Source organism: Zea mays, chromosome 8 (assembly GCF_902167145.1).
Source record: "Zea mays cultivar B73 chromosome 8, Zm-B73-REFERENCE-NAM-5.0, whole genome shotgun sequence".
Taxonomy (NCBI): Eukaryota; Viridiplantae; Streptophyta; class Magnoliopsida; order Poales; family Poaceae; genus Zea; species Zea mays.
The window spans coordinates 69574427-69644969 of NC_050103.1; the positions used below are offsets into that span (position 1 = coordinate 69574427).

Here is a 70543-nt window from a genome sequence, read left to right on the forward strand (position 1 = left end):
GTAAACAAGGGCATGGGTAACAAAAGCTAGTCAATCCTTAGGTATAAATGTGTAATGCGGGAGGTGAATTAAAGAATGAATAGGACATAGATAGGTCAAAGGACACTTGCCTCCACCAACCGACTGCTGCTCAGGGGCTTCTCCTGCGAATTCCTCGGGCTCTTCGACCGGATCGTTCTCTATGCGAGCGCAAACATACATACATACATCCACATATTTAATACAAAAGAACAGTACACCATACAAGATAACAAATAAAGCGAATATGCATCAAGTATGACATTCGATAACGCATTTGTTATGGTTAGAAAGAAACGGGAAAGGTCTCGCAGGGGGTTAAATCTTATGCACTAATGACACAATTGGTTTTTAACAAAATAATTCTGTTATATATATTTATATATACTGATGGAAACCTAATCACTTTTAGTTGATCAACATTGCACAGGGTAAACAATTAACTACGTGAATCAATAACATAACGGAATTTTAAATTAAACTTCCTATTTTCCCATAGCATGAACAGTGATTAGCCTACTTAAAATACAGTAATTATGATCACAGAAAGTAAATAAAATAAAATAAAAAAAATAAAAAAAACAGAAGGGGGGGGCGGTTGAACCGGCCCTAGGGCGGTTGAACCGGCCGGGGGCAGGGCGCGCAGGGGCGGCCGAGCCGGGGCGGCTGAGCCGGCGGCGGGCGGCCGGGCTGGCGAGGGCGGGCGGCGCAGGGGGCGGCCGAGCCGGCCGAGCAGGGGGGCGGGGCGGCCGAGCGGCCGAGCCGGCGGGGTGGGGCGGGCGGCCGAACCGGCCATGGGGCCGAGCGGCGAGGGGAAGGGGAGGGAGGAGAGGGGGAGGAGGGAGAGAGGGAGGAGGGGGGGGGGGGCTCACCGGTGTCGGGGATCGACGGCGAGGGGCGGCCGGCGGCAGGGGGCGGCGCGGCGACCTAGGGCAGGGGCCGGGTAGGGGGTAGGGGCGGTGGCTTAGGTGGGGAGGGAGAAAATGAGGGGGGAGAGGGAGAGGGTTAGGGAATAAGGGAAAGAGGGGGGGGGCGGCTGGGCCTACCAGGCCCAAGAGGGGGGCGCGCAGGGGCCTGGGCCGGCCGGGGTCGGCCCACGGCGCGGGAGAGAGAGGAAAAGAGGAGAGAAAAAAGAGAGGGAGAAAAAAAGAAAGAAAAGATCTTCTCCACATTTTCGAAATCCGATCTTTCTACATGAATGCAATTGCGCTTTCAAAGCAATCAAAAGAAATGCAAGGGCGGCATGGTGCATCAAACAACATAAAGTATTTAGGGTTTTTCTACGTACGGGAATTCCAAACCGAATCCCGCTAGAACTTTGGAAAAGGTCAAGGTTTAGCGAAGGGAAAAAGAAAAGGAAAAGGTAACGCCCGAATTTTGGCGAGTAAAGAAAAGAAAAAATTCAACTGCAAAATTCGGGGCGTTACACACACCCTCATCGCTCCTTTCTCCGTCCCGGGCATTCCTGTCATGCCGAAGCTGCACGATCGTGCCTGTGGCCACCTTTCCATTGATGCTTGCCATACCGACGGTTCTCGTGGTGGGCGCCATGCCACAAATCCATGTGGTGCCGAACACTGCCGCGTTGTCCCCTATGCTGGCTATAGTACCCGCAGTCATGCCAAAAGTGACGCTGCCGCCAATGACCGCCGTCGTGCCGAAGGTTGGCGCCTTGCCACCAATACCCGTCGTCGTGTCTAAGGTTGGTGACTTGTCGTCGATGTCCTCTGTGTGGCTCGTGCCTAACTGTTGATGCCCTCCATCCTGACAGCGTCGCTCTCCATTAGGTCCCACGAACACGACACAAACTCGATGGACATGCTGTGTAGATGCTCGTGGAGTCAGTGAGCCAGAAAATCAGATGTACGTACATGCGTACCTTGGAGGACATAGACGAGTCGGAGTAGCTGGAGAGTGTCAGGCCACCGGCTGCGAGCAGATCAACCACCGTTGTCGCTTGAGGGGCCTCGACACGACTTTTTATAGCCAGGTTGGTGGGCGGATTAGGATGAGTAAAACAGCTCCATCCTGTGGCTGCTGAAAATGTTTTCCGCGCGTTTCTATGCATAGAAGACGCGGCGTGTGTGGGTCTGCTGAAACCGCTTTCTCCATCCCTTACGGAGCGACGTGCATGGGTTATTGGGCTCCTGTCGCGGTGCATTTGGCGCGAGCCCACTTGTCATGTCGTTAGTTTGTATGAACAAAAGACATGACGTGTGTGAGTTTGTGTCATTGTATGGGTGACTGAGGCGCTCGTGCCTCGTGTGAGGGCGCAGATTCACTTAGGATAGAGAGTGGATAGACGAAATAAATTAGATGTAATCTATATGTGTGGGCCATTTCAAATAGGAGTTATTTATAAAAATACGAGGCAGGACCAATAGAGATTTTACATGATCCGTCGCGTTACAACGGTCACCGTCTGTAAAACCGCAAGAATCCAGGGGCTGGATTGCAACCGGCGACGCAACTGACCTCCCTCCAGAGTCCAGACCGACCGACGCCGACCGGCGACGGCGACCGCCCGCGATTTGTTTACTCGTCTCGCTCACCTCCGCCTCCGCGAGGAGCTCCTTTTTCTCTATCCAACCATACCCTCACCAACTCCCCCTGTCTCGGTTTGCGTGGAGAGAGAAAGGGAGGGAGCGAGAAGTCAAGCCGGAGCCGGGAACAGCTCAACACCACGGGCCGCGGTTTCTGAAAAGGAGAGGCGTGGTGGGAAGGGGAGGGGGAGCGGGAGGGGGGCGAGCCAGCCAGAGAGCCGTACGCGAAGCAAGCAGCCCCCTGCATCTAGATCAGGCGTTCTGCTCGCACCGCCGCCGCCGCCGCCGCCGCCGCCGCTTCCTTCTCTCACCGACGCTAATTGGAGATCACGTCTGGGCCTGGCTGCTCGTCTTCCGTCCTGGGTAAGGAAGCCTTTGCTTGCTTGGACGGGTTGCTGGTTCGCTTGCTTTGTCCTGCACAAGAAGAATCCGATCCGTCCAGCTAGCTTGCGGATTCCCGTCCTGGGCGTCTGCGCGGTGGAGTGGATTGATGGTAGCAGTAAATTTGCGGGGTTCAGTTGATCCCCCCATGGCTGTTAGTTAGGCCCGCCTCAGAAATGTCTGGTTTCCTTGGTGATCTTCTAAGTTCTTAGAGTCTGTACCTTTAGGCTTTAGCTTTGGATCTTGCTCTCCTTCAATTTGGATCGCTGCTCCGGGAGAATGTTTCAGTTTAGCCTGCTCTATGGGTTAGCGTGAGCATGTATTGATTGATCTTGAGCTGAGCTGACGCACGCCTCGCATCACGTTGTTTTGCAGGTACAATTCGATTGATGACCTCATCAGGGAAGAATGTTTTGCAGTCTTACATGAGTTAAAGGGATAGAAAGTGCAACAACCGTGGAATAAAGGACTCGTGCTTTTGAGTAATTCAGGAGGAGTACATGCATCACGAAGCCTTGATTCTGGAATGGTGTCCAGTCGAAGGAACAGTGGGATTATCCTACGGGAAGGGTCGGTTAGGGACTGGTCCGAGTTCAACAATCCCTCGCCGTCCCCAAAACTGCTGTACTCACAGTCCTATGTCGCAATGAGGGGGTTGCTGGCCTCAGTGATCTCCTTGGACTTTTTCCTGCTGTCGAGCAAGCTAAAATCTGTGTGCGCGGCTATGACTTCCCAGAGGCATGGCCGATCACAGGAGAGGTCAAAATCAAAGGGGTTGACCTGCAGGAGAGTTGCAGTCCATCTGCTGTTCTTTTTCATGGTTGGCATTTTCATTGGGTTCATGCCTTTGTTCTCTGTCGATGTTTACAAGAAAATAGTATCCGAAAACGAGAGGCTTCCGTTCCATGATGGTGTGATTGAGGCGGAAATGATGGGCACCAAAGTTAAGGAGTTGGAGACAGTTGTAGTAGAGAAAGAGGTCGAACTGATTGACGAGCCTCAGGTTCAAGAGAGCCCTCCAGTTCCTGCAATGTTGGATGATGAGGCAGATTTTGCTGAATCTTCACCTGCATTACCTGCTATTGAAGAATCTGACATTCCTGTGAAGAAGCTGCTGATAATCGTGACGATCACTTCTGTTCGGCCACAACAGGCATATTACTTGAATCGGCTAGCCCATGTTTTGAAAGCTGTACAGGCACCTCTTTTATGGTTGGTGGTGGAATGGCCTGAACAGTCCTATGAAACAGCAGAAATTCTGAGGTCTTCTGGGGTTATGTACAGGCATCTTATATGTAGAAAGAATACCACGAGTGTACGAAAGATTGCTGTATGTCAAAGGAATAATGCAATCTATCATGTCAAAAGGCATCACCTTGATGGTATAATGCATTTTGCTGATGAAGAGCGGTCATACTCAGCTGATGTATTTGAAGAAATGCAGAAGATCAGGTCAGAGCTCTCTACCACATTTTTTTGCCTGTACTGATATATCTGTAATGAACTTATTGTCTACAAATTGTTTTGATGATTCATAATAAACAGTTAAATGTAGTTTTATATTGACATATAAGATTGTAAGCATCACATAGCCTTGATTAGTTTAATTGGAATGATGGAGCTAGAGAACCACAGTGCTCCCTCAAACTGCTAACCAGAAGTTTCAGGTCAAAACTCAAGATCTGCTAGCCATATTTCGGTAGAACTAAACGAGACAATCTGGCTTCCCTTCTCATGAGACGTGCTATGTTTTTCAGGCGCTTTGGCTCATGGCCTGTAGCAATCCATGTTGGAACGAAGTATAGGGCAGTTTTGGAAGGCCCTATTTGCAAAGGAAACCGAGTCATGGGATGGCACACAGTCCAGACGGTTCAGAAGAAGAGTTCGACTCGTCGATTCCCAATTGGCTTCTCTGCATTTGCTTTCAACAGCACAATGTTGTGGGACCCTCAAAGATGGAACCGCCCACCTATGGATTCTGTTATGGTCCACTCAGGTGGAAGAGGTGGTTTGCAGGTGAGTTTGTTTGGATATTTGAACTGTAATGGTAGGGAGGCTGCAGTAATTTTTCACATAGTTGATGGAACTCTTGTGTAAAGTCAGGACTCATCTATGTTGAAGGTTGGTCCTAGTTGCTACTTAGCGAAACTTCAGTTTACAGCTCTCCATTCTTATAAAAATGGCCAATGTCGTGGTGGAAGTGGAACAACATACCGTAGAATTTGGTTCTGCAATAAAATAATAGATTAACAATGGAGGCAAAATTAATAGATAAAAACCATAAGTGTGACATGTGTCGCCACAAATTGCAAGTATCGCCACCAATTGCAAATGCACCATGGCCATCTTTCCTGACATAGAACGAAGCAATGTGGTCTGACCTGACATATGTTTTTTTTGCAGGAATCACGATTTATAGAAAAGCTCGTTAAGAACGAGCGCCAGGTAGAGGGTCTTCCGGACAATTGCAGTCGGGTTATGGTCTGGAATTTCAACCTGGAACCTCCTCGAGTCAACTACCCCACAGGCTGGGCACTATATAAGAACCTAGAACCGGACATGCCTGTGACATAGTTTCCTGCCGCTGCCACTGTGCCTGCTTCTAGAGGTGATTTCTCCCAGCAAGGCAGAGAAGTTTGGAGCACACGTCTCCAGCGTATTGGTAGTTCTAAATTTCAACTCCCTGCTGTTACCAGGTGGTCCAGAACTCCACATAGGCTGCTCGTCCATGCCATCCTGAGCGAGTTGCGCCAAAGATTACATGGATACTGCACGCTGAGATCTTACTCCCTTCCCCCGCGCGCCTTTTAGTTTTGTGTATTCCTGTTATGCCCTTTATTTTGTGTTTCTCCTTATATTCACCAGCAGCTAGATACGCCGTGTAGACTTTCTTTTCATGTAGGCTCTTCTGTTCTTTTCATACTGTGTGTGTTACCTTACTACAGATGTATAAAGGCTCTCATACATTGCAGCTGTTTTTAAGAGGAAAGGCAAAAATACCTTCTTGATAGTTGATACGTGAAGAGATTCAAGCAAAACCGATCAGCTTTTCAGTCGTTTTGGCTTTCCATGAGTTGCTTTGCCACGAGGCAATGACCTTTGCGCGTCTGCGTCAGTGTACGTAGCTACGCTCGTGTTCTGTAACAGTGAGAGGTTTGGTTCTGTTTGTGTTTGAGATCTGATCTCTTGGTGGCATGTAAAAACACTCGCCGACACAAGTCAGGCGTACTGGACGGCGCAGCAGCTACTGTCCTACTGATCACGAAGGGGGTGACAAGGTGGGCTCATCCGCTCATCTCAGTCTGCCCTGCTTGCAAAGTTGGGTATCCGCCAGGCATCTCGCTCGGGCTTTGATTTTGTTGATGTGGGAGATGGCATTCGCACCTAGTCCTTGTGCTGGAAAGTGGAAAACCCCAAGGTGTTGTTTGGTTCAAGAAATGTAACGCAAAAGGTAATTGTTTACATTCGATTACTGTCGCTAACAAGTTTGAATAGTCCGGTATCAATTTTTAGTATGGTATCTGATTACGGTGAGATTAAAACAAACATAATTTAACGTTATCACTTACCTATTACGTTACAAATATCTGAACCAAACGATACCCAAGTTCCTTTCAAGCTCAAGTTCGCAACCCACAAAAGAGGAAAAGAGGATGAGAAAGAGCGCGGCCTAAACAGTAAACAATATAGTACAAAACAGTGTTTTGCACTCCTATATACACACTATTATTACTGGAGATGATCTTAAATGATATATGACCGTATATAACTCTCTCCGTTACAAATTATAAGTTGCTACAGCTTTTCTAGATGCATAGATTTTACAACATATTTAGATACAATATATAGTTAATTACGCAACAAAATCAAAATAATCTACAATGTTAGAACGGATGGAGTAAATTTTTTGACGTGTGGGAACTGGGAGGCTGCAAGTTCGCTTGCTGAGAACTTCCGGCCGACACTCGCCACCGTGGGAAGCATACCAAAACGCTCAATGCATGCAACAACGAAACGAAGGGATCCCAGACCTAATGCAAGGGCACGATTCCTCTCCTTATCACGACAGCCGTCTCCCCGCGGCCGCCTTTGGTGGCTCGCGAGCACGCGATGGCGCACCACCTCGGCCTCCTCATCGTCGCGCTCCTCTACGCCTGCGCCTTCTCCGGCGGGCTCCTCGTCGCCGCCTCGCTGGCGCTGCTGGCCTCCCTCGCGGGCGCGCTGCTCGTGACGCTCGCGCTCGCCGCGTCCGACGCGCGCAGGCTGGCGGGCCTGGCCGCGCGCGTCGCCGGTTTGGCCGCGGCCGACCTGAGGCTGGCGCGCGCGGTCGCGGCGTACGCCGTGGTCAAGGCCGCGGTACGCGTGGCGCTCGTGGTCCGGCCCAGGATTGGCGCGCTCGCGTCGCGCCTCCGGAGCCACGGGTCGGACCGCCGGCAGTTCTACAGCGTGGCTTCGCTTTGTTCTTCTGCAGAGCTGCGCACTGAACTGCTGTAGCATGAGTGCATGAGCATGGCAAATCTTTCATTCTAATTCCAAACAGAACTTCTGTAACTTCTTTTATATCTTTGGTTACAAACTTAAGATAGGGAAGGAAACAAGAGAAAAGGGCGGGAACTCGAATGGCCTGAACAAATCGGCGATAAAAAGAACTGAACGATCGTTATTATGGAACATTGTTTGGCTATTTGCCTTCCACAGCTCCCACATGATCTCTATGAATGAAACTGAGAATAAAACATACAAAAAGGGACAAAAGGAGCTCTCGATATTATTGATTGCATTCCTCTGAGGTACACTTGCAAATGGATTCAAATTTGATACATTTCAACGGAAACAAATCACAAAGAATACACGTAAAGCTGTGAAACTACTCAACCTACTAGTATACAACAACGTATCCTCCTAAACCCAACAACTGTGTTCCGATGTATACAAACGAAAACATTCAGTGCCGTTGTATGGTGTTACAAAATTTGAAACAAAACATGCTCAAGTCACGGACCTGGTATCTTGGCCTGGCCGCGATGCACTGGACGAGAATTAGATGGTATGACAAATTCATACCAGCGCAGGCAGCGCTATACACGAGCACCCAATGACTGGAGCTGGTAGGGGATGGAACAAGGGTTTAGCGCAACAGCACTAAGAGCCTTGGCACTTTGCAGTGGAAAGTATAAAATAAGTGCGCAAGCAAGCTTCATACCTGGCTAACAAGAAGATCCACCTGCTCTCTGTACATCTCTTTTAAGTCAACAATATCATTTCTTAGCTCCTCCAACTGCAAAACAGCATCGAGTCAAATTGAAGTAAATGCAGAATAAAAGGTATTAACACAGTAAACAAAGATTTTTTTTAAAGCGTAATGGATTAGCTCACTTCTTATTTTTCTAACTGAGCTGCAAATTGGTGTTCAAAATCCAAACTGTATGCTGTTACAGTCATTGTCCATTCTAGTTTTTACTTAAACGACGTTCAAGCCTAGCTTGGGCTAAGAATAATGTATCCCGAAAAACATGTAAAAAAATATGGGTGCGTTGTATAGCTTGTGATGAAGTCATCGACACATTCAACTACCTATTAGTGAAGCCTATAATTTGTAGAATGGGATCGGTACCTCTTCATCACGTTCCCCCATGAGTTCTAGAGCTTGAAAGTGCCTTTGTTTCAGAGCTTCCAATTCAGCCCTTAAGCCAGGCACAGCAGTGGCTTCAGTCCGTAACTTTTCACACTGCATAGAAGTTCAATTCAGTTTGCATACATATAGATAAAGATAAAGATGTAAAACTCTGTTATCAGGACTTACTTGTTCTGTCAGTTTTACCAACTCCTCTGCTAGTGAATTCCGAATAGATTCCAATGAGGCCTGAAACTCACCAGCATTGTTTCCAAAAAGGCGGCTCAGATCAGATCAGAGTAACAAATGATAAATGAAAATGAAATAATGAATTTTGAGTGACTGCTGTCTTAATGAATATTATAACAGAAGTATGAAAGGAATAACAGAACTTGAAAGGTTGCCAGCAGCCCAGCACATATAACTTCAATATTGTAGGAACATTTCTTTATCAAAATATGATCCAAGACCAGCAAAAGGAACAATTTCCAGTTCTGCACATGAAATATGAGTGTGATGCATGAATCTGAAGGTACTTAGGATTTTCAAACCACCGCAGGATGGGACAGGTTGGCAGCAGATACCATTTACTGTCAAGGGCCAATAACTTTCCTACAATAAGGTGTGGCTGTTTGCTAGAAGTTAGCGAGGAAAACACTGGGAAAAGAAACTAGACCAATAAGGAGGAACTAGGTAGCTTTTATATCAAGAAAATTGGCACCCAATTTGCCTCGACGAGTACTTAAACGTGGGTGGTCTAGGCATACAACCACACCAACAAACAACTGAGCATGCTTGGCTGCGAGCAACTCCAGCAGGGCCCCTACTTGGGCCCACAGCTAAATATGGGTGCCCAAATAAAAAATCATGCTCCAGCGGGCCCTCAAATTTGGGTGGGCATCCAGATGCTCCCTGTGGCCCTCATTCCTGGGGTCTCAGCTTCAGGCCCCCCATCCTGCTGTTACATCTGTTTTCTGCCCCATGCTCCCACGGAAACGCGAGGCGCCCGCTCGTCCTCAATCCATCCTCCTCCCTCAACGGCCTCCTCGACTATCCCTCGCCACGTGCCGGCGACCCGACCGTCTGCCTCCACTGTGCGGGCGCAGCCCCAGCCCTCCGCCACGTGTCCCGCCACATGGGCCACCATCCGCCCCCTCCACCACGTGGGCAGGCACGCTGCCCCACCTCATGGGCACACAGGAGAGACCCTGGCCATCCATCCTGCTCATGGTGCCCTGCTCGTGGCGTCCATGCCCTGCGCATGCGGCCAGGCCGACGGGATCTGCCCAGCGTTGACCAGAACGTAGAGCAAGGAAGAAGAGAGAATGATGAGCAGGTCCCATTTGTTATTGTCTATCTGAATGATTTTGAGGGCCCGAATTGGGGTGCGGCTGATGGAGTAGAAGTAAAAAATGTGGGCCAACAAAAGTAGGGGCCCTGATTTGGGTGCCCCTTCTGGAGATGCTCTTAGCCAGGAACGCAGAGAGAGGTAGAGAGAACAGTTTTGGACAAAACAATGTTACCAAATCATGATTGGCAATTTGAAAGTTACAAAATTAATTCAAAAAGCTGTGTGCAAGACATGTTTATGGGCATGAATGAACTCAGTTACAGGAAAAATCGTCAATAAATTTGCAAACTTGCAATTACTCCAGCTCACAGCTCTAATTATCAGCTACTGCACATTTCTAAAAGTTCCACGATTACTTACCAGAACGAAAAAGGTGATAAAACTTTAGGATACTAAATAAAGAACTAAACAGTTTGAGGGGAAATATCAGAAGGATGCATATACATACCAAGCGTGACATGTAAGAAGCCAGCTCTCCATCTTTTTGACGAAGTGCTGATTCAAAAGCACTTGGAGTCATGGTCTTCAGATAATACGACATATTACTTTCTGAAGACATTCGCCTCTCTAATGAAGCATTGTCAGATAAATCCAACGATGCTTGAAGAAAATGGCTTTCTTCTAGACTATTTATACTGCCAGAACTAGACAGCTTTCTGAGAGGGGCATTTCCTTCAAAGAGCAAAATAAGAAACAGTTAAAGAGAAGTTGGGTCTAACGTGCCTAAATTAATTGGTATAAAAATAAAAGGCGCACTTGTTTGATCGGGAAGTGGAGCTTTAGGCGCTTCACGGGAAGATGTTTTCTCAATTTCTGCCCTGGCAGCCTTTTCCCTTTCAAGGTCCTGAAAGTGCAATTCATGAAAGAAACACATACATTCTAAGTATGTTTATTCATGTACAAAGAAGCAAATTAAACTGATCTGATCATTTATTACCATTTCAGTAGCAACCATATGATCATGGCACAAAAACAGATTTCTTGACTAAGAAAAAACAATGGCCCTAATAAAATGCCTATGGCATAACCTTCAAGTAATGGATGTTCTTGGGCTTCTAGTTACTGAGGCTGATGAAGGACTGTTGCAACCTCTTTCATCTAGACCCCTACATCATAGAATATCCTTGTATGCTGATGATGTGGTCCTTTTCTTGCACCCAAGAGAAAGTGATATTCAGTTTGTGCTCAATATTTTGAAGCTGTTTGGAGAGGCATCAGGTCTGAATACTTTTTCTCTCGAACGCGCAAGAGGCATGTGCATCATTTCATTAAGAAGAGTAGGAAGAAGATCCATAAAGGATCAATACAGGGAGACAGAAAAAAGGCCCCATTACGGCGGCCGAAAACAAAGAAACAAAAAGACACCCATGGGGTACCAGGAACTACTCTAATCTAAAGACCTGGAATTGGGGCTGTTAGGAGGTCTAGGCTTTTTGCCCCCTTCCTAACACCCACAGATCCCTCTCCTCCTCGGTCCTTTTGATGGCTACGCTAAGACTGGGAGAAAGTGATGGAATAAGTCTTGAGCATCTAGAGGACAACAGTCGCTTTTGACTGTCCTCTGTAGTCCTTTAGCATCTAGAGGACAGCTTGACTGTCCTCTAGTCTCTTTAGCATCTAGAGGACAACAGTCGCTTTTTGACTGTCCTCTGTAGTCGCTTTAGCATCTAGAGGACAACAGTCACTTTTGACTGTCCTCTGTAGTCTCTTTAGCATCTAGAGGACAATTCTGTTGTGTAGTGTGTGTGAGAAGGTGTGGTAGTGCAGCCTCTAGGGCTATAAATATGGGTCTCCAACCCTTAGAAGGGTATGACATTGTGTAGTGTTTGAGGAAATAAACAGAAAATTGCCCAACTCATAGTGTCATCCTCTTGATGAGAGTTAGAGTCCCTCTACTTACAATTGGTATCAGAGCCAAACTATCCTGCAGCCTAAACATCTCGTGCTCATCTCCTTCCCGCGCCTCTCCCCACACTCAGTCGGCAGCAAGAGCTCCAACTGTTCCTTCCTCCCCTGCTCAGACGAGCAGCCTTTCGTCTGAGACAGCCTCTTCCACACGCAGCGACCCCTCACTAGCCCACCATGTCCCTACGCTCGGCCACTTCGAGTGCGCGGCGCCAGCAGGAGGCCGAGGTCGCCGCGGCACAAGAACGCGAGCGAGCAGCAGCAGCGGCTGCAGCGACAGCGGCGAGGGCAACACGGTTGGAGGCGGCGGAACTGGCAGCGGCGAGAGCGGAAGTAGAAGCAGCGGAGGCGGCGGATGCTGCACGTGCGGCGGCAACAGAGCTCGAGGTTCTGCGCGGCAGTAGAGCTGGCAGCTCTGCTTTTGTTGACGACAACACCGACGAAGAGCTCAGGCTGGCGAGGGAAGCAGCGCGAGAGCAGGCGGCACAGTGGGCAGCCGCGCATCCCCATGGGGGCGCGCGTGGCGGCAGCCCGGATAGGCGTCGACGCGCTGACGGCGCTCCAGGCGGGGGCGCACGCAGCGGCAGCCCAGACGGGCGTAGACGCGGCGGCGGTGCTCCCGGCGGCAGCGATCGAGTCGACGGAGATCGCGGCCTCTACAGGCGGCGCGGTTCTCCCTCCCCGGATCGGTACCATGGTCGCCGCATGGCCCAGGCCATTGTCAGGGACATCGGTCCCGGCGGTGGGTGGCCTACCCTCACCAAGACCAACTACGTCGAGTGGGCCGCGGTGATGAGGGTACGGCTCCAGGTTCGCCACATGTGGGAAGCAGTTCGTTACGACGACGTCGACTACCACGAGAATCGGCGGGCGCTGGATGCCCTCATTGCTGCAGTCCCGCCCGAGATGCATTTTTCGCTTTCCCAGAAGCGGACTGCCAAGGAGGCCTGGGACGCCATCGCAGCGACCCGCATCGGCAGCGATCGTGCCCGCAAGACCACACTGCAGGCACTTCGCAAGGAGTGGGAGAACCTGGCCTTCAAGCCAGGTGAGGATGTTGATGACTTTGCTCTCCGCCTCAACACTCTGTTGCAGAAGATGGTGCAGTTCGGCGACGACACCTACGATGAGGAGAGAGTTGTTGAGAAGCTCTTCCGTTGCATCCCCGAGAAGTACATGCAGATTGCTCGCTCAATCGAGTCTCTGCTAGACCTCTCCACGATGACGATCGAAGAGGCGATTGGTCGCCTCAAGGTGGTCGACGGCGACGAACCACAGGCTCTCTCTGGGCCTATCACTATCGGCGGGAAGCTACATCTCACTCGGGAGCAGTGGGAGGCCTGCCAGGGTGACAAGAAGAAGGGGGAGTCCTCCTCGACACGAGGCCGCAAACGCGGCAAGCCGCGCAAGGCGCGTGGAGGCGCCCAGGCCGGGGCGCGAGGACATGCTGAGGGTGGTGCACGTGGAGGTGCCCAAGGCGGCGCCGTCGGCAACAAGAAGCCGGCACGAGACGACGGCTGTCACAACTGCGGCAAGCTTGGCCACTGGGCCAGGGATTGTCGGCAGCCACGACGTGGCCAGGCCAACGTCGCACAGGCGGAGGCGGAGGAGGAGGCCCTGCTCCTGGCACATGCAAGCATCGAGCCATCTCCAGCGGCACCGGCCGCAGCGGCACTCCTCCACCTTGATGAGTCGAAAGCACGCGCTTTCCTCGGCGACGGCTCCAACAAGGACATGATCGAAGGATGGTGCCTCACATGACCGGCCGACGGGAGTTCTTCACCGAGCTTGACTCTAGCGTCCGAGGCTCCGTCAAGTTTGGGGACGCCTCCGACGTAGAGATCAAGGGCGCCGGCTCAGTCGTCTTCACCGCCGCGTCTGGTGAGCACAGGCTGCTCACCAGAGTCTACTACATCCCCGCGTTGAGGAACTCTATCATCAGCTTGGGACAGCTGGATGAGAACGGTTCGCGAGTGGAGGTCGAGCACGGAGTCATGAGGATTTGGGATCCCTCTCGTCGCCTTCTTGCCAAGGTACGGAGGAGTCCAAATCGGCTATACATCCTCAATGTGAAGGTGGCACAACCTTGCTGTCTTGCTGCTCGTCGAGACGACGAGGCATGGCAGTGGCACGAGCGCTTCGGGCACCTTAACTTCGACGCCCTGAAGCGGCTCAGTGCCAAGGAGATGGTACGAGGCCTGCCATGCCTTGACCATGTGGAGCAATTCTGCGATGTCTGCGTGTTGACAAAGCAGAGACGGCTCCCCTTTCACCAGCAGTCGAGCTTCCGAGCCAAGGAGAGGCTTGAGCTCGTGCATGGGGACTTGTGTGGCCCGGTGACACCAGCCACACCGGGAGGACGACGCTACTTCTTGCTGCTCGTCGACGATCTCTCCCGCTACATGTGGGTGATGATCCTTGGCAGCAAGGGAGAGGCCGCGAACGCCATCAGGCGTGTGCAGGTCGCTGCGGAGGTGGAGTGCGGCCGCAAGCTGCGCGTGCTGCGCACCGACAACGGCGGCGAATTCACGGCGGCTGAGTTCGCGTCGTACTGCGCGGATGAGGGCGTTCAGCGCCACTACTCTGCGCCGTACAACCCGCAGCAGAACGACGTCGTCGAGCGGCGCAACCAGACGGTTGTGGGGATGGCTCGGGCTCTCCTCAAGCAGAGAGGAATGCCAGCTATCTTCTGGGGAGAGGCGGTGGTGACAGCGGTTTACATCCTCAACCGCTCGCCCACCAAGGCTCTCAACGGGATGACACCGTACGAGGCTTGGCATGGGCGCAAGCCGGCGGTCTCTCACCTACGGGTCTTCGGCTGCCTCGCGTTCACCAAGGAGCTTGGTCACATCAGCAAGCTCGACGATAGGAGCACCCCGGGGGTGTTCATTGGCTACACGGAGGGCTCGAAGGCCTACCGCATCCTTGACCCCAAAACACAGCGTGTGCGCACGGCGCGCGACGTAGTGTTCGACGAAGGGCGAGGATGGGCGTGGGACAAGGCGGTGGACGACGGCACGACTCCGACGTACGACTTCACCATCGAGTTTGTCCACTTTGAGGGAGCTGGGGGAGTAGGCAACTCTTCTCCGAGCAGGTCTACCCCAGCCCCCAAGTCTCCACCGACTCCAGCGCCAAACTCTCCAGCTCCTGCTACAACGAGCTCTTCACCACCACGCACTCCAGCCACGACTCCGGCTACAGCGAGCTCTTCGCCACCACGTACTCCAGCACCGACGGTACCCTCTCCGACACCAGCTCGTGTTGAGCACGACCCAGTGGAGCTCGTGACCCCTCTGTCCCGCGACGAGGAGCGCGTCGACGCGTGCTACGACGGCGAGCCGTTGCGGTATCGAAGGGTGGAGGGCCTTCTCATCGACCCGTCGGTGCCAGGCCCTGCATCTCGCATTCTGGCAGGAGAGTTGCATCTTGCATGCGACGATGGTGAGCCTCGGTCTTTCGCGGAGGCCGAGAAACATGCGGCTTGGCGTGCCGCGATGCAGTCGGAGATGGACGCGGTTGAGACGAACCGCACCTGGGAGCTCGCTGATCTCCCTCATGGTCATCGCGCGATCACCCTTAAATGGGTGTTCAAACTGAAGAGAGATGAAGCCGGCGCCATCGTCAAGCACAAGGCTCGCTTGGTGGCACGCGGTTTCCTACAGCAGGAGGGGATCGACTTCGACGATGCTTTCGCCCCCGTGGCACGGATGGAATCCGTGCGACTCTTCCTTGTGCTGTCAGCCCAACAGGGCTGGCACGTTCATCACATGGACGTCAAGTCGGCGTTTCTTAACGGCGACTTAAAGGAGGAGGTCTACGTACACCAGCCGCCAGGTTTTGCGATCCCTGGCAAGGAGGGCAAGGTGTTGCGCCTGCGCAAGGCTCTCTATGGCCTGCGACAGGCACCGAGGGCGTGGAATGCCAAGCTGGATTCCACGCTCAAAGGAATGGGTTTCACGCCAAGCCCGCACGAGGCGGCCATCTATCGGCGGGGCAATGGAGGAAGTGCCCTGCTGGTGGGTGTCTACGTCGACGACTTGGTGATCACCGGCGCTAAGGATGCAGAGGTGGCAACGTTCAAGGAAGAGATGAAGGCCACCTTCCAAATGAGTGACCTGGGGCATCTCTCCTTCTACCTGGGGATTGAGGTGCACCAGGGAGACTCCGGGATCACACTTCGCCAGACCGCCTACGCCAAGCGCATTGTTGAGCTGGCTGGGCTCACCGACTGCAACCCAGCTCTCACTCCGATGGAGGAGAGGCTGAAGCTGAGTCGCGACAGCACGACGGAGGTGGATGCTACACAGTACCGGCGTCTTGTGGGGAGCCTTCGCTATCTCGTCCACACACGGCCTGACTTGGCATACTCCGTCGGCTACGTTAGTCGGTTTCTGCAGCGACCGACGACGGAGCATGAGCAGGCTGTGAAGAGGATCATCCGCTATGTTGCGGGGACTCTCGACCACGGTCTCTACTACCCGAGGTGCCCTGGGGAGGCACGCCTTGTCGGGTACAGCGACAGCGACCACGCCGGCGACATCGACACCAGCAAGAGCACAAGCGGGATCCTCTTCTTCCTCGGCAAGTGCCTCATTAGCTGGCAGTCGGTCAAGCAGCAGGTGGTGGCCATGTCCAGCTGCGAGGCCGAGTACATAGCGGCGTCCACTGCTTCGACTCAGGCGCTCTGGCTGGCTCGACTGCTCGGTGATCTCCTCGGGAGAGACACTGGAGCGGTGGAACTCAGGGTGGACAGCCAGTCCGCTCTGGCATTGGCCAAGAACCCCGTGTTTCATGAACGGAGCAAGCACATCCGGCTGAGATACCACTTCATCCGAGACTGCTTGGCAGAAGGGAGCATCAAGGCGCGTTACATCAACACCAAGGATCAGCTTGCAGACCTGCTCACCAAGCCCCTTGGGAAGATCAAGTTTGTTGAGCTTTGCTCCAGGTCCGGGATGGCCCAACTTTCACACAAGACGACGCCCAAGACTTAGGGGGAGAATGATGAAATAAGTCTAGAGCATCTAGAGGACAACAGTCGCTTTTGACTGTCCTCTGTAGTCCTTTAGCATCTAGAGGACAGCTTGACTGTCCTCTATAGTCTCTTTAGCATCTAGAGGACAACAGTCGCTTTTTGACTGTCCTATGTAGTCGCTTTAGCATCTAGAGGACAACAGTCGCTTTTGACTGTCCTCTGTAGTCTCTTTAGCATCTAGAGGACAATCCTGTTGTGTAGTGTGTGTGAGAAGGTGTGGTAGTGCAGCCTCTAGGGCTATAAATATGGGTCTCCAACCCTTAGAAGGGTATGGCATTGTGTAGTGTTTGAGGAAATAAACAGAAAAATTGCCCCAACTCATAGTGTCATCCTCTTGATGAGAGTTAGAGTCCCTCTACTTACAGAAAGACCATCAAAAACACAATATTTCGGTGGTTCCACAGGATCCAGAGGCCGATACTAATAAGCGAGTTAAGCCCTTTTCTGGCTACTCCTTGCAGCTGATCACTACTTCTTTTCCACCATAGCATGGTATTCTCTTCTTGTACTTGAGGAGTGAAGTCCTGGAGGTTAACCCCAGTAGCCTGAACTAGTAGCTTCTTGCAAACACACATCCCACAAGGAGATGGTCAATGGTTTCTGGACCTGGTCACATAGAAGATACTGATCTGGGTGATCCAGCCCTCTCCTTTGAAGCCTATCAGATGTCCAACATCTCTGAAGCGCGGCAAGCCATAAGAAAAAATTGCATTTGGGGGGGGGGACCAAGAATGCCAAATCCTGTCGTAGTGCTCAAAGTATGTTGATCCAATGAAGAGAGTTTCATAGGCTACTTTAGCAGAATATTTTCCATTATGAGCATCTGAAGATGTGTTTGTCCTCCCTTTAAGGATTTAAGTTTACTGTGAGAATTGCATCCTAAAGATCAAGAAAATCAGCAAGGACTTCCACAATGCGAGCTCCTTTGATGTCATTCAGGCATTCAGCCAACTTCTATTTGCTAGAGTTGTATGGGCAGTTCTACTGTTTTGAATTCGTCTTGGCACAGCTGCCAACAATCTAGGAGCAAGGTCCTTCACATTCCTTCCATGTATCCATCTATCTTCCCAGAAAAGTGTCGAACATCCATTACCAATTTCTGTGTGAATGGCAACATCCAGAAAAGTAGTGTGTATCCTATTTGGTGTGGGGAAAATGAGATGGCAATTCTACAAGAGCAACTTCCATGTGACATTTTCTCTTTTCCCTGTAAATACCTTGGCCTGGCTCTATCCCTAAGAAGACTTTCTAGAAATCAAGTGCAGCCCATCATTGATAAATTTGCTGACCAATTGCTTGGATGGAAAGCGGATTTGATGACACGGGTTGGGAGAAAAGTTCAAGTCCAATTTGTGATGACAGGAATGGCGATCTATCTTGCCATGGCTGCCATGGCTATTGCCTATTGGTCTACCTCCAGGCTCCAGGAGCACTAAAGGCCATTGATAAGATTAGGAAAGGCTTTCTTTGGCATGGAAGAAAAAATGTCAAGGGAGGACATTGTTTAGTGGCTTGGTGCAGAGTCTGTAGACCTCTTGAGCTTGGAGGATTAGGTATCTCTAGCCTCAAAGAGCTTGGATGGGCATTGAGAATGAGATGGCTGTGGTTGGCCAAAACTGAGCCTACAAGACCTTGGACCTTTTTACCTATTCGGTTATAAAAAAAGGTTAATTTCTTCTCTACTGCTATGTACACTGAAATTGGAAATGGTTCTTCAACCTTATTTTGGCATGACCGCTGGTCGCATGGAAGGAAAATAGAGGACTTTGCTCCTAGATTAATTGCAGCTGTTCCAAGGAAATTTAAAAACAGCATAACTGTTCAAAATGCTCTCATAGACAGAAAGTGGCTGACTGGTATCAAAGGGACATTGACAGTAGGGGTACTGGCTGATTTTCTTGATGTATGGGATGCCCTACTGACAATCAATCTACAGCCACGGAGGGAGGACATGCATATCTTCAGATTTGCTTCTAATGGAAAATACTCTGCTAAAGCAGCATATGACGGTCTCTTCATTGGATCAACTCAATCTGAGCATTGGGAGAGGAAATGGCAGACTTGGTCGTCTCCCAAATGCAAGTTTTTTCTTTGGCCGGCAGATTTGCGGAGGTGCGGGACAGAAGATAGGTTGTCCAAACATGGGCTCAGTCACCCGGATAGGTGCCCACTTTGTGATCAAGAGCCTGATACTATTGATCATCTTCTTGTGGGATGTGTCTTTGCTAGGACTTTCTGATTCAGGCTGTTGGGACAGGTTAATCTTCAGGGGCTTGCACCTCAAATGGGAGAAGAGAACACCATGCAATGGTGGAAAAGATGTAGTGAGCAGCTGCAAGGAATTGCCAGGAAGGGCCTTAACAGTCTAATTACCTTAGGCCTCTGGATACTATGGAACCACAGAGATGAGTGTCTTTGGCAGCCTTACCCCGAGTGTGGAAGCAGCTTTCAGATGAGCTGTGCAAGAATGTGATATTTGGAAGTTAGCTGGAGCCAAGAATCTGGCTCTCCTTACAGTTCCTATTCCAGAAATTCAGTAGATGGTTTTTTAGTTAAGTGTATTATGGACCCCTTCCCGCTTTTTGTGTTTTTGGCCACCGTGAGGGGGCTCTTTTCTTGTTCTGGTCCTTTTTGGACCTTTGTTCTCTTTCTTGTTAATATAATGATGCGCATGGCTCCTGCGCGTTCGAGAAAAAAACCTTCAGGGATTTTTTTTGAACAATCGCAGGAGAGTTGCGTGTCATTTCATTGAGAAGAAAAAATACAAAGAGGGGCAGGACAAGACTTGCCAGCCCCAAGTACAGACCGCGGCTAAGAACAGCGCGCCACACACAAGGTAGAGAACGACCACTAGCTTCACCGAATTACGGTGGAGACCCCGAGGGGAGCTGACACAGCAGGTCTTGGAGGGCTGAAGACCCAGCCAAGCACCAAGTGCGCCCTTCCTCGACCACTTGCTAACACCACATTTTGAACACAAGGCCTAGAACCCTCAAAGACACAAGAATTATGAACTACGAAGTATCCAAAACTGCCAGGCCACTAGAATGATTAGGGAATTGAGTCCTTTCCACATGACCTTTCCAACACTCTTGATGCTTTGGCTCTACCAGTTTGACAAATGTGTGCAGTCCGGCAGAGGGCAATGGGGAGCAGACCAAACTTGCTGAGGATTGAAGTCTAGACTTCACGGGCGAAAACACAAGCGATGAGAATATGTTGAATGGTCTCGTAGAACCTTCAAGGTTGAAGTTCAATGTTTGTTTTATATGACATAAAAAAGGCAGGCTGAGTGCCTTCCATAGGAGAGGAGTTTGGGGAAGGGGCAATACAAGGCAAGCCACCCCCCAGTTGCGGAAAGGCTGCTTCAAACCCACGACCTGGTGACTCAATGAGACAGCTCTCACAATTGCACTAGGACTTTCCTTCTTGTTTTATATGACATAAATTAACCATTTTACTAAGTCATAAATTCTAGACACATTAGCAAAATTGGCAGGAAAATGTCACTTTCATACAGTCCTACAACCAATAAAATACATAGCTGATACAAGTAGTTTCTGAAATTATAGGCTATAGCAGCTAACCTACCTTCTCAAGCAGGTCCCTGTGTTCTGCTGCTTCTTGCAGCTCCTCCTTGTGCCTAGCTCTAAGCTCCTTCATCTCTTCTTCAAACTGTTTAGCTCGCCCTTCTTGTATTGCTGCCTCCTCTTTGATTGCTAGGTACTCCTGTCTACTTTCAGATGCTCTCTGCCTCTCCTTTTCAAGAGATCGGCTCAGCTGTGTCTGCTCTGTTCTAAGAATTGTAATCTGCATAACCCAATAGTCACCCCAAAAATTACTTGACTTAAATCTGAAAGCAAGGTCTTAACACTAATACTACCATATTTTTTGTTTTGCTAGAAATTGATGCACAAACCTGGGTCTCAAGGACAGTTATCCGGGATAAACTTTGTGACAATCTCTCATTTACAGATCGCTCCTTTTCTTCTGAAGAAGCAGCTTTAGCTTCTGCTTCCTGCATATTCAAGCAAAACAACAGATTATACATGATGCATTAAGAAAAATAACAGAAACTTATAGTTCAAGTTTTATTCAATGCTTCTATGCAGCTACAGTTAAAAACGTGTTTTTTAACAAACCTGAAGGCGAGAGTTTAAGGTTCTCTCCACACCAGCCCAAGCATCTTCCCTTCGAGCAGTTGTCTCCTGCAAATATTAACATGCAATTGATAAATTGAAAAAAGCAATACACGCCCAATATGGAAATAAAAAAGAAATGTGATGCATAGACCAAGAATAAACAACGAAAGAAACATGAAACATATTCACAAAAAAGCAAAATACAGGGACAATACCTGCATGGCTTCAATTTGTCTTAGAAGCGGTCTGGTAGACTCAGGAACTTGCGTTACCAGTTCATTATAACGAAGTTCACTGGCCTGAAGCATTAAATATGAACAAAATGAGAAATGCTCCGTACCCGTTTTACTGCTTGGCACCAGCTAACAAAGAAGTGCCTTGCTTACTTGATACCGCTTTTGAAGATCATCATAGTCCCCTTTTAGTCTTTTTTCCCTGAAAGCAGCCTGAAATACAAAGAAACAGTTAGCCAATGGAACTGTTAGCTTTGCCCAGGAACCGCTCAAACACACACACCAACGCTCTTGGCAAGAGGTAGAAGAAGCACGACAGGAACCACTCAAAACACACGGCAACTCTCTTGGCAAGAGGTAGAAGAAGCAAAACAGACTGTTTTCTAGCGACAAACGCCGCAGCAACGAACTTGCACGTATCTTGGTATTAAATTCACTGGACTTGGCAAAAAAAACATGGAGAATAGGACTACTTATAGACAAGGGCATGCCACACATCCCGCCTCCATACCGGCCTTCACACCATGTGCTGGCGGAGGCAGCAGGGGGCAGCCGGGGCAAGCGCACCCCCTACACGCCGCTGGTCCAAGGTACCCCACATAATAAAATAGTTAGAAGGCTTTATGACTGATTACAAAATAGAGTTTCAGATGAGTGGTTCAGTGACTTGATATGCTATACCGAGTGAAAGATGTTTAGAAGCCTTGATGACTGTATGATTATCGAACGTTCTTAAGCCATGAGTAAACGTAGAATGCCTACTACTCGCATTACTACTTATGGCTAGCAAATAGAAACTTAGTGGTATGTTACATAATATTTTATTGCTACTCATGTGCTACATATATACTGTTTTTTGTTACACTAGCACCTCCTTAATTTTAATCATGCGTCCGCCACTATCACCATGATCCACACTTCCACAAGACTTGTGCAGCAACACCATGAGCAACTTGCTCATCAGGCCAACGTGGCTCCACCATGCGAATCGGCACCATGCACACACTACTAGAACAACCAGGATTTTATCATAACAACCGACTTGAACATAAGTCTAGGACGTACATGACTGGAACCTGATCCAAACTGCTGCAGCTCGCCTGCATGGTTGCATGCACGTGAACTCACGCCACACGATCGCGCCAACGCCCACGCACATACCCAAACTTGACCCGCGCGGATGGAACCATGAGTCCATGACACCCCCACACCCAACCTATAGGAGTGTCAGCTCGATGTCGATGTGGGCAAGGAAGGCCATTTCCTTCTTCTCGCGGCAGTCCTTGGTCTTGTGGCCGCGCTCGCCACATTCGCAGCATCGTCCTCGGTAGCGGCTCCCGCCACACTTAATCCTCAAGCTCATGTTGCTACTGTGGCTGTTGTTCCAGCCACCACGCCTCTCGCCACTGACATGCTCCTTCACCACCGTGTGACAGCTGTTTGCCGTAGCGGTGAAGCCGATAGTCCTCCCATTGCTCCTCAGTGAGCAGCAGGCACCCGACGCCGTCTGCAGCCGACTCGACGATGTCGCTGCATCGCTCCTCCACCACGCGCAGCCGCCCAACAAGCTCCTTGAGCGACATTTTCTTCAGGTCACCGAACATCTCGATGGAGCACGCAATCTGGCTGTACTTCAGCAGCACAACATGGAAACATGCAACATCTTCTTGATAACGTACTCCTCCATCTTCTCCCCAAATCCATGCAGTTTCGTGGCACGAGAGTCTAATACATGGCAAAGTTGTTGATCGCCTCGCCGCCCTTGAATGCACGAGCTCGAACTGATTGAGGAGGTACTGCGCCTTGGCCTCCTGCATGCATGCATCGTCCATCCTCAAGGACTTCACCACCACCCATGCCTCATTTGCTCTCTTCTTTGTAGCAAGCCCAAACTTCATCGGCACCGCGCACAGGATGACGGCTAGCACCCATCGATCCGTGTCGTGCTCAACTTTGTCGGCCTCCACAACATCCCAGAGCTCCTTCCCTCCATGTTGGCCTGCACCTCGAGCGCACACTCATGGTAGTTTGTCTTTGTCAACTTCGGGATCTCTGATGTGTCGCTGATGATGCGCTCCACCACGACCGTACATGGTGCACCATCGCCGGAGCTACCGGGCTTGAATCACCGACCTTCTTCGACATCAACATCTTCAGCTCGCTCTCCTATACCTAACCTAGGCTTTGATACCACTTGTTGTTTGCCCAGGAACCACTCAAACACACGCTGACACGCATACCAACGCTCTTGGAAAGAGGTAGAAGAAGCACAACAGACACTGTTTTTGGCGATGAACTCACCTGTATCTTGGCTATTTAATTCACTGGACTTGGCAAAAAAAACATGGACTATAGGGCTACTTATATACAAGGACATGCCACGGAGCTCGGCCATGCCGGCCTTCGCACCATGATCCGCAGGACTCGCACAGCAACACCATGAGCCACATGCTCATCCGGATAACAAAACTTTCACCATGAAGATCGGCGTCATGCACACCAGACACCACAACAACAACCTGGACTCTATCCTACAAACAATACAAACAGAACTCGAGGACGCACACGACTTGAACCTGATCCAAAACTACCGCGGTTAGTCTGCATGCACGTGCACTCACGCCACGCCACTGCGCCGACACCCACACACATACCTGAACTTGACCTGCACGCATGGACAACACCCATTGCGTGATTTAATCCTGACAGGAACTGAATGGACGGCTACAAAGGTAGATGACCAAATAGTTTGTTGGTATTAAGGCATATAGCTAAATGGCATAGATTCTAGTCACGTCAGCAAATAAAGTACTCCTGTTTACTTCTATTATTGACAGATAGAGAGAAGGTGTGGATACAGATGTTCAGCATTTACCTCCTGTTCTTGCCGGGTGAGAAAATGCCTCAACTCCTCGATTGTCTTAATCAGCATATTTTCTTTTTCACCAGCTTCTCCTAAAAGATTCTCCAGTTCAATTTTGGCTTCACTGTTGACTCTTGCTTCAGCCAATGCCTCAGCCTCTTTAGCCGCATTAAGAGCATTGGTGTAGAACTCCTTTTGAGCTGCAAGTTCAGTCTGATTTCTTTCTATTGTTTCTTGAAGCAACTTCTCAGTTGCTGCTTTGTCTCTCTTGATGCTCTCAACCTTAGCCTCCTCAACCTGTTTAGTCATAAATTGTCAAGTACATACCTACCTTTGAGAGAAGAAAAAAAACAGACATAACATCTTGTTCAGGGCGCCAAACTAACTTAATTCCATCTATCTAAAGATAATAAGGGGAGAAAGCTTGTATAATTGCAATTAAGTCACAAAACTGTAAACAGACATACATGTATGCCTGTTTGATTGTAACTGCCATGAAATACAAATGAAGTAACCACAGTTTAAATGGTACCTACTGCATCAGGTCAAGAACAGCAGTAATAAAGCGAGGGAAAGCTGATTTCATATTATGGAATCCAGCAAAATATGTATTTTTCATGATCAAGAAGGTAAGTGAAGTTTTATTACATTGCATCACCAACATCAATAAGAAAAGAACGCGGTTTGGATCATACTAACTATAGCTATACCAAGTTCATGTTTTTTTTACCTGGATCTTTGAGTTCAGGCGTTGTTTTTCTTCTTCAAACTCACGAATCTAACTTCAACAGAAGAACAAAAACAGAGCACAATTGGTCATACTGAGGAAAGCACTTTATCATCTGAACATAGCGTAGAGTTCTAGTCCATGCCTGTGCTCTCAGTTTTCGTATTGTAGCTTCTTGAGCAGCTTGTTTTTTGGATAGTTCTTCACCTAATTCATTAGTAAAAACAAGTTGTTGATGTCATTAGATTGCTCACCTATTTGTGCATCTAGAGTAAAGAAGAATAAGAAGGAACATCAGCAAGATATAATGCATTATATGGTGGTACTTGTGCAGCAGTGCTTGAAGTGTTCATTAGAATTTTAACATATGGAATAATTATGTGTATTCATGACATTGCATAGGGACAGATCTTTGAATAATGAGAATCTAACATTGGCTTACAATAAAAATAGTAGACCAAGCATAATATGTAAGGTTCTACATACCTTCAGCCATGACCTGATTGATGATCTCATCCTTTTCTTTCAAAAGGGCAGCTGCATCACTTTTTTTATTCTGTTCTCTCCTTAGTGTATCACGCTCTTTGGTTAGTGCATATACCTACATACATCAAGGCACAAAAAAGGTAAAAGTTATGCCCTATGCATAAGATGATGCATAGATGAAACATGCATAAAAGAAATTAGTTGTACATTTTGACCAGGAAACAGAAAAGGAAAGGAAGACAGAGAGAAAAGGTATTGTAGTAACTCATGCTGTTCTGGCTGTGGCATTTCAATGACCTCTTCTTTTTTTCTGGCTGTGGCATTTCAATGACCTCTTTTTTTGCTTTTGAAAACATGTTAATGATCTCAAACATGCATCTTACTATTGTTTCTCCTTTTAGCATTAAACATTGTCTGAAACAAACTGAATTAGAGAATAAATGCATGAACAGTAAAAAATCCTCAACACTAGGCATAAAAAACAATGACTGGTACACTTTCTGGTGACTATAACAATACCCAAACAAACATTGTCTCAGGTATAAAGATCATCTTTAGCTCCTGATTTTCTAGAGCATTAGAAAAAGAAAATAAAACTTCAGTTTAGTATTGTACTCATCATGTATCGACCAATCTATCATTGGTGAGTGGTGTCTGGTATGTGTTGGAACTTGCTCTCCGGTGCAAGTTAATCCAACGGGGGAGTGTAGCAACGTAGACAGGGTTTTGCTCGAGATGGCAATAGCTCTGTTAATCTAGCCTCTCAAGGGCACTGTGCGGGGGTATTTATAGGTATCTGAGTGCTCAGCGTCCAGTGTTAAGGACGCATGTGCCCTCAAGCACCTAGGTTATCCCCGGAATATTCCCATAAAGCAGGGTTACAGACCGTAATTACAGGGAGACCTTTGCAAATTAGGCCCGTAATGCGCAGCGGCCACGCAGGGCCTGTTACAATGGGCCGGATCACACGTGGGCCTCCATGTTGGACGAGGTCGCAAGATGAGACGACCTCGTCACAGGTCTTCGTCCGGCGACGTGTAAGACGAAAGGTGAGTCTGCCCGTCGTCTTGCCTCCGTTGGTGCAGCGAGGTCGGCGAAGGCATCGAGCGAAGGGTGGCGTCTTCGCCTTCGCCCCAACATTTGCCCTCCGAGGGACCAGTTCGACTAAGTCATCTGGTGCCGAAGACGTCGCTAGATGGTGGAGACGCTGCCCTCGCTCGAAGTGGTTCCGCGGGGGTTTTTGACATGACCGTTGATTGACGTCGTACTGTTGGATTGCGGGTTTTCCGAAGCGCCGCGCTCTGTGTATAAAAGGGGGCGGGGGGCGGCGCGTTTTGAACTTTATCTTTCCGCGCTCCGCGAAAACCCTAACCGCCTTTTCAAACCGCTCGCTGCTCGTCTGCCCTCCTTGCTCTTGCTTCGTCGGAGATCTGGCCCGTGTGAAGCAGACCGCCCGCCGCCGCCGACGGTACGTAGCGATGCCGTCCTCTTCCTCTTCTGCTGCCGCTACACCGCCGGCCGGCGCGTCGTCCGAGGAGACACTGAGCAATGTGGCGGCGGAGGAGTTGCGCGCCGGTGACACAGTGGAGTTCGGCGTGTCGCGGATGTCCTCGGTCCGCGTGCAAGACATGCAACAGCTTGGTTATTTCGAAGGCGGAGTGGCACGTGTCCCGGGGACGGAGGAGGTCCCTGAGCCAGAGGGCGAGTTGGTTGTGTTCGAGGCTTTTTTCGCTGCTGGCCTTCGTCTGCCCGCACATCGATTTGTGGGAGAAGTCCTGCGTAGGTTCAACGTCCAGGTCCACCAGCTGACGCCAAATGCCGTGGTGGCTCTGTCGAAATATGTCTGGGCAACGACTTCGTACGGCGGGCAGCCCTCGGTTATCTCGTTGGTAAGTCGTTAGCCCGACCTTTTTTTTTACTGTTGATACGTTGCAGGATCGGGCGAGGGGCAACTTGTTGTTGTTCCGCCTGCGGTGGCGCCCGCGGTGTCTGTCGCGGTGCCTGGGGCGAAGGGTAGCGCTCTCAGCGCTGGAGGTGAGATTCCGGCGCTCACTGCCGTCAAGGACGAGGCGGGCGCTGTGTCCCGCCGGCTGAAGGAGGCGTCACAGCGGCTAAGTCAGGTAAGTTGAGCTAGACTTCGGTTTTTACCGGTTTCGTTGGGATTGTGGTCTTATGTTTGTCTTTTAGGCGGCTGACTTCGCTGACCGCGTGGCATCGGGGGCCCTGACGGCAGTTGTGTCTGCCGAAGTCGAGAGACTTCGGGCGCAGCATGCTGACGCCGTCCGAGAAAAGTCGGCCGCCGATAGCAAGTGTCGCAAGCTGGCGGAGAAGGTGGCCGCGCTGGATGGCGAGAGGACTGACCTCCGGCGCCAGCTGGCGGAGGAGAGGAGGGAGGCTAATCAGGCCCTCGCCAAGGCGCAGTCTGCGCAGGCGGAGGCCAATTTGGCGCGGGTGGAGGGTAGCCTCGCCAGCCAGCACGCCGAGGAATGGGAGGGGCGGTTCAACGCTCTGCAGGCCCGCATGGAGAGGGCCGAGGCTTCTACGCGCTCGGAAGTTGAGCGGACGCGCAAACAGCTTATGGACTCATACCACGAGCTGGGCACGCGGACCGCTGACTTAGAAGTGCCCGACCGAGAGTCGGGCCTTCGCTGCCTCGAGTGGCTGGAAGAGGAGTTGCTGGCGCTCCCGACCATTGTGGAGGGTTTTATGTCTTTTGCCTCCCTCGTCACCCGCGAAGGGGCGATGAACGCGCTGTCCCGCGAATGGTGCCGTCACTATGAGGTCTTCGACCGAGCTGATGAAGATTTTGAGCGCGAGATTTATAAGGTCGAGGACCCTGTGGTGAAGGAGTCCGCGGGGGGCCTCTTTGACCGGATGTGGGGCCCTCACGGTCGGGAGGTGGTTAGGGAGCGGTCCGACCGGGCGAGGAATCTGGTAATGTTCGTCTTTTGCTATGTGTTGTTGGATGTGGGTTATACGTGGGCTTGCTGAATCGGTGTGCTGTGTTTTAGGCGGCGCGTGCGGAGACCGTGGAGGACTTCGGATCATTGAACAGCGCGCGGCCCGAAGCCGAGGCGAACCCGGTGGCGGCCGAAGCTGAGGTCGTCCCGGCGCCGCCCCTGGAAACCGGCGAAGGCTCCCTCGCTGCCCCTGCGGCTACTGCGTCCGGCAGTGGCTCGTCGCCAACCGTTGCGCCGGGGGCTGAGGATCCCCCGAAGACGGCGACGGAGCCGGCAGCGGAGGATCTCGCGGCGGCTGGGCCTTCGCAGGTGGCTTAGTGGGTGTGGGTAGGTAGAAAATTTTGTCTATGTTGTTGAACCTTGGTTGCTGCGCAGGTTCAAGATTTTGGGCCTGCGCACGCAACCGCTACTGCTAATTTTGTGGCGGCTTCGACCGTGGATGCTGGGAATGAATCGGATGAGTCTGCTTCTAAGTTTTCTGATTTTGGTGACTCTGGTAGTTCGGTTGAGTGGACGGGAGAGTCGTCGGAGGAGGACTTGGATTATTTTGCGGCCTTGGATGTGGCAGCGGCGGAGGCTTCGCCGCGTGCTGCGGATGCTGAAGTTGTGCCTGGTCCGAGTGCTGGGCGTAGGCGACGAAGGGCGGTTGCGAAGCGTAGAGTAAGTGAGGCGGACGGCGGTCGGCTTCGTGTGGGCAGGGCTGGCAAGCAGAAATTGTTGTCCTCGCCGGCCGTTGCGAGTGTAGGTGAGGGGGAGCTGCGAAGTCTTTTTGAGGGTGAGGAGCTGAGGATAATGCTATTTAACTATAGGGAGATGGGAATCATTCGGAAGGTTGAACCAATGTAAGGTGTGACGCCCTCGCTGTACATATGTAACTATAGCTTGTATGATGAGGCTGTGCGCCTTCGCGCATCCGGCTATGCTCATAAAGGTGTTGCGCACTTGGTCTAGTGTGTTTATTATGTCAGTCCGGCGCGCCTGTAGTCAGTCTTTGCGCGGACCGTTTGGTGTAGGGTCTAGCACGGGTAGTCTTTTGAGGAAGACTTCGATTTTTCGCACTTGTTGTGCTTAGTCCGGCTGCACCCTTAGGCGACTTCACGGATAGTCTTTTTGAGGAAGACTTCGATTTTTCGCACTTGTTGTGCTAGTCCGGCTGCACCCTTAGGCGACTTTTGCACGGATGATCTTTTTTTGAGAAAGACTTCGATTTCTCGCACTTGTTGTGCTATTCCGGCTGCACCCTTCGGCGACTTTTGCACGGATAGTCTTTTTTGAGAAAGGACTTCGATTTCTCGCACTTGTGCTAGTCCGGCTGCACTCTTAGGCGACTTTTGCACGGATGGTCTTTTTGAGAAAGACTTCGATTTCTCGCACTTGTTGTGCTAGTCCGGCTGCACCCTTAGGCGACTTTTGCACGGATAGTCTTTTTGAGAAAGACTTCGATTTCTCGCACTTGTTGTGCTAATTCGGCTGCACCCTTAGGCGACTTTTGCGCGGAGTGTCGCACGCGAGGGTAGCTAGCGCTAGACCTCGCGGTGACTTAGTAGTGGTCGAATGTCGAAGACCGTCGACGCGGTCTTTTTTCGACGTAGATTTTTGCGGGGGATTTTTCACTTGTATATTACATGACTCCGCCTCGTTAAAAACCTCACCCCCCGGGAGGAAAAGAGTGCGGGCCAGAATAACATTGTTTTTGCGAATTACAAGGGCGAGCTGGCCCTGATGAGTCAAACAAAAAATTTGCGGAGATTATCAATGTTCCAGGAATGCTCCAAGTCCTCGTCGGATGGCGTTGCGAGCCTGTATGTGCTGGGGGATGCCTTCGTCTTGACGATGAAAGGGCCCTCCCACTTGGGCTCCAGCTTGCCCCTGAACTCTGTCCGAGCCGTTCGGACGAGTACGAGGTCGCCTTCACTGAATTCCCTCGGGATGACTGCGTGGTCACGCCATGCTTTTGTTTGGGCTTGGTATTTATTTAGAGCCTGTAGGGCGAAGACGCGGTCTCCATCGATGAGATCCTTCGAAGTGGGTTCGTCCACGTCGGGGACAACTGACGAGACTGTCCGTGGGGACCCATGTTTTATTTCTTGCGGGGTCATGACCTCCGATCCATATAGAAGGCGGAAAGGGGTGAACCCAGTCGCCCTGCACTCAGTCGTGTTTAGCGCCCAGACCGCTTCAGGTAACAAATCGGCCCACCTGCCCTTTTTCTCGTCGAGGAGCATCTTCTTGACACCTGTGAAAATTTTGCCATTGGCGCGTTCCACAACTCCGTTGGACTGCGGGTGGTATACTGAGGCGAAGGCAAGCTTGGTGCCAATGGAGAAGCAGAAATCCTTGAAGTCTTGGCTGTCAAACTGCTTGCCGTTGTCAACTGTGAGTTCGGACGGTACTCCGAAGCGGCAAACAATGTTTTGCCAGAAGAATTTCTGTGCAGTCTTTAATGTTATTGTGGATACAGCCCTCGCCTCGATCCATTTGGTAAAATACTCGACAGCGACGAAGGTGAACTTGAGGCTCCCCTGAGCCGTGGGCAGGGGCCCAACAATGTCCAGGCCCCAACGCTGAAGAGGCCACGTGTGGGCGATTAGTTTCGTGAATTGCGAAGGGCTGCCTGATCGAGGAGAAAACTTCTGGCAGGCTTCGCAGGACCTTGTGACCCGATTTGCGGCGCAAATCATTGCGGGCCAGTAGAAACCTTGACAGATCACCTTTGCGGCTAGGGCCCTTGGCCCTGCATGAGAGCCGCAAGTACCGCTGTGGACTTCGTGCAGGATTTGGACGCCTTCGGTCTCGGTGACACATTTAAGCATTGGCTGACTGACCCCCTTTTTGTAAAGCTGGCCCTCAATCAGTGCGAAGTCCCGGCTTCGATATTTGAGGCGCTTGGCCTCGTTGATGTCGGTTGGGTGGTAGTACCCCTGTAGGAACAGGGTTATTGGTGCCCGCCAGTCTTCGGTCATAATAAGGTTGACTATGCGGTGGCTCTCGCTGTCATTGGTTATTTGGAGCCCTTCGGGGCTGCGGACGGCTGGCGTGCCGATAACATGGTAGAAGACGTCGGAGGGCAGGGAATCGCCTCTGGCGGCAGCCTTGGCCAATGCGTCGGCCTCCTCATTCCTGGCCCGGTCCACATGCTGCAAGGTGAAACCTTTGAATTGTCTCTCGAGACTACGGATAGCCGCGAGGTATTGCATAAGTGCGGGGTCCTTTGCTGCATAGTCTTTCTCGACTTGGCCGGCGACTACCTTGGAGTCTGTTCTGATAATGCAGGTGGTGACACCAAGGGCCCTTAGTTTGCGAAGGCCGAGGATGACAGCTTCGTATTCTGCTATGTTGTTGGTGCATCTGTCAGATTTCAGAGCAAAGTTGAGGCGTGCCGCGTATCTGTGCTTGACCCCGGTGGGTGAGGTAATGACTGCAGCAGCGCCTGCCCCCGCGTGGCACCATGCGCCGTCGCAATGGATTGTCCAAACCTTCTCTGCAGACGGGTCCGGCTGTGTTATCGGCCTAGTCCAGTCGACGACGAAGTCTACCAGAACTTGTGACTTGATGGCTGTCCTGAGCTCGAACGTGATGTGGTAGCCGGAGAGTTCGGCCGCCCATTTGGCAATCCTGACCGATGCCTCCGGGTTTCTGAACAATTCGCCGAGTCCCCTATCTGAGGTGACCCGGACCTTGAATGCTTCAAAATAGTGGCGCAATTTGCGCGAAGCCATAACAACTGCATAGGCGATCTTTTCCAGTTCCGTCATATTACATTTTGATGGTGTGAGCACTTCGGATACGTAATAAACTGGACATTGTCTGATCACGCCCTGTACTGTCTGCTCCTGAACCAGTGTCGCGCTGACCGCATGCGGCGAAGCCGCAACATAAAGCAACAGGGGTAGCGAAGGGTCGGGGCTTGTAAGAACTGCCAATTCCGATAGGTACTGTTTTAGTGAGGCGAAGGTCGCCGCCTGCTCTGGTCCCCAAGCGAAGTCTTTTGCGCCGCGGAGAGTTTTGAGGAAGGGGAGACTTCGCTCTGCGGATTTGGAGATGAATCTGTTGAGGGCGGCCAATCTGCCTGTCAGGCGTTGGACGTCTCTGGCTGACTGCGGGGGCGTCATGTTGATGATGGCCTGAATTTTGGTTGGGTTGGCCTCGATTCCGCGGTGCGACACCAGGTAGCCCAAGATTTTCCCCTGGCGAACACCGAAGACGCACTTTTCGAGGTTTAGGCGAAGTCGTGCGTCCCGCATGTTCGCAAACGTTTCGGCGAGGTCAGCAAGATGGTCCTCCTTGCTTCTGCTGGCGACGACGATGTCGTCCACATACGTGAATATATTTCTGCCAACTTGCCCCTCGAGCACCGTTTTGGTAAACCGGGAGAAAGTGGATCCGGCGTTCTTGAGTCCCTCCGGCATTCTGATGAAGCAATACGTGTTGAAGGGTGTTATGAAGCTGGTGCTGGCCTTGTCCTCCTTCATATATATTTGATGGTAACCGAAGAAGCAGTCGAGGAGTGACATGACTTCGCACCCGGCCGCGCTATCGACTATTTTGTCGATGCGAGGCAAAGGGAAGTTGTCCTTTGGGCAGACCTTGTTGAGACTGGTGAAGTCAATGCACATTCGCCATTTGCCGCTCTTTTTCTGCACTGTTGGGGACTTGTTCTCAAATGCTAGGAATTAAGAACAAGGCAACACAAGAAATGTTAGGTGTTAAGGTCCTTCGTCCTCCATAACAATATATCCCTTCGGGATATAAAGCATCTCGGACGAAAGTTACGAAGGACATACCTTCGTAAGCATAACAACGAAGAATGGAGCATTTGCATAAATCATGGAATATGAAATAAACATTTGAATATTGTCATAGAATTATCTCTACTTGTATTAATGAATATAAATGACTTCGAATTACAAATGTACCTTCGGTCCTGTGGAAGGCAAAAGTACAAGCGTGATGTGAAAGCAAATGACAGGTTCACGTGAATAGTACAGAGGTACTGTTCATCTATTTATAGGCACAGGTCGCAGCCTGTGACAAATTACAATCATGCCCCTTGCGAAAGTTTATAGCATTGACTCAGACCTATATGTGTAAAAAGGTCATTCTATCTCTATGTCGGTTCAAAACGCCGAAGCTCCATGAAAAGGGACCTTCGGCCATCTCTTGGAGACGTCTTCAGCCGAAGCTGCTTCTTCGTGTGAGACCTTCGGCGCACCGAAGCACGACCCCAACAGTAGCCCCTTTCGCGGTGCTAGATCGTTCTTCGTAACGAGCTTGACCCGTGAAAAAAGCCTCTTCAGCTTCGGGAAGCCGAAGGTCCAAAAAACACCTTCCCTGAGCTCGTTGCGGAGAAGCGATCCGACTTCCGAGCGCATGTCGGTCCCACCTTGCAGAGTTACTGTTTGATCCTTGCGGTCCACTGCGCAGCGGGTACGAGTTACTGCGCGCCTGGTGTAACAATTCCGCCGCTTCGCGTTCTTACCTGCAGCACTATATAAACTGACAAGTAGTTGTGAAGTTACTACAGCATTCATTGCTATTTGCACTGTTTTGCTGCCGAAATTTTTCATCATAGCCGAAGCTTAAGTCCCAAAATCGAACGAAGGTGCTTCTCAACGTCCGCTTCGTCAGAAAGAAGAGCTTCGGAGAGAAGAAAAAAGTAAAAAGTTTCTGACTCCCCAAACTTAAAATCAAATGGCGAGAATTCGATCTACTGCCAAAGTTGTACGTGAGGGAGACGAAGCCGAAGGTTCAAACACTGTGCCCATCTCCGAAGCGATGCAGCGCTCCGGTCTAGTGACTGCGGAAGAGAGGCCTGGTGCCGAAGCAAACCCGACAACAGCCGAAGAAGAAAACATTGATGGGACTGACTCCGGAGATGACTACCACATGGCTACACCCAGCAAGCCCAGTCACCTGGATTTTGGAAAATCAACTGTTTCAAAGGCTGACCTTGCGAAGATGATAAAAGCAGGTTTTTTCAAAGAAGATCAGAAAAAGTTACTTCGCTTCGGAGGAGAGGAGACTACCCCGAAGCCAGAGAAGGATGAGATTGTAATTTTCAAAAGCTTTTTAAAAGCTGGGCTGAGATTTCCTCTCCATGGAATTATTGGAGATGTGTTGCAAAAGTTTGGCATTTATTTTCACCAATTGACTCCTAACGCCATCGTTAGACTCAATGTTTATATCTGGGCCCTCCGAAGCCAAGCTGTGGAACCGTTTGCCGACAGCTTCTGCCGAGCCCACGAATTACATTACCAAACAAAGGCCAGAACAGACGGACTACATGATAATTTCGGCTGTTACAATTTTGCCTACCGGAAGACAACAAAGTGTCCTGTCATCAGCTACCGAAGCAAATGGCCAGCAGGCTGGAAGTCTGAGTGGTTCTACGTAAAAGTTGACGAAGACAGAGAAAAATTGGTACAAAGCCCTCTGGAATTAATCTTCGGAGAGACGAGGCCACACTGCCACATCGGCGATTTAAAGGGTCCTACCTGGGCAGCTCTGGGTGAATTCGAAATTATTTCAGAACATATTGGCACCAGGGATCTAGTTCAGGAATTTTTGGCATTCAGAGTTTTCCCTACTTTAAAAGAGTGGGAGATGCCGAAGCTGGAAGGAGAGAAGAAGGAGAGGGAGCTTGTTCGTCTGCCTTATCACTTTAAATTCAAGAAGTACTTTAAGAAACCCTGCAAAGAGTGGTTAGACACAGTTGAGACAATGTGCAATGAAATCTTGGGGAATTACTCCAAAAAGGAGGATCAATTAATGACAGCAGCCTTCGGCACCCGACCGAAGCGAAGGCTGAACCGAGTATTCGATGCCCTGGGCTTCGAGTATCCAGACTATGAGCAGTTGAATAAGGGTGCCGGAGGCCACAAAAGAAAAAGAGTGGCTGAAATTCTGACGAAGGATGAAGAGCAACCAGCAGCAGAGAAGAAAGTTCCGAAGAAAAGGAAAATATCAACTCCGAAACGGAAAATATCCGAAGAAGGGAGAACCCCCACACCTCCTTCTACTAGCGACATAGAAGAAATTTTAAAGGTAATGACTGAACCCATGCCTACGAAGCTAAGTCCACTAGGGCTCCAACTGACGAGGCTTTTTCGAAAGGTGGACGAGCCGGATCAGACGAAGACAAGCAAACCCAAGCGGCAAAGAATCATTGCGGTAACTGAAGTTATCGATAAGACGCCGCCAAGGGCGTCAATCCAAAAAACGGCAGCTGCCGAAGGTGCAGCAATCGTTGAAGGCGTAGCTTCGGAGGTCGCGGCTACCGAAGCCGCTACAGCCGAAGATACAAACTTAGAAACCACGATTAAGAATATCAACAAGATTTTGGAAGACATGGCCGCGGAAGAAACTGGTGCTACTACTGAAAAAACCATGGCCACAGTGCCTGAAAAAGGAAAAGAAATAGCCGAAGACCCTTCGGACGACGAAGCATACACTTTCCAGAACTTAGTTGGGCAAAAACTGACGAAGGAGGAAATAGAAGAACTTAAAGACTACGCCAAGTCTTGTGGGTACAAGTCAGGTGCCCTCCTATTTGGGGGTGTAGATGATGAACAACTGGGCTGCATCCGGGACTCAGCTGGGGCTAAGGTCATCGGTACTTTATCAAAGAGTATCGGTTTTCCGAAGCTGGAGTCAGACATCAGCCGCTACCGACGACAACATGTCGTTGGTAGTTTATTTTATTCCAACTTCAAGGTGAATGACTTGTTTCTTAACCTTTATTGCTTCTAATAAAAACATGACTGACGAAGGTTGTGTTTGTGTAGAGTATGTTGTTAAGCAAAGCCTTGCAAATGCAGCAAGATCTTGAAGATAAAAAGCATGAAATTATAATCGGAAATTTGGAAAACAAAATAAAAGAGCAATCAGATGCTTTTGAGAAAAAGAACTTTGAGCTCCAGGCAGCCGAAGGCTTACTGGCGGAAGCTGAAGCAAAAATATCAGAACTAAACTCGAAGCTTCTCCGCCAGTCCGAGCAGTTTGAACGAGAAAAACAAGATCTCAATGAAAAACTTGAAGCCGAAGCTCAGCAGAATTCAGATTTGAAAAAACTACTGACAAATCTTCAAGAGAAATGCTTGGAGTTTAGCAACAAGTGCATTCAACGATTAAGAAAGATTTTTTACTCGGTTGGAGCTAGCAGCGAAAAATTTACCCCCTCGGCTGAAGATCTACCAAAAACCTTTGAACACATTGAGGGGGAGATTGACGAGCTCGACGAAGTCATAGCTGGGCATGGTGACTTCTGTGCCTGGGTGGCTTCTCGAGGGACCGCTGCTGCATTTCTGAAGGCCGGCTGCGAACACGGAAAAATTGTCAACAGGCCCAACTTCACCTTATCTCCATCAATCCTGGATGATATGCCTGACCTCGCCCGAAGCATCTCCAATAGATTCATAAAAATGATATGGACAAAAGGCGGGCGGGAGAAAGCTGGAGACGAAGCACGAAGTCATCTTGAACCAGTAAGAAATGATACTTCGGAGTTACCTTTTCCTTTGGTCTTGATTCTTACTCATAATCTCTTAATTTATGTAGGATGACGAAGGTGAAGATGATGCCTAAATTATGTCGTCGAAGCTGAAACTTAATGAAGATCAGTAGAAGTGTACTGTAGAAAAACTCAGGATATTCTTGTAAATACAACTAGACTATCTTCAAGGAACTTTGTACATACCTTGTAATATATTCTTACCCTTTGCTTGAGTCGCTTTGATGTGGACGAAATCAGTATTTTGAGCCGAAGGCGAAAAAACACCTTCCCTTCTTTTCGTACACAACGAAGCCTAAAAGGTCGCTTCCTCTTTTTGCCGAATCTTTGCTTTTTTGTACGTGACAAAACATAAAAGACTACTTCTCTTTTCTGCCGAAGCTTTCCTTTACAAAACATAAAAAACTACTTCTCTTTTCTGCCGAAGCTTTCCTTTACAAAACATAAAAAACTACTTCTCTTTTCTGCCGAAGCTTTCCTTTACAAAACATAAAAAACTACTTCTCTTTTCTGCCGAGGCTTTTCTATACAAAACATAAAAAACTACTACTCTTTTACACAACGATTCATAAAAAACCAGTTCTCCCCTATACTGAAACTTTTCTTTGTGCCAAAGCAACGAAACTTTTCACTTTTGCACACAACATAGCGTAACAAGTCATAAAAAGGCACTTCTCTGAAGCTTTTTTGCCGAAGCAGCCACTTGGGAACACAAATGCTATGAATGAATGCTTATGTATGCAAATGTTATGATGTAATGCACGAATGAATGTCCGAAGCATATGTCCGAAGCCATATTATCAGCCATTACTTGGAAACAACCACACAGTAGCTCTGCATTCCCTTAGGAACGACTTTGGAGCTTCTTCGCCTCTTACTTAGGCAATGTCAGCGTTGACTTTTCGCTGTAAGCTCTGCATCCCCTTAGGGACGTCTTTGGAGCTTCTTCGTCTTTTACTTAGACGGTATAAGCTCTGCATTCCCTTGGGAACGACTTTGGAGCTTCTTCGCCTTTTACTTTCGGCGGAATCAGCGTTGACTTTTCGCTGTAAGCTCTGCATCCCCTTAGGGACGTCTTTGGAGCTTTTTCTCTTTTTTGGTTTCGGCACTCGATGGTGCGCTCTCAGCTTTTACATGTACATCTTTGGGGGATTTTGCTCTTATAAAACTAAAAAGAAAAATTACATGTGATGGCCCCATTAAAAACCTTTCTCCCCCTTTAGAAAGGAAAAGGGTGCCATGAAAAAGAAAAGAAAAGTCAAAATTACATCGAGTTATACATAAAACCGCCGAAGCTCATCCGCATTCCAAGATCTTGGAATTTCATTGCCATCCATGTCCTTCAGTCTGTACGAACCAGGCCTTGACGAAGATGCTACTAAGAAAGGCCCTTCCCATTTCAGTTGCAATTTGCCCACTGTATCTGGATTGGCCACTCTCCGAAGCACCAAGTGTCCTGGCTCAATATTTTTTAGCCGGACCTTTCTATCTCGCCATTTAACTGTTTCAGCCTGGTACTTATTGATATTCTCCACGGCCTGAAGCCTGATCCCTTCTAGGGCATCTTTTTCCACGAGACAAGTATCTTCGGGACCTGATTCTGCCGAAGCTACCACTCTTATTGATCCAGCTTTGGCTTCTTCCGGGGTTATTGCTTCGTCACCAAATAACAACTTAAATGGGGTGAATCCTGTAGATCTTGATGTTGTTGTGTTATGGCTCCATACCACCTTGGTAAGCTGATCTGGCCACTTTCCCCTTGGTTGATTGAAGATTAGCTTCATTATTCCTGTCATTATGATGCCGTTGGCCCTTTCAACAAGCCCATTTGACTCCGGGTGCCTGACTGATGCAAAGTGGATCTTCGTGCCAATTTGATCACAAAAATTCCTGAATTCTTCGGAGTCAAATTGTGTTCCGTTATCTACAGTTATAGCCTTCGGCACTCCGAAGCGACAGACAATATTCTGCCAGAAAAATTTTTGGACAGTGGCCGAAGTTATTGTAGTTAATGGCTTCGCCTCAATCCACTTGGAAAAATATTCCACAGCAACTACAACATATTTCAGATTGCCCTGAGCCGGTGGTAATGGGCCCAGCAGATCGAGGCCCCACCTTTGCAATGGCCAGATGGGTTGTATTAGCTGTGTCAAAGACGAAGGTTGTTTTTGATCTCTTGCACATTTCTGACAACCTTCGCACTTTTGAACTAACTCAGCTGCATCCGAAGCTGCCTTCGGCCAATAAAATCCTTGACGGAACACTTTTCCAAGTAACGGCCTGGATCCAATGTGGGATCCACAAAGGCCTGCATGTATCTCCTTCATCAATTCTATACCTTCGGCTCTAGACAAGCACTTGAGCAGCGGGGCACAAACTCCATGCTTGTATAACTCCCCTTCTATAATGATATACGGACGAGCTCTTGCCTCTATTCTTTTATTATAAGCTTCGTCATCTGATAGGAAGTTACCCTGAAGGTAAGAAATTATTTCAGTTCTCCAATCTTCACTGTACACAGGGGAAATAGTAAGAACTGCTCTTTCAAGTAACTCCACCGAAGGTGCCTTTATTGTTTCGAAGAATACATCCGAAGGTAGCGGCAGCCCCTGTGCTGCAGACCTGGCTAACAAATCAGCATGTTCATTTTGCCCTCGAGGGATATTCTTAACAGAGAATCCTTCGAAGGAAGCTTCGATCCTTCGGACTGTGTCTAGGTATTTTTCAAGCTTCGGGTCTTTAGCCTTGCAACTTTTGTCAATATGACCTGAAACAATCTGAGAATCAGTTTTAAGGATCGCCCTCCTGATCCCCATCGCCTTTAGTTTCCGAAGACCCAGGAGCAAGGCTTCGTACTCAGCAATATTATTTGTGCAGCTGAAATCCAGTCTTGCTGCGTAGCAAGTTTTGACCTTGGACGGTGAAACCAAAACAGCAGCTGCTCCTGCTCCGAAAGTTCCCCAGGAGCCATCACAAAACACTGTCCATGCTTCGGCATCTTTATTCGCTTCTTCGCCCTGAGCCCCTGGCGTCCAGTCGGCAATAAAATCTGCCAATGCTTGAGACTGGATCGAGGATCTGTGCACATAATCAATGTAAAATTCATTAAGCTCCGCAGCCCATTTTCCAATTCGGCCAGTAGCTTCTTTATTTCTCATGATATCTTTCAACGGCTGCGAAGAAGGAACAATAATATTATATGCCTGAAAATAATGCCGAAGCTTCCTGGATGCCATTAGAACGGCATACAACACCTTCTCCAGTTCTGTGTAATTTTTCTTTGAGACACTAAGGACCTCAGATACAAAATATATTGGGACCTGCTTCTTGATTTGTCCATCAAACTTCTCCTGCACAAGTGCCGCACTTACTGCTGAGTGCGAGGCTGCCACATACAACAACAGAGGAGCCCCTGGCATTGGTGGAGTTAATGTTGTTAGATCTATCAGGTATTGCTTGAGTTCTTCGAAAGCTTTTTGTTGAACTGGGCCCCATTGAAAGACTTCAGCTGACTTTAAGACCTCGAAGAAGGGTAGATTTCTTTCCGCTGATCTGGATATAAATCTGTTAAGAGATGCCAGTCTTCCTGTCAATCTTTGGGCCCCCTTTCTTGTAGTTGGTGGCTCCATTCGAAGTATAGCTTCGATTTTATTTGGATTAGCTTCAATTCCCTTCGTTGAAACCAAGCATCCAAGGAACTTACCCTTCTTTACTCCGAAGACACATTTTTCTGGATTCAGCTTCAGACCAGCTTGTCTGAAGCTAGCGAAGGTCTCCTGCAGATCAGCAATATGGTCTTCTTGCTTCGTGCTTTTTACAATAATGTCATCAACATAGGTCAACACATTTCTGCCTATCTGAGATTGGAGAACCTTCGCAGTCATCCTGCTGAAGCTCCCTCCTGCATTCTTAAGCCCCTCAGGCATGCGAAGATAGCAATATGTACCACTTGGGGTTATGAAACTAGTCTTCGGCTCATCCTCCTTTTTCATCCAGATTTGATGATAGCCTGAGTAACAATCCAGAAGACTCATGAGTTCCGAAGAAGCTGCTGCATCAACTAAAGAGTCTATCCGTGGCAGCGGGAACTCATCCTTCGGACAAGCCTTGTTAAGATCTGTGAAATCAATACACATTCTCCACTTTCCATTGGCCTTCTTTACCATAACAGTGTTAGCTAGCCATTCTGGATACTTCACTTCTCTGATAACTCCTGCACTTAGGAGTCTTTTTACTTCGTTGCGAGCCCCTTCGGCCTTGTCATCAGACATTTTCCGAAGCCTCTGCTTGCGGGGTCTGAAGGATGGGTCAACATTGAGCGAATGTTCAATAACATCCCGATTCACTCCACAAAGATCATTGGCTGACCATGCAAAAACATCTTTATTGTTGAATAAAAACCTTATCAAGGTTTTCTCTTGATCTTCAGATAATTGCGAGCCCAATAGCACCTTCTGCTCTGCTATATCCTCACACAGCAGCATGGGCTTCGGCTGATCAGCCGAAGCTACTTTTTCCCTCCTGAACTTATACTGTTCACAAGCTTCAACTCCATCTATATTATGGATTGCCTTGGAATCAGTCCAGCTTCCTTCGGCCCTTCTGGCAGCTTCCTGACTCCCATGAATAGCAATAGGCCCTTGGTCCGAAGGTATCTTCATGCAGAGATAAGCTGGGTGAAGAATTGCTTCAAAAGCATTTAGAGTACCACGACCAATGATGGCGTTGTAGGGGTATTCCATGTCAACAATATCAAACACAATTTGCTCAGTCCTTGTGTTATTAACAAATCCGAAGGTTACCGGCATGGTAATCTTCCCGAGTGCCACAATCTGCCGCCCTCCGAAGCCACAAAGAGGGTGCGTAGCATCATGAATCTTGTCTTCAGGCTCTTGCATCTGTCTGAAGGCTTTGGCAAATATGATGTCAGCTGCACTGCCTGTGTCAACTAGGACATTGTGAACCAGAAAGCCTTTGATCACACAAGAAATGACCATAGCATCATTGTGAGGATAGTCCTTGAGCTGAAGATCTTCCTGAGAGAAGGTAATTGGAATGTGAGACCATTTTGACTTAATGAAGGGTCCCTGCACTCCAACATGCTGCACCCTTCTCTGAGCCTCCTTCTTCTGCTTTTTGTTAGCTGGCTCTGAGCAAGAACCGCCTGTTATCGGGAGCACCAGCTTCGAAACCGAAGCAGCTCCAGCTTGAGTGTTGAACGAAGCCATCAGCTTCAGAAAGGTGGAAGTGAGTTGACCGGAGGTGGGCGCCAATGTTGGGGACTTGTTCTCAAATGCTAGGAATTAAGAACAAGGCAACACAAGAAATGTTAGGTGTTAAGGTCCTTCGTCCTCCATAACAATATATCCCTTCGGGATATAAAGCATCTCGGACGAAAGTTACGAAGGACATACCTTCGTAAGCATAACAACGAAGAATGGAGCATTTGCATAAATCATGGAATATGAAATAAACATTTGAATATTGTCATAGAATTATCTCTACTTGTATTAATGAATATAAATGACTTCGAATTACAAATGTACCTTCGGTCCTGTGGAAGGCAAAAGTACAAGCGTGATGTGAAAGCAAATGACAGGTTCACGTGAATAGTACAGAGGTACTGTTCATCTATTTATAGGCACAGGTCGCAGCCTGTGACAAATTACAATCATGCCCCTTGCGAAAGTTTATAGCATTGACTCAGACCTATATGTGTAAAAAGGTCATTCTATCTCTATGTCGGTTCAAAACGCCGAAGCTCCATGAAAAGGGACCTTCGGCCATCTCTTGGAGACGTCTTCAGCCGAAGCTGCTTCTTCGTGTGAGACCTTCGGCGCACCGAAGCACGACCCCAACATGCACCATCACAACGTTGGCGAGCCATGTGGGGTAGGCCACTGGCTCGATAAATTTGGCCTCCAGGAGGCGATGTACTTCGGCCTTGGCGGCTTCTGTCTTCTCATCAGACATTTTGCGGAGCCGCTGTTTTTTCGGTCTCACCGAAGGGTCGATTCCCAAGTTGTGCTCGATGATGGAGCGACTGACCCCGACCAGGTCGAGGGCAGACCAGGCGAAGACGTCTTTGTTCTTGGACAAACAGCAGAGGAGTTTCTCCTCATCATGCGAAGTGAGGTCTTCGCTGATGGTGACCGTCTGTTTGGGCGTGGCCTGGTCGAGGGGAACAGTCTTGGTCCCGTCGTTGCTCTGCAGCTGTGCTTTGTCGTGTTCTTTGTCAGTTGGGCTGTCGGACGCGGGGACCTCGCGCTGGGCCGTGAGGCAGTGCACGTTTCTTTGCCCGGGGACGAAGTCCCGTTCTATGTTTCGCGCAGTCTGCTGGTTGCCGTAGACCGTGATGGCGCCTAGCGGACCTGGTATCTTCATGCATAGGTAAAGTCCGTGAATGGCTGCCTCAAACTTGTTGATGGAGCCCCGACCCATAATGGCGTTGTACGGATACACCATATCGACGATATCGAAGGTCACTTGCTCACTTCGGGCATTGGGTGCTACACCGAAGGAGAGAGGCAACTCTATTTTGCCGACGGGAAATGTGCCCTTGCCGCCGAAGCCATACAGTGGATTGTCCGAAGGCTTGAGCAGGTTGTGGCTTATGCCCATGCGGTCGAAGGCATGGAGGAAGATGATGTCTGTCTGGCTGCCATTGTCGACTAGGACTTTGTGGAGGTCCCAGCCTGCCACGCTGCAGTCGATGACCATGGCGTCGATGTGGGGGGCGCTGCGCAGATCGACGTCTCGGGCGTCGAAGGTTAGCGGCACATGGGACCACTTCGTCTGTACGACCGGACCGGTGATGGCGACGTGGTTGATGCTGCGGTAGTGGTCCCGCTTCTGCCGCTTCGTGTCGAAGTCGGCGCTGGACCCCCCAGTGATCATATGAATGACTCCGCGATACGGCTGATCGGCGAAGTCCTCTTGCTTTGGGGCATGGGGGTGGTGGATGTTTTGTTGTTGCTGGTGTGGAGGTAGGGGTGGGGGAGATACGATTTGTACTTCCTGGTGGTGTTGGTATGCGTGGTGCGGTGGATGCGGAGCGGGGGCGTGGATGTATGGCGGAGGGGGTTGCTGATATGTGTGCGCGACAACTCTAGGGTTGTCGGCTGGTTGTGCCCGTGCCATCCTGTCTCTGGTGGCCTTCGTCTCTGGGCAGTCTCTGGTTTGGTGGGCGCAGTCTTCGCCGTGGAACAGGCAGTAAAATCGGTGTGGCTGCTGCGCACGTCCCCGGCCCCAACCGCGAGTTCCGTTTCCGCGGCCCTGGGGGGATATTCCTGGCGGCGAGGGGCCTCGCCAGCGGGGTGCTGGTTGGCGATGTTATGCACTTGCTGCTGATTGCGGCCGTCCCGAGCGGAGTCTGGCTGTGGAGGCCTCGTCCACGTGCGGCTGGACTGTGGAGTGTCTTTGGGTTTCCTCTGAGACTCGAGTTTGCGCTGGTGGAGCTCTTCGGATCTGGCATATTTTTCAAGCAGCTGATACAACTCCTGGAGGCTCTTGGGCAGATCCCTGATGCAGTGGCTGTAAAGGACGCCGGCCCGAAGGCCACTGATGGCGTAGTGGATGGCGATTTGGTCATCGACCGAAGGCAGCTGTGACTTGAGGGTCAGAAACTTGCGGTAGTACTCCCGCAGAGTCTCTTTTTCCAGCTGTTTGCAGAGCGAAAGTTCAGCCAAGGCGTCGGTGTCTGGGCGGTACCCTTGGAAGTTGAGCAGGAATTTGTCCCGGAGGCTTCGCCAGGAGTCGATGGACAACGGGGGCAACCTGGAGTACCAGGTGAGAGTTGGGCCTTCGAGGGCGATGATGAAGGACTTGGCCATCGTGGCGTCGTCCCCTCCGGAAGATGCAACGACGACCTGATAACTCATGATGTACTGTGCTGGGTCAGTGCTGCCGTTGTACTTGGGATAGGTCCCTGCCCGGAAGTTGGCAGGCCAAGGTGTCACTTGCAGGTGTGGCGCCAGGGGACTTCGCTCATCGAGGTAGTTGACACCTTAGAATGCCGCGGCGTGTGGGATGGCGTGGTCGCGCTGGGGGAAGTGTAGGTCTTCGACTTGTGCGCGCTGTTGGAGGGGTGGCCCGTGTTGCAGGCCGAAGTGGCCTTCGCGCTGCATTAGCTCGATCTCCTGTTCGAGCTCCTGGGCCTTCTGCTCTTCGTCGCGTATCATTTGCCGCACCTTGGCTTATGCAGACACACGTTGGCGCTTGGCCTCAAGTATCTCTTTTTGCTTCTGAAGATTGCGGTTCTTGATGCGCAAGGCGCGCAGCTGTAGCTGTTCTTCCGCTAAGACACCGATGACTTCGCCATCCTCGGTGACGTCCGCGCCCTCTGGTGGAGCGAAGCCTGGGGGAGGTTGCGGCTGTCCTTCAGAGCCGCAGGTGCGGAGAGCGTCGTCTTCAGTGGCCTCTTGGTGGGTGGTGTGGGTGAGGGCGAGGGCCTTGCCCTTTTTTGCGGCCAGCAGTGCTGCCTTCGCAGCCTCGTCAGCCTTCGAGCTAGCTTTCTTGGGTGCCATCGCGGGTGGTTTTTTCGTAGCACGAACGGTGGGCGCCAAATGTTGGAACTTGCTCTCCGGTGCAAGTTGATCCAACGGGGGAGTGTAGCAACGTAGACAGGGTTTTTGCTCGAGATGGCAATAGCTCTGTTAATCTAGCCTCTCAAGGGCATTGTGCGGGGGTATTTATAGGTATCTGAGTGCCCAGCGTCCAGTGTTAAGGACGCATGTGCCCTCAAGCACCTAGGTTATCCCCGGAATATTCCCATAAAGCAGGGTTATAGACCGTAATTACAGGGAGACCTTTGCAAATTAGGCCCGTAATGCGCAGCGGCCACGCAGGGCCTGTTACAATGGGCCGGATTACACGTGGGCCTCCATGTTGGACGAGGTCGCAAGATGAGACGACCTCGTCACAGGTCTTCGTCCGGCGACGTGTAAGACGAAGGGTGAGTCTGCCCGTCGTCTTGCCTCCGTTGGTGCAGCGAGGTCGGCGAAGGCATCGAGCGAAGGGTGGCGTCTTCGCCTTCGCCCCAACAGTATGCTCACTGATTGTTAAAGCACAAAAGAAATCATAAGCTATTCCCACCGTAACATAGAGTAGCAATACCGGGCAGTGCAGACCCAGTGCTGGAGACACCCACATGAGTGGGGTCTGGGGAAGGGATAAACCGAGGCAAATCTTCCCCCGCAAATGTGAAGAGACTGTTTTGAATCTGTGATCTGGTGACTCAGTGAGACAGCTCTCACCACTACACCAGGCCTGCCTTTCACAGAGTAAAAAATACTGAACTACAAAAAACAAGTAAGTGATGCATTTGCAACAATGCAAGCGAATGTAACATACTAACATGTCCAAATCGTAGCATTGTGCACCTAACCCTTTCAAATGATCATCAATACTAAATTTGGAAACTATGTGCAATTACCAATTGACAATAGAAGCATCAAGTAACAAGAAAAAATGGTAATGTGCCCCCACCTTCCTTTCAAGAGTTGCTACTCTTTGGTGATATTCATCCTTCAGTGAATCCATTTCTGCTTCAGATGACTTACTCTGTATCAAATCAGAAACAGATCAATCAAAGATTTTGAAATGTGTAAGTGCTTTATGATACTAATGTTTACTTCAGAGAATAATTTTTTCAACATTCATCTTGTTTATTTTTTGGAGTTGCACCAAAATTAGCAGCAAGTCTATACTAATCTATTAAGAACCTAATGTGGACACCTGGTAATACCACGGCTTCGCCCTCCGCTACCATACAGTGCAAAAAATAGTGCAAAACGGGAACTTGAACCCACACCCCCTTGCTACAAACATTTAGGGGTAACCATTAGACCACACATACCTTAGTGTTTATAAATAAATAATAATTATATTTGAATAAATATCTCAATACCTATTTATCTATACTACTCTATTAAGAATCTAATGTGGGCACCTGATGCTACCACAACTTCACCCTCCACGATGCGCCCCCGACTGGTTCTCCCGTCCCTCTCTCAGCTACTGCCCTGTAGACACGCTGACACTCTAGGCCCGTCCCACACTCTCTGACTGGTTCTCATGCCCCTCTCTCAGCTACTGCCCTGTGGATCCCAGCGCCCACACAGCCAGCTACTGCGCCTTCTCAACATCCGACCCCACCCACGCAGCTACCACACCGCGCAAAAAAAGTACAGAGCGAGCACTCGAACCCACACCCCCAACTCCAGAAATTTTGGGTTAACCATCAGACCACACATACCTTAGTGTTTAGAAATAAACAATAATTATATTTGAATAAATATCTTAATACCTATTTATATGATATGTAAAAACCGTAGCAAATCACGGGCAACTGGCTAGTCCTAAATTAGAACATTATAATAACTGCTGTTGGAAGACAAAAAATAGAAAATATGCTTACAAACATACCTTGAGATCATCGATTGTTGATTTTAGTTGCTCATTCTCATTTATCAACCTTGCAATTTCATCAGCTTTGGACTGTAGAGAGAATTACATGTTGTTAGGCACAATGAATATTAAAGAGCTGGGTACGTTGCAACCAAGTCATGGTTATTAAAACGTCGTTTAAACGACGATTAAGCGTCGTTTAAACGCTAAAACGTGATTAGTGGCTGGAACGTCTGCACGTTTTTCAAAAACCGCGTAGAACGTCCGTTCTGGACGTTTAAACGACGTTAAAACGCCAGAACGTCCGTTCTGGACGTTTTTGCTGTTTTGTGGACGTTCTACGCGCCTGTATACCAGTGGGCCTTAATGGGCCGCCTTTACCCACCCAACCGGCCTGCTATCCACCGCGCCCAAGAGCAGCCAGAGGCCTTGCGCGCTCCAGCCATCGCGCGCAGACGCTCCAGCCGCCAGGAGCCGCCAGACGCCGTCGGCCGCTCTCCAGGGCTCTAGGTATGCCGCCCCCTCCTCCCTCCTCTCCCTCCTCCCTCCTCCATCCGCCCTCCAGGTAGGCCGCTCTCCAGGGCTCCAGGTATGCCGCCCCCTCCTCCATCCTCCCTCCTCTCCCTCCTCCCTCCTCCATCCGCCCTCCAAGTATGCTGTCGCCGTCGGCCGCCCTCCAGAATCCAGATAGATTGGCTGTAGTGCTGAATCCCTTGGCTGCTGATTCCCTTAGTATAACCAGTGTGATAAACTTGAATCCCTTGGGCCTTGGCTGCTGATGTTCATAAACTGCTTAGTATAACCCAGCATCACAACCCAGCAACGAATTTCAATTGCAAATTTGCAATGGCAACAAAGTGTGGCAGTGTTGCAGGCTACTGTGTGTTGCTGATGTTCATTCCACTGTGGGCTGTGTGGCAGTGAAATTGCAATGGCAGTGAATTTCAATTGCAGGCTACTGTGTGTTGCTAATGATATTTGGTTTGTGAACTCAACTTATGTATGAATTTATTCTATATTTGAAATTCTATGTCAAGTCTGAAAAGACGTTTCAACGTTCGTTTAAACGTTTAAACTTTGAAAAGTTGGTTCATAACGTTTTAACGTTTTACCGTTTTAATAACCATGACCAAGTGACAGATGGGACAGGGATCTATTAAACGTTTCGACTGTACTAATGTCCATGCAACAATTGTAAAGCATGAACTGTACAGAACTACTAAGTGCTTCCATTATTAACATAGTACGAATGCATAGATTTAAAAGGTTCACTCCCGCATGGGGTACATTTTATAGAGTATAACTCCACAAGCTTTAACTGGATTGCTACCACAGAGATTTGAGCATGAAGAAATCATACCTGTGACTGTCTTGCAGCACCTTGCAATGCAGCTTCCATCATCTTCAATTCACGTCTTAATTTCTCTAGCTCATCGACAGAAACAACAGAGTCCAGAGTCTGAGAATCTGTGCCTCTAACAGATTCTAGAATCTTTTCTTCTTTTGTAAAATCATTTGGAGGACCTTCACCTAGTCCAACAGGTATATCAGTCGAATTGATCACTGACTCGTTCTGCGAATTTGAGTCATGCTCTGCAGTTAAGGACTTCAACGTTAAGTCTTGAGGTTGCTCCATTGCATTATCCTCCTGTACAACAACAGATGATTCCCCTGACTCCATCTTATTGCTTTCTTCCTCACTTTTTTCAGTATTAATATTGCTATCATGTAATTTAACTTCAAGATGAGTACCTTTGTCTACCATATCACTACTCTCCTGTGGGCCACTAAGTTCTTTTGGGGCATCATATTCTTGAGCAATATTGTCCTCAGCTTCCGTTATATCATCTGAACTAGCTAGCGCAGACTCTGCTGGTTGTGACTGCAAGATGTTCCTATCAGACGTATCTTCCTTTCCTGTGTGAATAGATTCCCCTGTTTCGGTGTCACCTGATTGATGTATTTTAGTAGGCGAAGAAGATGCACTACCATCAGGTAAGTCTCGAACAGACTCTCTAAGCTGATTCGGCTCTGCTTCATCACTAGGATCAGAATGTTTGCTAACTTGATGGTGCTGGTTTTCTTCCACTGTTGAAGGATGTCCTGCAGATTGTGATGTTTCTGATGCTTCAGCATCACCCACCTTAGATGCAGGTGCCTCAGTAGAGCTATCAAGCTTTTCTTCTGCTACTGAAGGATGTGTTGGAGTTTGTGGTGTTATGGATTGCTCAGAAACATCTGCCTTAGAAACAGGTGACCCATTGGAAATACTATGAACTTCTTCCGATTTTGAAGGCAGTTTTGGAGATGTTGTTCCTGATACTTCCGAAGGATCTACCTCAGATATATGTTTCTTAGTTGGTGTGCTATTAATTCCTTCCTCTGCTGACAGATTCTTCAGAGATTGTGGCTTTTCTGATACTTCAGTGCCATCCTCCTCACCATTGTGTCCCATGAAAGCCATGACAGGATTGAAGAATCCTATTCTATCAGAGTTGGATGTCTGTGATCCTGATGCTGCATTACAGAAAAAAAACATTTTATTTGAGCACCTAGATGCCCATGTAAACAAAAACCAATGCTTCCAATGCGAAGCTCTTAGACAGCACCTTAGTAACCACTAACCAGGTTCCCGGATCGATGGGATCGAGAAACGGGAACGTGGTACGCAGTACGTTACTAAACTAGGATTTAACACTACGGGAACGTGATTGTTCCCACATTCCCGGAACGGAACGTCCCCGGAATGAGGAACGTGGCCAAGTTCCTGGTTCCCGGTTTCTAAGGACAGCACTAGCAAACAGTGAAAAACAGGCATGCATAGCCTAATCAAATTGGTCCTACAAATTCTGCAACTCAGACAGAATGAAAAGGTGTTACAGTTCCAATACTTGTAAGAGGAAAGAAGTTTGAAATATGCCTAAACCAATCAATAGTACAGACTTCAACAAACTAATGGACTGAATTTGGACTATGGAAATTGAATCAATGGTAAGCGTTTTTTGTTGTGAAAACCAAGTGATAATAATCAATTAAACACAAGCCATCCTCCACATGCATGGATCAAATATTAATTGAACACCATTGACCAACCCATCAGTGTCATATCAACAGTAACAATGTTAATACACAGGCAACCATGCACCAATGTTAATACACTGAACTAGGCGAATTGCAGGACAGAGGATTGTAGCATTAGCGTCGTACGTACCATCTTCATCGTCACGCTTCTCCTCTAGGCCGAGCGCGCTGTCGAAGTTCTTTTCGATGTTCTTCACGCTCTCGCTGATCTTGTTGACGGCTCCAGCGATGTCCTGCAGGCCGCCGAGCGACACCTTCCCGGACCACCACGCCATCCCTGTCCTCGGCCCTCCGATCGCCACCGGCTCACGGCCTCCACCTCGGCACCTGGCGCCCTAGATCTCCGGCATAGATCTGATGACCCGCGCAGCCAATCCACCGCCCACACCCAGTCGTGCGCGGGCGGGAGCAGGATCTGGCCAGGACAACCTCGCCACGCTGACCAAACCAGCTGAGCCCGCCAGACAACGAGAGCGCGGGCAAGGGGTCTGAGCTGACGCTGCCGCAAAGCGGGGGGAAGCACTTCAGCGAGCTCCCACCGCGCGGTGGCGACTGGCGAGGTGGGAGGAGAGATGTAGCTGCGGCCTGCGGGGGGGCGGCAGGAGCGCGTAGGGTTGGGTCGGGGAGCACAACGGAGAGGGGAGAGAGAGAGAGAGAGAGAGAGAGAGAGAGAGTGCGTTCGGCCGTTGGCGCGTGCGGGCGCCGCGTCGGCTTCGGTGATCGCGCGCCCGCCTAACCTGCGCTCGGCTCGGTGCAGTGAGCAGTGGATCTCGGCCTGAACGAAGAAGAACCATCTATCCGCGGGGAGGTGCGCTGGGCCTGCGGAGGTCCCGTCTGCGGCGTTTCGCCCGAATGCTACCGAAGTTGTGGACTTCGGCTGAATGCAAACAAAATTGAGATTTAGGGCCTGATTATATAATCTGGATTAAATAATCCTAAGAGTCAAACAAACAGTCTAGCTTAGAGCATCTCCAAAAACTCCCCTGAAGTCTCCCCTAAATCTATTTTTTTAGGGAAAAACACAAAAACATGTCTCCAACAGTTCCCCTAAAGCGTTCCCAACTTTTTCATAGCCCTTAAAACTTCCTCATTTGTAGCTACAAATGAGGGGTTTTTTGGCTCCCTAGAAACAAACTGCTGCTTTAAGGGATCTGTTGGAGAAAGGATTAAAATTTACCCCCACTTATTATTTAGATGTCCCTTAAAACTGATTTTGAGGAGTCGTTTTATGGAGAGCTCTTGGAGATGCTCTTATTTGCCCAGATTATATAATCTAACCCATTGGATTATGATAATCCATAAGCAAGTGATGAGGTGCTTATTTCAGATTATTTTTTCCCACTTTCCCACTACCCTTTCAAGTTTCCTAGAAATTACCCACCATTGCCATTATAATCTACCGAATCGTTTTTGCGCCTATCGGATCGGAGAAGCCCGCCGCCCAGCAGAAACACGCCAGATAATCTGGGTAAACAAACAGGACTACTCAGATTATATAATCCAAATTATATAATCCAGATTATATAATCCTCAAAAAATAATCCAGATTATATAATCCATTGGGGTAAACAAACAGGCCCTTAAGCCCGTTTTTAACATTTTCTTGACTAAGGTGTTGTTTAGTTCATAAAATGTAATGTGGTCTGATTACAACAGCAACTGATTATACTATGATGTTATTTGGTCACATATTTATAACGTGATGGATAACTGATAACGTTAAGCTATGTTTGTTACTCTAATCAGATACTATACTAGAAACTGATACTGACCTATTCAATCTTATTGCTGCCAGTACTTAAGTGTAAACCATTAACACTGTCATTTACATTACATTTTCGCAAACCAAACGACACTATCATGTTTGTTTGAGCCACAACATAATTTGTTACCCTGTAATAGAATATGGACTTATAGAAAATGGAGCGTTATCTAATACCCCTTCAATCATGTTTGTTTGGTTCATGACTAACTATGTTACACTTTTTTAAAGTTAGTCGTTCGAATTAAATAACTAATTTTAAATAGAAAAATTAGATACTGACTGGTGCGTCATACATTGTTGTCAGCGTGGGCCGTACGGACCTTGTCGACGAGTCTCGCATGGGGTCTCTCGGCCCGAAACCCCTTGTCTTGTTGAGACCCAACCCAACAGAGGTTTTGGACCCGTTTGGCGTTTGCCTGAAAACGGTTGCATCAGGCTGCAGATGGACAAGCAAAAACTGCAGAAGCGCAAGAGAACCTTAAAAAAGAAATGGAAAAAAAAGTAATCGTCTAATCGACCGCAACCGGGCTCCATGTTGGTATTGCCAAGTCAGCTCGCCGCAGAATCAGGAGGTCGGGAATCCGGGATAAGCCTATCCAAAGGATGAGAGGAAGCCACATGGCACGCTCTCTATGGTGAGTGAGGTCTCGGCCATTTCCCGCCACCATCCCACACAAATCCCAAATCCCCCACCGAATTAAGTTTGTAACCTCCAGCATCCACCAGCCAGTGCGCGCGCCAAATCTAGTTTAGTTAGCCGCCATGGCCTCTCTCCTCGCCGCCGCCGTCTCCGTGCAGCCCGCCGCCGTAAAGGGCCTCGCCAGCACTCCATCTCCGGCAGGAAGCTCACCGTCGCCAGGCCGTCGGCCCGCGCCGCCGCCGTGGTGGCCAAGTACGGCGACAAGAGCGTCTACTTCGACCTCAACGACATCGGCAACACCACCGGGTAGTAGGACCTCTACAGCTTCGACGCGCCCTCGCCCTACAACAACCCGCTCGAGGTGCTCCACGATGCTTCCGATCCATTCAGTTGATCAGTTCCTGTAGTCCTGCGTGCGTGCGCGCGTGTGTAATAAATAATCTTCACGCAAACTAATGTAGTAATGTATGAACCCGTTTGTTGTAATGTTGTGTTCTGGGTGATGATCAAACTGTTAGCTTCTTCGTGTCGCCAGAGCAAGTTCTTCGAGATTTTCGCGGCTTCGTTCACCAAGAGAGGCCTGCTGCTCAAGTTCTTACTGCTTGGCGGCGGCTCCCTATTGGCCTACGTGGCTACGTCAGTGCGTCGGCGTCGCCGGACCTCCTGCTGATCAAGAAGGGACCCCAGGAGCCGACGCAGCCAGGCCCTCGCGGTAAGATCTAAGTTCCTCACCTCCTCCATTTGCACGGTCTAGCTAGTAGCTTGCTTGTACTGCTAGCTCCTGACGGTCGCCCGAGACCGACATGGATGGATCGTCCTTGCCTGTTATGCTGATGTTGTCTACTCGTCCTTGGCATACAACTAAAATGGATGGTGTTGCGCACGTGCCTCTGCCTCTTGCATTGGTTCCTACATAACCTTCGGATAATGTTTTTTACGTCATCCTTGTTGTCAGATAACCTTGGGTAGCGCAAACTATGACCCAGCCCCCGAGGGTGTCCGAGCGGGTTCTCCCTCTTGTACTTCCATGGATGTTCACGTAGGGTCTCCTCCACATTCTGGTTGCATGGTGGTAGCCCAAGCCTTTGGTCAAGGAGTCGCTGTAGAGGCTAGCGTACCTGACGACAAAGTTTTGGGTTCTGCTGATGACACTGAATTGGTTCCTGCTGATTCATTGCAAGTTGCTCCGGGTGGTGATCCTTCGCCGAGCCATCAGTTGATCTCTCACGATTTGGGGGTTCCCTCATTCTTCTCCAACCTCCAGGTATTATGATTTATCCTAGTCTGACTTTTACACCAGATAAACTGTTGTTATTATATTCATCTGTTCTTAATATCAAGCATTGGTGGACAGGATGGCTAGTCAGCTGAAGTTGCAGGGTGCTTCTGTTCCAGAAGGAGCTTCGTCTCTGGCGCGTTGGAATCCGGTGTTGCTTCAGCAGCGTGTTTCTGACTTAGAGGCGGCGAATGCTGGTTAGTGCTTTTCTGCTTCTTTTCGGCTACCTTATTAAACTGCTTCTTACTTTAACCCTTTTGCTCGACTGTTTCTTCGCCAGATATGGCCCGGTAGTATTCTGTTCTTGAAGAAAAACATTCTCAAAGCCAGGCTGAATTGGTCCGGCGGTGCTATGATCTTGAGGAAAAGTATTCCCAAAGCCAGACTGGGCTGGCCCAGGTTTCTGCTGCTCTGAATGATGCTAACATGCTGAATTCTACTCTCCGCGCTCAGCTTGATTCTAAAAAGGTGACTTGTGAATCCATGCTTTGTTTCGCCATGTTCTTATTGCTTGCTTGACGTTTGAAGAAGCTAATTCTTGTTTGCAGGAAGAAAAATGTACCCTTGTTACTTCTCGTGACAATCTTGATAGGCTATATCATGACTCCAGCAACTCGTTGACCATCCTGGAGAGGAGTCATCGCTTCACCATGGAGGAGTTAGACAATCATTGTTATAAGCTACAGGAATCCTTGGACGACGTGATTTGTCTCAGGCAGTTAATATCGGCTAAAGATGCTGTCATCAAGGAACTGCGTGCTTCCAAGAAGTCCATCGCCCAGGAGCTGGAGATCGTTCAGTTGGCTGTCAAGGTTGCTGAAGAAACTTCCGCTACTCTGAGGGCCCAGCGCGACAGAGCTATGGATAAAGCCATTCGCGCAGGGCGGATCTTGATGAGGAGACCTAGTGTGGTTGTCCCCGACGACATAAGGGCTGATGTGAACGCTGCTCCTGATTCCTCAAGTCACCCTTCTTCGTCGGTTGCTCCTGAGAAGAATGTTGCAAAATAGAAAAACATTGCGTGCTTTGAGCGCGCGGTTAACGTGCTCGGATATTTTGTTAGAGGACACCTGCTTAATATTGAATGCTACTATTATTCTCCTATTGTTTAGAATTTAGCAGTATCTAAATTTGTAGAAGTAAAATGCTGCGTGATGATTTTGAGACTTCCTCATGGGACATAGAGGCCGCCCCTAGATGAGTAACTGTATGCGCACCGAGTGTGCCGTGCCTGTTTAAGTTAGTATTAACTCAAACCGATCGCTCTGTGAGTGTGGCTTAGTGGCCACCCCGAGTTAAGCAAGCGTGAGCATGTGGCACCATCTTAAGTCATCGCCGACTTAAGCCGATTGCTCCGTTAGCAGGGCATAGTGGTCACCCCGAGTTAAGTAAGCGCGAGCATGTTGCACCGTCTTAAGTCGTTGCCGACTTAAGCCGATTGCTCCGTTAGCAGGGCATAGTGGTCACCCCAAGTTAAGTAAGCGCGAGCATGTTGCACCGTCTTAAGTCGTTGCCGACTTAAGCCGATTGCTCCGTTAGCAGGGCATAGTGGTCACCCCGAGTTAAGTAAGCGCGAGCATGTTGCACCGTCTTAAGTCGTTGCCGACTTAAGCCGATTGCTCCGTTAGCAGGGCATAGTGGTCACCCCGAGTTAAGTAAGCGCGAGCATGTTGCACCGTCTTAAGTCGTTGCCGACTTAAGTTGATTGCTCCGTTAGCAGGGCATAGTGGTCACCCCGAGTTAAGTAAGCGCGAGCATGTTGCACCGTCTTAAGTCGTTGCCGACTTAAGCCGATTGCTCCGTTAGCAGGGCATAGTGGTCACCCCGAGTTAAGTAAGAATGCAGGTCGACCATGAACAATTTGAGTATTCTTGAGGTCTTTTTATTGACGATATATTTCCCAGTTTACAGAGTACATTGTCGTCCCAATAGCTTTTGAAATACAGCTAGGGGTAAAACTTCCTGAGGTGTTCTATGTTCCATGAGTTCCCAATTTCCGTGCCGTCCATCTGAGTGAGACGATATGATCCCGGTCGAGTGACTTCTGCTACTATGAATGGTCCTTCCCATAGAGGTGACAACTTGTGTCGTCCCTCCCCCGTTAGAATTCGGTGGAGGACGAGGTCTCCCACTGCGAAGGATCGACGTCGCATGGTCTTATCGTGCTAGCGCCTCAGAGTTTGTTGGTACCGTGCTGATTGAATTACCGTGTTCAACCGTTCTTCTTCGAGTACATCAACATCCTCTAGCCTAGTAGCCTCGGCTTCTGCTATGCTTTCAAAGATCAACCTTGGCGCCCCAAACTTGAGATCAGCAGGTAGTACTGCCTCTGACCCGTAGACCATGAAGAAAGGAGTATTTCCATGCAGAGCTCGACTAGGTTGAGTTCTTAGGCTCCAAACGACGTAGGGCAACTCCCTTATCCACTTTCCTGCGAACTTTTCATTTTTATCGAAGACTTTTTTCCTGAGTGCCTCCAATATCATCCCGTTAGCTCGTTCAACCTGCCCGTTGGCTCTTGGGTGTGCCACCGAAGCATATTTGATCTGAATGCTCTTTTGCTCCCAGAAATCGAAGAACTCTGAACTTGTGAAGTTGGATCCTAGGTCAGTTATGATACTATTTGGTATCCCGAATCTGAATATTATGTCTTGTATGAATTCCACAGCCTTAGCTGAAGTTAAGGAAGCAATGGGTTTGAACTCTATCCATTTAGTGAATTTGTCGATTGCTACCAGTATATGAGTGTATCCTCCTTGAGCTTTCTTGAAAGGTCCAATCATATCCAGTCCCTAGCATGCGAACGACCAAGTTACTGGTATGGTCTGCATTTGCTGCGCTGGTAGATGTTGTTGTTTTGACAAGTACTGGCAGGCTTCGCACCTCTGAACTAACTCGGCTGCATCACTTTTTGCTGTTGGCCAATAGAATCTCGACCTGAAGACTTTTTCGACTAGTGTCTTGGATGTTGCGTGTATTCCACATTGCCCAGCATGGACCTTATCCAGAAGTTGCTTCCCGGTAGATGAGAGAATGCATTTCATGAGGACACCCGATGCGCCTCTTCTGTATAGTGTTTCCCCAATGAGCGTGTAGTGAGCTGATTGTCTAGCGATGCGCTCGGCTGCATTTTTGTCATCTGGTTCCTCTTCATTCTTTATATATCTGATGATCGGCTTCCTCCAGTCATCGGAATCTGACTCTAGCTGGCTCAAGGTATTACATTCTTCTGCCTGATCTAGTGAGATGCTTGGGTGTGGTATCTCTTGTACGAAGACTCCAGGTGGGACCTGAGTTCGATTTGATCCTAGCTTGGACAATACATCAGCTGCCGTGTTTCGATCTCTCTCTACATGGTGAATTTCCAGACCTTCAAATTTATCTTCTAGTTTCCGGACGGCGGTGCAGTATTTTCCCATTGAATCGCTCGAACAATCCCATTCTTTGTTTATCTGGCTTATGACTACCAGAGAATCTCCGTATACCATCAGTCTCTTGACGCCAAGTGATATAGCAATGTTCAGTCCATGAATCAGAGCTTCATATTCGGCTGCATTGTTAGAGGCTGGAAATAACAACTGGAGGGCATATCTGAGGTGCTCGCCTTCAGGTGCGGTAAAGAGGATCCCCGCGCCTGCTCCCTACAGCTTTAGCGAGCCATCAAAATACATTCGCCATACTTCTGCAGTTTCTGGGTTATCTGGTACTTGTTGTTCAGTCCATTCTGATACGAAATCAACCAGTGCTTGAGTTTTGATGGCAGTGCGAGGTCGAAATTCAATGTCATGAGATCCCAGCTCGCAAGCCCACTTGGCTATTCTGCCAATGGCTTCTTTGTTGTGAAGAATATCCCCTATCGGAAAACCAGTGACTACTATGACTTTGTGGTCGTCGAAGTAGTGACGTAGCTTGCGTGCAGTTAGAAGTACTGCATATAATAGCTTCTGAACTTGAGGATATTTTTTCTTCGAGGGACCTAGAACTTCACTGATGAAATAAACATGATGTTGCACTTGGTAGGCATGTCCTTCCTCTGCTCGCTCGACTACCAACGCGGTGCTCACCACGTGAGTCGTGCAAGAGATATATAGCAGCAAATCGTCAGCTGGTTGAGTCGACGTGGCCCGTCGTGGCGGTTTCAGCACCGGTGGTGTTATCAAGAACTTTTTCAATGTGTCTAGGGCTTCCTGTGCTTTTGAAGTCCACTGAAACTTGTCCACCTTCTTGAGTAACTTATAAAATGGTAAGCCTTTTTCTCCCAACCTGGATATGAATCTGCTTAGGGCTGTCATACATCCGGTAAGTCTTTGAACCTTCTTTTGTGATCGCGGTGCCTCCATCTTCATGATGGCTTCGATCTTCTCTGGATTAGCTTCAATTCCCCGGTGGCTGACAATAAACCTGAGTAACTTTCCTGCTGGTACTCCGAAGACACATTTTTCGGGATTAAGCTTCCATCGATATCGTCGTAGACTGTTGAAAACCAGTTGTAGATCTTCAATGAAATTTTCTGAATTTTCTGTTTTGATTACCACATCATCCACATAAGCTTCCACATGCTTGCCCTAGTGATCGGTTAAGCATGTTTGAATAGCTCTCTGATAAGTCGCTCCGGCATTTTTGAGACCGAACGACATGGAGGTATAGCAGAAAGCACCGAATGGAGTGATGAACACTGTTTTTTCCTCGTCTTCTTTCGCTAGGCTAATCTAGTGATACCCAGAGTAGCAATCCAAGAAGGATAGCACAGAACATCCAGCGGTGGAATCTACCACCTGATCTATCCTAGGGAGCCCGAAGGGATCCTTTGGACAGTGTTTGTTGAGATCCGTATAGTCGACGCACATGCGCCAATCCACTTTATTCTTTTTGAGTACAAGAACAGGGTTGGCTAACCACTCGGGATGTAACACCTCTCTAATAAATCCAGCCGCGACCAAGCGAGCCAGCTCAGCACGAATGGCCTCTCTTTTGTCGGGCGTAAAACAACGTAACTTTTGTCGAATAGGCCTCGCCTGGGGGTAGACCTTCAGTTTGTGCTCGGCTAGTTCTCTCGGGACTCCCGGCATATCCGCAGGTTGCCATGCGAATACGTCTCGGTTATCTTGCAGAAACTGGACGAGCGCGCTTTCCTATTTGTTGTCCAGGCTGGAGCTGATGATGGCGGTCTTGCGTTCATCAGCGAACCCGAGGTTGATCCTTTTAGTTTCTTCAGTCGGCCGCATAGAAGTTGCGGCTTGAGCTTCATTCGCAGGCACTATGAGGTCTTCCTCAGGCTTAGAGTTTGCCTGCACAGAAGAAGTCGCCGATGGTTTGGTGGTGAGGGCCGCCTGGATGGCCACTCGGAAACATTCTACGGCGCCTTGGAAGTCAGCGCGCACAGTTATGATCCCTTGCGGTCCTGGCATCTTCAATATCATGTATGTGTAATGTGGAATGGCCATGAACTTCGCCAATCCAGGCCTCCCGATGATGGCATTGTACCCGCAGTCGAAGTTTGCCACTTCAAACCTTAGGAACTCGGTTCTGTAGTTCTCCGGGGTTCCGAAGGTGACCGGCATGTAGATGTGGCCCAGCGAGTATTCTCCTTCAGTCGGCACGATGCCGAAGAAGGGAGTATCTGACTCGTGGAGCTCTTTGAGGTGAACTCCCAAGCCTTGGAGTGTCCGGGGGAAGGTGACGTTGATGGTGCTCCCCCCGTCCACTAATACCTTCTTCACCCTACTCTCTCGGATCACCAGATCGACGAGGAGCGGGTATTTGCCTGGGTGGTCGAAGTTGAGCCACTAATCTGCCCGGGTGAAGGTGATCGGGTGCTCCGACCATCGGTACGGAGCGGGAGGACCGGTGGTCGCCACCAGTATTTGGCGATCATTGAGCTTTTGTTGTCTTCTGTTCTCCTGCGATCCGTGTCCGCCGAAGATGACGTTGACCTCTCTGTCGACGCGCGGGAAGGCTCCACCTCCTCCCTTCTCCTGTTGTTGGGGTTGTCGCGGTTCTCCTGGTCCTCCCCGCGGCGGAGGAGGAGGTAGAGGTTGGAAGGGTCGGCCATGCCCGACAGAGTGCTTGAAGTCTCTGCAGTTCCAAAGGGTGTGGCGCATATCCTTGTGGTACGAGCACTGGGCGTCGAGGATGTCGTTCAACGTGCGTTCGCCTCCGCGAGGTCCTCCCCGGGCGCGAGAGGCGAGTGGTCCGACGGCGTGGACTTCTTTGCGAGGCCTCTTCTCCCAGCGTTTGTCGGGTTGCTGGTTTGTATCGTGTCGTGGTGCTGCTGGTGCAGGCTTCGCTCCTCCGATGAGGTCCTGAGCTCGCTCGTCGGCGGTGATGTAGAGGTCGGCTTCCCGGAACAGTTGCTCGGATGTAGTCGGCGCCTTCTGTAGTATGGTGCGGACGAAGGCCGAGTCGTTGGATCCTCTGTAGAAATCCTCGATCACTGCTGCCTCCGCGACCTCGAGGATACGATTTCTCATGGTCTGGAACCTTTTGAGGTATGACCAGAGAGTTTCGTCCCCCGGCGCTTGATGGATTTGAGGTCCCATGGTTGTGCCGGTTTGTCGGAGAGGGACTGAAAGTTGGCGGTGAAGCGTCGACTGAAGTTGCCCCAGTCGTCGATGCAGTGTCGGGGTAGATGTCTTAGCCATTGCAGCGCGTCTTGCCCGAGGACAATGGGTAAGTATGCAGTCATTACGTCCTTGGTTGCCCCGGCAGCTCGAGCAGCGGTGGTGTAGACGGCCAGCCAGCCTCCTGGATCCTGCTTAGGTTCATATTTGTCGACATTGGATACCTTGAAGTTAGGAGGCCATTGAATGGCCCTGAGGCGTGGAGTAAGTGCTGACACTCCACACGTGTCTTCTTGTCGTCGGGGATGATGTCTGTCCCGGGGAGGGGAGTGGTTGTCGTGGTGCCTCGACCGTCCCCGGGTGGTACCGCCAGTCGAAGCCATTGCCGACTCAGTCCTGGTGGCCTAACTTCGGGCTGGGATGTCGTGGTCCCTGTCGTACTCTTCCCGGCGGTGGATCTCGTTCTCGTGTCGTCGTTCACGCGAGGCGTTGATGGAGCTTCGCGCGTCCCGGCGACTGTTGATGGCGTGTCGTAGATCGTTCGGCGAGTGTGCGAGAGGTAGAAGGTGATTGGCTGCCTGAGTGAACAGTCGCCGATAGCCCTCGGCGTCGGGAGTCCGAGGGAGCCCATCAGCTATCCGAGCCAGCACCCCTCCGACTTCACTCGGCGTGTTAATGGCTCAGGCGAAATCGGGGTTCAGGTTGCGCCCGAAGAGTGGATTTTCCCGACGTTGCCTTGCTTCCTGCTCGGCTTGTTCCTGAGCCCGTCGGCGATCACGCCGTCGGGAATTCCTTCGTTCCCTGAAGACACGTTCCTCCGGAGTTTCTCCTATCTCTGAGACCTCGTCTCGCGAGACAGGCTGCTCCGGGTCCCGCTCTCCGGACTCGTGATGTCTCCGGACATTTCGGCGTCGGTTCCTTCGTCGGCGGGATTCCCGCTGAGGAGGTTCCTCTCCGGGTGCAGTCGGTTCGTCGTCGGAGACGGGGGGCGACTCCACTCTCCCGATGAAGAGGACGTCGGGGTAGAATGGCGCAGCTGTCGTGGCGATCTTCTTTCTGTTCTCCTTTGAGGGCAGAGGTACAGAAAGAACATCTTGCTTCCTATTTGTTTCCTCTTCCTTGCGATTTGTGTCCATTCTTTCATCGGAGAGGTAGACAGTGGAGTCCTCCGGGTTAGCGGCCCTCGACCCCTGGCTTGCTGAAGGCGATATTTTTTTGGAGCGCTGGAGGTTGCGCTTTTCCCTGCCTTACCCCGATATTCTCGGAGGTTGTTCGAGGAGACTTCCTCCTTGGCGGATCTGCGATGCGATGTAGAGTTCCTTCCTCATCCGCTATAGATGAGATAGTTCCGAAGCAGAACACGGATCCGGGGCGGAGGATGATCTTGTGATGGAAGGTGACGGCCATTGAGCTAGCTTAGATCGGCGTCACACCCCCTACCTGGCGCGCCAGCTGTCGGTGTTTTGGGTCCGACCGCACAGCTGGGGTTGCCCCTCAAGGTGTTTTTTAGGAGTAGGACGGTGTTACCGACTGTAGCTCGATGGTTCGTGCAGGACGCACGAGAAACTGTGAACAATGATGTACAGGTTCGGGGCGCTTAGAGATGCGTAACACCCTACGTCCTGGCGGGAGTGTTTTATGTGGCGGATTACAAGGGAATTCTCTAGTGCAAGGGACGTAGAGAGCTGGGGTAGATGGCTGGGTAATGAGATCGATCCTTCTGAAGGGGTGCCCCCTAGGCCTTATATACTCGACCGTGGGGCATTACATGCAGATATGATAGTAGTATGCGCCTAAATGATAGTGAACCAATTGAGCCTATCTCCCTATAGTTCCGCCGACCCATCCTCGCGTGGTTCTGTCGCACAGGGTTCCAGCGCGGGAAGATCGGGTCACTGTTGTGATTACTCGCTCGAAGTCATTGGGCCGTCTCGGCTTGCACCAATCCGGCCTTATGTCAATCTTCTTCACCGGCCTTTCCTCCCTAGGCCCACGAAGGGATGACCTTATGTTTTATTGGGCCCTTGGGCCTTTCGTGAGGTCTTTTATCCTTCCAGTGGACCCGGGGGATATCTGTCCCCCACACTCACCGCCTTGGCATACAATGTTCCACTGATCCCGGCTGCCGCCGTGCAGTGACCGCACTTGTACCCACCATAGCTAGCATGGGAGACCCAGTCTCAGGTCGCGTGAGGGATAAAGTCCGCGCCCGGTTTCACTCCGGTACTAGGTTTACCGGTTACCATATTTCCCGACATGTGCTTAGTACGTTCAAAAGCTTAACTCAGGTATCCACACATTAATCCTTAATTCCTTTTTCCCGTCTCATGGACAAGGCATCCTCCCTGGATCCAAGTCCATAGACTAACACAGATCCCATTATCAAGATGAATACAATCAATTCCTGACCTCGCGCGAGTGCTACAAAAATCACTCGACTTCTACCGAGATCCTGATTAGCAAGCAGCTACTCGACCTAGCATACTAGTATTCATCTCAAAAAGGAATCCTAAGTTCATGCAACTAGAGGTTTCAAGCAACTCCTACACTTAAGTGCACAATACAATCCTACAAGCATTAAGTGTAGTAAAGTAGCATATATAAATACGGTTATGCATAAAACCGGGGCTTGCCTTCAATAGCTGGGGCTGTGGGGAGATCCTCGATGGCATCCTCGAAAGCTTGCTCCTGGTCTTCCTCTTGGACAGTCCCTTGCTCGGGGATGAGCACGTACTCTCCATCAGCGAGATTACAATCCAATGAATGCAATGAGTAAGATACATGCGTGATATGATATGTGCTTTAGCAATTAAACTTTGATGGTGAATGATCCACTTAAATTAGATAGAGTTAAATCTTGTTACAAAAGATTTTTGGTGGTATACTTAGTATTTTAGATCACACTCAGTTAAACTAAGTGGTAAGTTCATTTTGGTGTTCCACTGAATTCTTTTTAAAGTCTTAGTGAGAATTGTCAAGATTTCAAGTTGGACTTATTGGGGCGAGGTTTGTCTTTCCTTTCTTTCCCTTTATTTCTTTTACGTTTTTAAGGTGGGTTTGAACTACAAGTTGTCTTAATAAATTTCCAAAAAATCTGTAACAATTACAGTGGCTTATTACTGGAGTATAATTCTCTGTCCTAAAATTTGGGGCTTAAAAAGTGAATAGTTCTCTCTGGACAAAATTATAAAATGTTAGGGCAGAAGGGGTGGTTTGAACTACATCTACCTTTTAACAGTAGTTAATTTTCTAAGACTTTTTTTGCTGGCATTTAGATGTTATAACATGACTTTGCACAAAGTTCTAGCCATTAGTACTTATTAGTTATGTTACTATGATTTTCTAAAGTTTCTAGCCAAAGGGGTGTTTTCTACTACCACTATATTTGAAAAATATCAAACAACAGATTTCTGATTTTTCCTAGCTTCTTCCTTGTGCAAGAGCAATCATTCTGAAGTTTGGCATCTTTTTGCTTAAGGGAGGGGGTGGTAGGAATTATTTGGATTAAATGGCCTTTTTCATGAAGTATTGGCAATAGGAATTATTGTGCATCTTTCAAATGAGTTTGCATTTTTCTCTGGTGGACTATCTCATTATTGATCTAGCAAAATTTTATTTGCCCATTATTGCATTATTTTTGGGTTACTCATGATTTATTTGAAATATGACTCATTATCAAGTTCTATTTGTTTACCCTACTTAAAATGATGGGCTGGGGTGTTTATCATGTTTGCAGTGGGGTTTTGGTGGTTACAAGTCCACTGGATTTTTATTAACAAATTTGGGTCTGGTTTTATAACTCCAATAATTGTTTTCTAGTTGGAATAATGCTAAATAAAACATTCCACTTTAATTCTCTTCTGGACTAGTGGTCTTTTTATTTTTCCTATGTTCTCTGTTACTTTAGTAGGCTAGGAAAAATAATTTCACTCACTGTTCATTAATTCCTAATGCCTTTCTGATTTTCTTAAGTTTTGGGTAAAAATGGCTTTTAATAGATATCCCTACTTGAATTTTCAATACTGGGGTTCCCACTATTTTTAAACAATGGTTAAATGGGGTTTGAACATCTACAAATTTTCATAGGTTCAGCATAGAAGCATAACTAATTGTCTTTAATTAAACAAGGTTTGGTCAATTTCTGTATTTAATTCTAAACTCTAAAATTTAGAACAGAAGCATGGGGTTCAGTATTTTTAGTTGGTAGTCCATAATATTTATAATCCAGCAAAATTGGTTTGACAATTTTTGGTTAAGTATTTCTTAAGTTATGAATTTCCTAAGTTCTCTGTTCATTAAAAAGATTAAACAGAAATGATTAAATGGAAAACTACTTTGCAACGGGTCCCTGGCGGGTGTTTTCAAGTTTCCTTACAGACTAGTCCTTGGGCTACTATTCAATTGAGTCACTGACAATTCAGAAAACCCCATGGGTTCTTCTAATCCTAACCCGAGGTCCTTCCCCCAAATCAAATAGTACCCGCGGCGGAAGAAAGGGCGGAGGGGCTTACCGGCGGTGAGACTGCTCCGGTGAGGTGGCCGAGGGTGTAGGGGAGGTCCTGAGGGTCACGACGATGTGCGGGTCGCCGTCGGGGATGGTCGGAGTCGGCCGGTCCACGTGCGCAAGCGGGGGAGCTCATCGACGGCGAGGAGTCCGGCCTATCCAGGGCACAATTGACCAATCCAATGGGTCAGAGAGCTTCACCAGGGATCAAGGAAGGTGTGTGCGCGAGGAATTGAAGAACGGCTCACCAGATTGCTCGGTCTACGCGTGCAGGCAGACGACCGAAGTCCGGCGAGGACGATCTTGGTTCTCCGGTGAAGTTCTGCCGGGTCCGAGGGCTGGGAAAGCTTCACAAGCTATTGGCGAAGCTAACCGAGCGGCTGGCGCGGCTTGGAAGTAAGTGGAGTGGGCTGGCCACGGTGGCCGAGGCTCGGGTGGCAATGGCGGGCGGAAGAGAGCTTGCCGGAGCTAAGGAGGGGCGTCTGGCCGGCGAAGGTGAACACAGGGTGAGGTGAGGCGCGCCTGGGGAGGCTTTATAGGCACAGGCGGGCACGGCTGAGGGCGAGGGCGCGCGGTGGACTTGACCGAACGCCGGGGCGAGCGCGCGCGCGGGTTGGGCGAACGCCAGCGTGCCGACCAGGGTCGAACACGTGTGCACGTTCATTCTGCCCAAGTTCTGGCGCGTGTGGTCATTCATTCGAGCCTGCTCTTGCCTTGGTCAGTGCACAAAACCTCTTCTCCTCCCTATAAGCTACCGATCTTGTGTGGGGGTCATAGGATTTTGCCTTCTGGTTTCAACATTTTGCTCTTTTTGAAAATCTTATTTGTTTGGAACATGATTCTTTAGATATACACTTAGTAGATCTTTTATTCTTAAGTTAATTTGATGCTTCATGCTTAATTTGGTTCACATAAAATGATGGTTCTTGGGTTAGCACTTGAGAGAAACCCTAGGTGACATTGGGGTGTCACAACCTTCGCCCCTTAAAGGAATCTCGTCCCGAGATTCGGGTCAGAGTCTTCCCGGGGTGAAGCGAAGGGTGAGACTTATAGGAAGTGGGTGCTCTATTATTAGGGCAAACTGCTCTTCGAATGTAATTCTCTTTGCAACTTCAGAAGGAAGTCCTATTAAGTTTTGTTTCATAATTACTTCATTCTGATTTAAGGTTATATTTCTGAAATTTAGATTCGAAAGGCAGGAGGAGGGGTTGGGTATGATTACATACCAATTTCCTTAGGTAGGCAATCGGGGAAGTTGGATCGCAAGAATTCCTCAGTCTCCCAAGTAGCCTCTTCCTCTGAGTGATTACTCCACTGGACCTTATACATCTTGATCGATTTAGCCCGAGTTGATCTTTCTTTGCAATCTAGAATCTTGGAAGGGTACTCTTGGTACGATAGATCTGGCTCTATCTCCAACTTTGGCTCTGCTCTGATCTCGGTCGGCAATCGAACATACTTCTTCAGCTAAGATACATGGAACACATTGTGGATGGCAGACATTTTTGAAGGTAACTTCAATTTATATGCCACGGGTCCACATGCTTCTATGATCTCATAAGGTCCAATGTAACGAGGGGCTAACTTGCCTTTGATTCCAAACCTCTGCACTCCCTTGGTGGGTGATACTTTCAAATACACGAAATCTCCCACCTCGAACTGGAGAGGTTTTGTTCTCTTATCATGGTAACTCTTCTACCTGGCCTGAGCAGCTTCTAGATTCTTCCTGATTAGTTTGACCTTCCTTTCGGCTTCAGTCACTAAGTCAGGTCCAAAAACTTCTCTTTCTCCAGGCTGAGACCAATTGAGGGGTGTTCTACACCTTCTTCCACAGAGAGCTTTGAAAGGTGCCATCCTTAGGCTGGATTGATAACTGTTGTTATAAGCAAACTCTGCCAAGGAGAGGTGCGTATCCCAGTTCTTGCCACAATCGATTGCACAAGCTCTCAGTATATCTTCAAGAATTTGGTTTACCCTTTCAGTCTGACCATCAGCCTGTGGGTGGTAAGCTTAACTTCTGATTAGCTTGGTTCCCAAAGACTTCTGCAGTTGTTCCCAAAATCTGGCAACAAATTGGGTTCCTCGGTCAAAAACAATGGTCCGCGGCAATCCATGCAAACACACGATCCGGTCAATGTACAACTCCGCATACCTTTGAGCCTTATCAGTGGTGTGCACAGGGAGAAAATGTGCCACTTTCGTCAGTCAGTCCACAATAACCCAAATCGAATCATGATGACGAGAGGTGTTGGGCAGACCCACGATGAAATCCATGCTGATGTCATCCCATTTCCACGAAGGTATGGACAGGGGTTGCAAAGCTCCAGCTGATTTCAAGTGGCTGGCCTTTATCCTCTGACAGGTGTCACATTCTGATACATACTGGGCTATCTCCCTCTTCATTCTGGTCCACCAATACAAAGGCTTCAGATCATGGTGCATTTTGGTGCTTCCCGGATGCATAGAGAATTTGGAGAGATGGGCCTCGTCCAAAATTTTCTTCTTGAGATCCTTATTTTTAGGAACCACCAATCTGCTTTCAAACCATAATATACCCTTTCCATCTTGGCAGAAATATTTATACTTCTCAGTCTTCTGATGGAGATTTTCCTTGATAATATGCACTCCCTTGTCACTGAGTTGGGCCATGATGATCTGGTCTTGCAAAGCTAGCTCAACGGAAATGTGAGACAAAGAACCAGAAGGTATCACTTCAATCTGCATCTTGCTCAACTCATCACACAAGGTGTTAATGCGGGAATCCATCAGAACACAGTTGCATTGCAACTTCCGACTCAAGGCATCTGCTACCACATTGGCTTTTCCTGAGTGATAATGTACCTCCAGGTCATAGTCCTTGATCAGCTCTAGCCATCTTCTCTGCCTCATGTTGAGATCAGCCTGAGTAAAGATATACTTAAGGCTCTTATGATCAGTGAAGATGTTGCAGTGGGTTCCCATCAAATAGTGCCTCCACATTTTTAATGCATGAACCACTGCTGCCAACTCTAGGTCATGAGTGGGATAATTCTGCTCATGAGGCCTGAGTGCTCTTGAGGCATAAGCAATGACTCGGTTGTCTTGCATCAAAACACAACCTAGTCCAGTGCCTGAGGCATCACGATACACATCAAAAGGCTTGCTGCTGTTGGGTTGCGCTAACACCGGTGTTGTGGTCAGATGTTGCCTTAATGCATGGAAGGCATCTTCGCACTTCTGACCCCAAACAAACTTGCCTACTTTCTTCAATAGCTCAGTTATGGGCTTCGCAATTCGAGAGAAATCCGGGATAAATCTTCGGTAATAACCTGCTAATCCCAGAAAACTCCGAATCTAACGGACAGTCGTTGGTGGCTTCCAGTTGAATAGGCACACTTTGGTTTAATTGATTAGTTGCAATTTTACCCCCAGGTGTGGCTATCATAAATGACCCTTTTGAGTGGTAGAAAGGCAGTTGACATTTAGCACTGAACTTTTGGCTAATGAAACTATGAGATGCACCAGAATCAAACAGAATTAAAGCAAGTTGATTATAAACTGAAAAGATATCGGTCATGATGGGGGCTCCCTCAGGTACTTCCTCCAGAGTAGTGAAGTTGAGCTTCCCTTGTCCGACTTGTACCTTCTGCTTTCTTCCCTTGTCTTGATTTGGTGTTGTCATTTGCCTCTGCTGATTCCTTGGACAATTCTTGGCATAGTGGCCCACATTGCCACAAGTGAAGCACTTGTTCCCATTGCCCTGGCGGACTACTGCTGCTGCTGCGGAGTCTAATTGTTCCTTGGAGCAGGAGCTGGAAAGCGAGTGGGTGCAGGCTGCTGCTGCTGAGGTGGCCTGATCACCCATCTGCCTGCCTGCTGCTGAAATCCCCTGCTCTGATTGTGAGAAACAATCCTAAACCTCTGGGCCTGAGCGGATGGTGCTGCCATTGGTGCCTTTCTCTTCTTCTTTGCCCAGTGAGCTACAATGCAATCCTCCTAGGAGATGACCAGGTTGACCAACTCATTGAAGCTATCTGCCCGGACAGTGTTGAGTCGTTCCCGCAGCTTGGTGTTGAGACCCCTGCGAAAGCGGTCTCTCTTCTTCTCATCAGAATTGGCATGGTAACCTGCATACTGGCACAGGTCGTTGAAGGCCTGAGCGTACTGCAATACCGTGCGGGTTCCTTGATTAAGTGCCAGAAACTCATTCAGCTTGCGATCAAGAATTCCGACGGGAATGTGGTGCCCTCTGAAAGCGGTCTTGAATTCTTCCCAAGGCACTTCATGATCAGCGGGGAGCATAGCACGGAAGTGGTCCCACCAAGTCCGAGCAGGGCTGCGAAGCGAGCCTTGGTTTCATTAGGGCAGTCTCCTGTGAGGAGGAGAAACTTGGACTCAACGACGCGGAGCCACACGTCGGCGTCCAACGGATCCTCTGCCTTGGTGAACAAGGGTGGCTGCATGCTCAGGAACTCCTGGTAGGTTGCCGCTGCCGGAGGTCGCTGATGCTGGCCTCCACCATGCTGCTGAGGGTGGGGCTGGCGCTGCAAGAGCTGTCGCATAATCTCATTCTGCTGGGCCATCAGCTCCTGCACTGTGGGAGCTGGAGGAGGTGGCGGAGGAACCTGCTCATTATGCCCGCGACGCTGCCTAGCTGCCATCTGGAAACAGAGATTGTCGCCATTGTTATCCCAACTCACAATTTTGAACGACAAGCTATTATCTCATATGGAAGAAAAAATGCCATAATCATAATATTAGGTTCAAAATGAAGATAACATGGTTACAAACATCCCACAGATTTCAAAAGTTCACAAGTGTTACATCAATTAGGGGAAAGTACCCGTAGCCTAGTCTAAAATCTGACATTAACTAAGCTCTCATAGGTTTCTATCTGCCTAAAGCGTCAAAGTGACTGATCAACCCTGAGCGGTGGAAGCGACACTGGATGCGGGTGAAGGGGGCATCGCGGAGTTAGTCCCATTGGCACCAGGGGCTGGTCCTAACTCCTCAGGAGCCTCTTCTCCCTCGCTTCCGGCCTCATTGGCCTCCATCTCCAAGTGGTGCATGTCCAGGTGGTCATTTGCCTCTTCGAGTTCCCGCTGCACATCGTGGAGCTGGTTCTCCAAGACATTAATAGTGTTGTCTCGGATCTCCACCTGCTGCTCCAAGGTGGTAATGCGCTGGCTCAGCCTTTCCACCTGCAAATCCTTCTCCACCAACTCGGAGGATAAGTCGACCACAAAATCTTCTCGGCTGTCGAGGGTGAGCTTGGTGGTTTGAGCGATGTTAGCAAGATGTACCATAGCATCGCTTTGCAGGGCCTAAAGGCGATATAGTGCACTCATGCACTGAACAGTGACCCTCCCAACCAAGTCAGGATACATTGCCCACACATCTTTCACGTGGCTCACACGGTTACACCACATGGGGTCATCCTTCTTCTCAGCAGGGAAGAGTCCCAAGGGGTGCATCACCATCTCCAGGGGATGGTAGCCACAGAAAGTTGTCAGAGTCTTCATGGCTGCCGCTTCAGTGGTGTCGTCCGTCTTGAATCCAAT

At 49.2% G+C, this 70543-nt stretch overlaps 2 protein-coding genes and 1 pseudogene across 7 annotated transcripts; 2 read left to right on the forward strand and 1 right to left on the reverse strand.

Moving 5' to 3' along the window:
* Window positions 1–2440: 2440 nt before the first annotated feature.
* LOC606448 (uncharacterized) lies at window positions 2441–5965 on the forward strand. 3 transcript variants are annotated; one of them, XM_008657223.4, is made up of 5 exons: window positions 2441–2924; window positions 3318–4394; window positions 4700–4958; window positions 5346–5550; window positions 5639–5965. In XM_008657223.4, exons 2-4 carry the CDS (start codon window positions 3469–3471, stop codon window positions 5514–5516), a joined length of 1356 nt encoding a protein of 451 aa, XP_008655445.1. In that variant the 5' UTR covers window positions 2441–2924; window positions 3318–3468; the 3' UTR covers window positions 5517–5550; window positions 5639–5965.
* A 1723-nt stretch (window positions 5966–7688) lies between these two features.
* On the reverse strand, window positions 7689–51143 carry LOC103635328 (golgin candidate 5). Of its 4 annotated transcripts, none has more exons than XM_020542353.3 (20): window positions 50389–51023; window positions 48930–49694; window positions 48538–48825; window positions 47196–47267; window positions 46257–46331; window positions 25302–25416; window positions 24961–25022; window positions 24819–24866; window positions 24101–24385; window positions 21379–21438; window positions 21208–21291; window positions 20993–21058; window positions 20770–20868; window positions 20442–20660; window positions 10664–10751; window positions 10356–10579; window positions 8746–8805; window positions 8557–8670; window positions 8146–8220; window positions 7689–8047 (listed from the first exon to the last, which is right to left on the reverse strand). In XM_020542353.3, the coding sequence occupies exons 3-20, from the start codon at window positions 48811–48813 to the stop codon at window positions 8021–8023; spliced, it is 2049 nt and encodes a 682-aa protein (XP_020397942.1). In that variant the 5' UTR covers window positions 48814–48825; window positions 48930–49694; window positions 50389–51023; the 3' UTR covers window positions 7689–8020. The 4 variants fall into 4 exon arrangements, 2 of the variants coding, with proteins under 2 accessions (XP_020397942.1, XP_008656031.1); XR_004851967.1 differs by adding an exon at window positions 10845–11057 and having other exon boundaries at window positions 7690–8047; window positions 48538–49694; window positions 50389–51143; XR_004851966.1 differs by adding an exon at window positions 10845–11052 and having other exon boundaries at window positions 7699–8047; window positions 48538–49694; window positions 50389–51143.
* Window positions 51144–52785: 1642 nt separating this feature from the next.
* On the forward strand, window positions 52786–53386 carry LOC103635329 (photosystem I reaction center subunit VI, chloroplastic-like; annotated as a pseudogene).
* The last annotated feature ends 17157 nt before the right edge of the window (window positions 53387–70543 follow it).

Bases quoted from the DNA above. Each gene is read 5' to 3' on its own strand.
- LOC606448 (XM_008657222.3), top strand. From the start codon at position 3,469: ATGGTGTCCAGTCGAAGGAACAGTGGGATTATCCTACGGGAAGGGTCG. The intron at 4,395-4,699 runs GTCAGAGCTCTC...TATGTTTTTCAG, and splicing joins GAAGAAATGCAGAAGATCAG to GCGCTTTGGCTCATGGCCTG. The intron at 4,959-5,345 runs GTGAGTTTGTTT...TTTTTTTTGCAG, and splicing joins GTGGAAGAGGTGGTTTGCAG to GAATCACGATTTATAGAAAA.
- LOC103635328 (XM_008657809.4), bottom strand. From the start codon at position 50,533: ATGGCGTGGTGGTCCGGGAAGGTGTCGCTCGGCGGCCTGCAGGACATC. The intron at 20,869-20,992 runs GTTTGTTAAAAA...TTGAATATGCAG, and splicing joins CCTTAAACTCTCGCCTTCAG to GAAGCAGAAGCTAAAGCTGC. The intron at 8,806-10,355 runs GTATGTATATGC...GGTGAGTTTCAG, and splicing joins CTTCTTACATGTCACGCTTG to GCCTCATTGGAATCTATTCG.